Below are 72,089 nucleotides of genomic sequence, written 5' to 3' on the forward strand. Positions count from 1 at the left end.
ATACTTCAATATAACAAAGAAAAAAAAAGGAATACACCATCTTTGAATGGAAATCAATCACATATTATTCATCTTCAATGTCTTCATAGTTCTCTCTCTCAATCTCTCATATAAAGTTACACTATTTTGATAGAATTGGCTATCTCTGGCTCTCTCTCTCTCTCTCCATCAATAGTAAATTATCTCCTCACTACAATGATCTCATAATAACTCTCAATAATCCTTATTAGGTCATGGATGCAACTCCCAAGAGGTATGTCTGATATGAAGAGTCACCAGAGCCACTACAGTGTCTTTTCACAGCTCACTACTATCACTGTCACTTAGTCTTCTCTTCAGTCTTCAGCAGCTACTTCTTCCACTTCTTTTAGCTCTTTTGAACTTAGATTCATCCTTTCCGAAGGTTAGAAAAATTTCCCAAATCCACACATACATTCTACAGAATACTTACAGAAGGTCTACAGAACAGTTACAGTACAGTACCAAAACAACTACAGTACAGCTATAGTATAGAGATAGAGCAGAGACAGAGGCTCTACAGAAGGTCATCAAAACCTCATAACTCATACTAAAACCTTTCCAAACTATCAAAAACTACTCAATAAACTTTCAAAAGATCTCAATCTTCATCAATCATCAATCCATGCTTCATACAGAAGATAATCAGAACAAAACAGAAGCTATACAGAAGGTATACAGAACCAATCGGAAGCTCAACAGAACCTACTAGAACATCACAAAGCTTCATATCTCCACTAAAAATCATCATGAATTTCCAAAACATAATCAATATCATCCAAAACACTCTCAAACACTTCCATTATCACCATACATCACTCTAAATCCATCAAAAATCAATCATTCAGTCCTCAAAAATAACAAAAATCAGTAAAAAATTCAGTCTTTTTCCGCTCTCAACATATCCCTACACTTAGAAAGGAAGCATCCTCACGACCTAAGGAAAAGAAGAATATAAGTTCACTAAAGAGCTTAATTTTATCTTCCTTCGGATCTTCAATAATCTCTCCAAACCACGACTCCAACTTATCACCTGTATCTGAGAGAAAAGTACTACTAAAGGAAAACTTTCGTTATTCATTAACTCATCTGATTAATCATTTTAAAAAACCATAACAAATTTGTAAAGGATATAAGAGGTTTTTCTTCAGCTTTCCACCATAGGCTTTTCATCCACCAGCAATATTTTGAAAAGAGCTCTCGAACAAGTTATTCTCAATCAGCATGAACTCATCACATACAATTATTACAACACACACAAACACTAACACAACCATCTGAATGACACCTCCAAAAAGAGATATATATCATTAAGAATCATCCAAGATACATTACAAAGGCATCAATGAAGATGATCCCTTTTGAAGGCTTGGTGGTTTCGAAAGTGATCCATGGAGAAGGATTCATCTACAAATGTCTTTGGAGGATTTTGAAAGAACTGCAGGCAGCACATATCTGCTAGGGAGACATAGGGCATGAAAATACAGGATATACAACTGGTGGGAGTCAATGTTCACATTTACATTCATACAAAGATTTGGAATGGCCTTTTGATCATTATGGGAATGCCTATGCATGTATGCTAGATACCAAGCAAAATGAGCTATCAATCTCAGCGAAGGATCTAGAGATTGTGAATATTGATGAGCAAAATGAAGGTAGTTCTGGTATGCTTGACTGGCAATTGTCCAATCCCTTGGAATTATTGGCCAGTTTATCTGAGGTCCTGTAAGAGAATCAGTCGAGCTCCATCCTTGTCTTCTTAGAATCTGCTGATCAAACCCTTCATATTCACTAACCAACTGCGGGGGTTGAGAGATAGAAGTGGCACGAGATGGAAGTGGAATAAGTAAAAGTGGATGAAGAGATGGGTAGGAAAAATCATAAAAGGAGGAATAAGTTAAAGAAGGAGTGGCTGAAAATTTTAGGGAATCAGTTAGGAAGGGTGTCAATTGATAAATAGGAAAGGTAGAATGTATATGAATAGATGGAGAAGGGCATGGTGGAGAAGGGGAAAAAACTCTATCTTCGATAAAAGAGCAATATGTAAATATGGGAATTTGAGGAAAAGATTGAGGTTGGAAAAGAAGGGGTAAGATTGCTGTTGAATTGGTTTGATAGAGGGAAAGATAGAAGATAGGTATCATAGTGGTGAGCCATTTGTTGATAGTACAGTAGGCTAGGAACAGAGGGACCTAAGATAGATCTTCTTTGATAGGCATAAAAAAAGGTTGAATCAAATGGATTGTTTTTGGAAAGGTGAGCTAAGAGATCCACCCTCAGTTGGTTAGTGCTATGTACATAGGTATAAGCTGTGTTCTGCTGTTGATTCAAGACCACAGATCAATCATTGAGTGCCAGGAATTATTAGGGCAAGTAGCCACTTTTGAGGAGTAACTCTGGAACATGTCATCTATTCGCAACTCCAAATAGTTCACATACAAAACAGCTTGCAAAACCACATCTCCCACATATCAGGCCATATCTACTTCATCTAGAATTAACAGATCTCCCCGTAGATACATATATGACAGCAACATGATATTTGTCGTCACAGAATCTTCAAACACCATACGGACTAATTCTGTGAGTAACTCAGGAGACTGCTCAAATGTAGACCATAGCAGATCCATCCTGGACTGCAATCGTTCCACTTTATCTTGGAATAAAGGACACAAGGTAGCCTATTTCTAGAGAACTGCCAAGTCCTGCTTTGAGAGAGAAGGGATCAGGGGAACATTAGGGCTTGGAGAAACAGACCGTGACTGTGCTAGTTGGTCTTGCAACTGCTTGATTTGGGAAGCTTGTGATTCCACTGTGTCTTTAGTAGTCTGTAAGGCTGAGAGTTTTGCATCTAAAAGAGTTTGAGACTCTTGAGCTTCGGTGGACATCCTCTCTTTCTCCTCGGAGATTCTAGCGACCTCTGATTGAGCCTCTATTAACTGAATCTTCAAAGAAGATATCTCTTCTCTTTGGGTCTCAATCAGTTGGGTTCGTTGCTCCATCTGCTTAAACAGATTTGCTAGTGTGTCTTTAGTAGAGGCTAATTCTGATGTTGCCTTATGCAACTAGTCTTTGGACTGCATCAGTTCTTCATAAAAGGAAGCATATAGCTGTTGAACACAGGCTGTCACGGAAAGTTCAATTGAACTCTGGATGTCTTTACATAGGAATGGAATGGCATCTCCTGACACTAAACTGTTCAGTGAAGGGACTAATATGTCTAAGGAAACCCTCTCTATGTGCTCTGAATAGGTTATTACATGTGAGATAAGTAGGAAGGTCACTGCCAGATGTAGTAGGAATTATAACTGAAGGAAGAACTGAAGGAGCCTTACCTACCACCCGCTTCAAGTGTTTGCACTGAATGATCAAGGGAGGAGGAGAATCCAGATCCTCTATATCAAGAGGTTCTGACTCTTCTGAAGGTGGTGGAGGAGGTACTGGATCAGATGGAGGTGGTGGAGGCACACCCTTCTTGAGGCCTGAGTATGTCAAGAAAGCATACAGGTAGGATCCATAGGTGACGTTTGTGACATTTTCTCTGGTTACTTTGACGAAATGTTGATCCATCTTTGTGAGTAGGTAAGTGCTCCAATCAATAGCTACTCCTTTTAACACCATCCTGGAAGCTGTAAAGAGCTCTTTGGACAAGTAATGGGATGGAGTTTTGGCAGGCATAAACCTGTCTTGGAGGAACTGGCAGACCAACTTCCACACAAGATCAGTGATCATGAAAAAGGAGACTCCTGAAGTGTTGATCACTTTCTTAACATCAAGAATTTCCTTGGTCTGTTTCTGTAAGAGCTTCAAAATCTCATCGTTGGAGAATAGTTGTCGAGTTGTAACAAAGGGCTCTCCTTTGTAGGGAAGAGACAGAGCCTTCCCTAACCCTCGAGGTGTCAATGTCATGGAAGCACCATGGACCAGTTCTGACTTCTTGCTGTATGAGGCAAGGAACTCATCACACATGGATGGATCTTCTGGAATCAAGGGGAATGAAGCAGCCACGAAAGTCGCGAGTCCTGCCTTCGCAATAGGCTCAAAAGTGAGTAGGGAAGAGTAATCCCTACTAACCAGTGGGACATACTGGATAGGAGGAGAAGCATGAGGTGCCATTTAGATGGAAAACACACACACCACAAACACAGACAGTCACAAAGAATGCATGCAAAACAACCAAAGGGCTATAAAAAAGAAATCAATCCAAAAGAAGGACACTCATACATACATAGACGTAACTAACTCATTTACCACCCTAGACAATACACATCCTAGAAAAATTTCGGCATGACCTCTACGCATATGCAAATGAAAACTTCATGTGATGCAACATTCAAGCACCCAAATCCCCGTATCAGGCAAGAAAGAAATAACTACACACCATTCCCGTAATCGTAACATATAGACAAATCAGAATACCATAAGAATGTACATCAAGACTTGACCATTAGTGTCAACTAAAAGACTTTTACGTGCCCATCCCACGAAGCATGTTTATTAAAAAGGGGGAAAAAGTGCAATGAGGGGGAATTATTTTAATGAAGGGTTTATTTTAAGAAATTATTAACAATGGGTAACATTTTATTAGGTTATAAACCTTAATAAGAAAACGACGATTTCTTCTTAAAAATTTAATTACAAATTATTAAGTTGAAATAGTGCTTTATCGCAACCCGAACTACGATTCCCAGATTGGGTCTCTAAATGCAAATTCCTTAATTAAAAATTAAGAGTGATGTGGAGCGTTTTTTTGCCAGCGCGTGCTTTTTGGTGACGGCTGGTTCATTTTTATTACAAATTAAGGTGCCTCTTAAGCACATGTAGCGCGTGCAAAGTGAACGGTTGGTTTATTTTTAAAATTATTAAATTGTGTGTTTAGCGCAAATGTGCGTGGAAAAGGTGGGTGAATAAATAGTTCATTTTAGCAATTAATTGTGATTAAGGGAGTAATAAAAATAAAGAAATCTCACAAAATAAATACTTGGTAGGGGTGTGTATGCAGTGGCCTGAAGGCGCACGGAGGAGTCCCCCAAAAGCAATGAATCCAATCAAACAAAATCAAAAACCACTGACTGAACAAAAAAGAAAACATCTTAGTGGGTTTTTCGATTTTTAATGCATGTTGAATTTTTTTATTTTGTATCTTGTTTGTTTTTTATTGATTATGTGGTTTGGTTTATTTGTTTTATTATTATTATTTTGTTTCTGTTGTTTGTTTTTTTTTTGTTGAAATTATTTTTTTATTTTCTTATTTTTAAATAATAATAATTAAATCAAGATATATAGCACATGGATATGTGATGAAGGAAAAAAAATGAAATTTCAGCCATTTAGGAAATATCCACAAATTATTAAAATTAGGGTTTTTTTAAAAAGAATATTTGTGCCTTGTATGAAAATATTTTGAAGTGAAAATTTAGTGAAAAACGGTCAGGGAGGGTAGGTGGATTTTTTTTGAATTAATTTCTAGATTTTTACTAATTTTAAATGAATTTTATCAATTTCTCGTGTAATTTTGAATGAATTTTCAAATTTTTAATTTTTTGTAAATTTTTTTGTTTAAATTTCCACCTGAAAATTTACCGTATCCAAGATGGGACATCTTATGATGTTCTTTAATATGGCATTGAAAGGAAGGGCTACAGTATGGTATCATAGCATAGAGACTAGAACCATCACCACAATCGACCAATTTTATGTAGCTTTCCGAGGAGAATATGTCCTTGAAAGAGGTGGCCAATACCGGTTGCGTGTTTTGAATGTAACACGCCAAGACCCCCATGAGAATGTGAAAGCCTATGCCAATAAGCTTAAGGAAGTGTTTTGTAAGTTACAAACTTACATTCCCATTCCATCGGTTGCCCAATTACAATACTTTTTATATGGATTAGATTTCAATATTCAGGTACAATTGAGTAGTGTGGCTTTGGCTAATATAGACATCGCCATCGCGCAGACAGAAGAAGTAGAGTCACGATTAGAAATGGCCTACTCCTCTCGAATAAATCTTAATGCGAGTTTAGTACCTGGTGGCAATTTACCATTGATGAATGGAAGTCAAGGGATGCTTATGAATAACCCTAATGGGAGAGGGAGCGTGGTTCAAAATGTACATTTGCTGCCAGCTCCTCCCAGTGTGACTATGCCTATGGCTAGTCAGTTGGCTCCACCAAATGTTGGAGGCCAAGTTTCGAACCCTAACGTTGTTCCTGTGAGTCAACAACCAATGCCCAATCAAATTGTTAGGCCAATGGAATGACGGCTAGATGATCAAGGCTATGAGTGGAGTGTCTCTAATGTCCTTGGCAAAGTTAAGGATATGATGAAGCACTACAGTGATATGATTTCTGCACAATATCAGCAAATAGCTGTTGACATCAATTTCTTGAAGAAGCAGCAGAATCTGATAGGGAGTCGACGCCCTAAAGAGGGTGGACCCTCAAGATTCAGCTGCTGTAAGTGGTGTGGTGGACAACATTTCCCTAGAAATTGTCCGAATGTTAAATGTGATATTTGTGGGAAGTCGGGCCACTTAACTGCTACCTATTGGAGTAAGATTAGTTCCCTCCAACAAGGGAGTAAGCAGCCATGTCCAGTTAATCATAGAGCGCAAGGTAATAACCTCCAAAAAAATGATGGACCAAGACAAATATTGCAAAGGGGAATGACTGCTATAGAAGAGCTGCCACAAGACAATGGAGTTAGCCTTATTGAGGTTGTATGTGTCAATGGCACTGAAACCTCTAACCTACGAGCCATGACAAGAGGCCAAATGACTAAAGAGGGTGATAAAGATAATGCAAAATTGGTCGAGGGAAACCCTAAGCAAGGGGATAAGGGGACGCAGGTCCTGAATCCTGGCGTGGAAGGTGGACCTCTAAGGCTTGTTGACAAAAGAGTCGATCCTAAGAAGGACGAGGAAGTGCCAACAAAGAAGGCAAGAGCTAAAAGAGAAGCACCAAAGCCAATCTCGAGACCAAAGGAAAGGATGGTTTGGAGAGAAAAGAGAGCTTTGGCTACCTATCATGATTTTGATTTAGTAAGTTCTCTTTGTGAAGTCAAACCATATGTAAACCTCTTACAGTTGATTAAATTATCTCTAGGAGTACGCAAGGAATTCAAGAAGATCCTGCGTATTGGGTATATTGTAGAACCTTTGGGCATAGCACGAGTAGGGGAAGATGGGTTTGATCATGCTGAAAAGAATTGCCCTAGGGTTCTAGCATACGTGGATGGAATATTAGTAGAGCATGTTATTGTAGACACTGGATCCTCCGTCAATATCATGAGTTCAGAGTTGATAGAGAGGTTAGGTCTAGGCATCCAAAAAGATAGCTCTAACTAAATCAATTAAATGATGTAAATCATGTTAGTTGGGTAAGTAAGGTCAAGTCAAGTGAGTCTAGATAAGTCAGGTAGGTCAGGGTAAGTCAAGTCTGGGCTAGTTAGGTTAATCCGAGTTAGTCTAGGTTAGTTAGGTCAATTAAGTTAGTCTAGGATTAGTTAGTCAAGTTAAGTTAGTCTTGGCAAGTTCTAACTAACCAGGGTTAGACTAACTAACCTAGGGTTAGTTAGTGGGGGTGGAACTAACCTGAGTTAGGTTAGGCAGACCGACTACAGTTAGGTTAGTGGAAACCTAACCCTAGTTAGGTTAGTTGGAACCCTAACTCTAGTTAGGTTAGTAGGATCCTAACCCTAGTTTGGTTAGTGGGAACCTAACTCTAGTTAGGTTAGGGTAACCAAAGGGGGGTTTAGTAACTTAAATTAGGTTACTTTTTAACTTAAGTTAGGTTATTTTTTAACTAAAGCTAGGTTAGGTGTAACCAAAACTAGGTTAGTTGTAACCAAAATTAGGTTAGTTTGAACCTAGGTTAGGTTAGTTTCTAACCTAGCACAGTGAGCTGGAGGAGGGGTAGGAGGAGGAGGAGGAGGAGGAGGTGTGGGCGGTGGTGGTGGCGTCGGTGGAGGAGGTGGTGGAGTCCAGGGAGTCGAGGGGGGAGAGGACATGGAGGGAGCAGCGCGGTGGGCCGAGATGGGGGTGGCCGACAAGGAGAGGAGGTGGAGCGAGCGCCAGCGGGTGAGAGGAGGTGGCGGGTGCAGAACGAAGTGGAGGCAGCGGTGGGAGGAGGCCACTCGAGGAGGCGCTGCAAGGCGACGTGTGGAGGAGACCGCCGGAGGAAGAGAGTGAGGGGAAGGACAGGTGGAGGCAGCGTGTGGAGGAGGCCGAGGGAGGGAGAAGAGGTGGAGGAGAAGGAGGGAGAAGAAGAAGTGGAAGGAGAAGAAGGAGGGGGAGGAGGAAAGAAGGAGTAGCAGGAGAGGAAAGGGAGAAGGGGAGGAGGAAGGGGAAGGAAGAGGAGGAGGAGGCGGGGAACCGAATCGCAACGGCAAGTATGTTTTTTTTTTCTTTTTTTTTCTTTTTCTGTTCTTTTGTATTTTCATTTGTGATTTTAGTGCGTGTGTGTTTTTTTTTCTTATTTTTTTTTTAAAGTTTTGTTTTTATTTTTTGTAAAATAAAAATTTGTGTATGTAGTTTTGTTTTTGTTTTTGTTTTAAATAATGAAAAAAATAAATATAAAATAAATAAAATAATAATGTGCGGACAGGGGTAAAAAAGTTTGCAATGACAGGGTCAAACGGGCAGGAACGAGGATGCGCAAGCCACGGACGCTACGGGTTGTCCCAAGGCACGTAAAACCAAAAAAAGGCGTGTTCACGTGCGAGGCGAGAAACATGGTTAACGAAAAATTTTTTTTTTAAATAAAATCCAAACCGTTTGTCGAATCAAAAATCCATAAAAAGGAAGAATGGGCCGGGAGATGAGGGGAAAAATTTTGGGAACATGCAGCATGGGTTCTGGGGCAAAATCAGGGTGTTCACATGGGAAAAACGCAAAAAATAAACCCGAAAACACATACAGGCATTAATATCGAAAAATTCGCACATCAAAACAAAGTGCAAAAAGAAGAAAAAGTATGCAGAACAATGTGAGCGATAATTCTATCACGAGAAACCACAGTTTCGATCGAGATAGGACTCGATCACATGGGAAAAACCCCAAAAATGGGCTCGAAAATGGACTCAAAAATTAATACGGGAAAAACCGTGCATCAAAATAGTAGGCGGTAAAAGGGAAAAATGTCCCAAAGAAAGTAATTCACAGGATTGGTGCATCAAAACTCAGTTTGGAGAAAATTAGGATGGGTTCACGTGGAAAAAACACGAAAAAGGCATTCAAAAACGCTCAAAAAGATTAATAATTAAAAATCGAGCAGTCAAAAGAGGGGAGAGGGAAAAGGAAAAAGTGGGGGAAAGGCTGGAAGGACATGACTGTCAAATCAAACTAGAATTCTGATGAAAATAGGGCAAGTTCACATGGAAAAATGTGAATAATAGACACGAAAAAGACTCGAAAACCCGTAAAAATTAATAACGGATGAACCATGCATCGAAATGACACGGAGTAAAAAGAAAAAATGTCAGGGAAAAGGGGTAGGATAGGCCTGACTCATCAGATCAGGGTTTCGAAGTAATCATGATGCATTCACATGGAAAACTGTCCAATTTACGGGAATTACTTCAAAAATTAATAACTTGAAAACCGTCTGTCAGAACAGGGGTTGTTAAAAAGGAAAAATAGGAAGTTCAAAGGGACGAATAGGGCTATAAGGTTAGATTAAGCTTTCGATGAACGTAAGATTTGTTCATATGAAAGATACTCAAAATCCAGAATAAGGGCAAACGATCAAGGAACAACCCCTAGGACAGGGTGAAATAGAATGTAAGGGTGGGGAAGGGACCCCATCAGGGTAACATGAAATCACGACATAGATGCATGATTAGAACAGGGTGTATGCATGGGGGTATGCAACATGGATGCGCAGGGACGCGTCCCCATACTTAAGACCTCATCAAGAAGGTTAAACCAAACATCAAGGACTTGGTACATCACACCAAACCAACCACAACATCCCCACACTTAAGACATAACTGGTACTTAGAAACAGAAGTTGTATGGTTAAAAAAACTTGGCCCATATTGCCGAGAAGAAATGTCAACTATCGAGGTTGTGTCTGGTGTCATTGTGTCGGTTGCAGGAGCTAATAAAGTGTCTTCACAACACACGTTCTTCGTCCTTCATGGCAGGGATCACGCGACAGCACCCAGGGAGGTAGCTGGTTGAAGGAATCATAGGAAATTTGTCGATAGCGAGGGATATTACACTCAACTCACGATCACTCAAATGGATTGAAAGAGCAGTCACTGACCCCATTATTAATATCATTCGAGGAAATAAGGATGAAATCCCAGAGCTCACACGTGGTTTAGGAATCGACAAGGGAATGATGCAGAGATAGTATGCCAAGGTGCACAATTGATGGTGCATCAGTGCATCCAACCCCTCTGACATAGGTGCAAGGAGAAAGGCAAGGGAGCCTTGTGGTGCAGTTGTACAGAACAGAATGACGTGGCTTGTGCTTATGGCGGAAACCTAGCCCGTGGGTGCATAGGGAAACGGGAACGTACCTTACTCCAAAGGTCGTAACGTCCCTCAATCCTCACCTCTCGATAATTGATTGAAGAAACACCAGTCACACTCAACCCACCCTCTGTCTCACGCTCTGTTAATAGACATAGAGGGCAGCCCATTCCTAAAACCCATTGATGTAATCTTCACGGTCGCTTGTGCAAAGGTTGTATGCCTTGTGCGCAATTGATGGTGCAACTGTGCATCCCGCCCTCTGCCAGCATACAATGCAAGAAGGAAGGCCAGGGAGCCTTATAGTGCAGTGCACATGAACAAATCGTGCTTTGTGCATTGAGAGGCCCATCCCATGCGTGCAACACTCCATTCACACATCTCACCTCTCATTTGATTTGAAGGGAAAGACTGGTCACTCACCCTGCCCTCTGTCTCACGCTCTGTTGGAAGATACAGAGGGCAGCCCATACTCACGTCCCCATCCTGCTAGGATGAAAGCTCACATCACTCACGGAGTTGGTGATGAAGATCATGTCGGCTGTTATTGTCATAAGAATCTTGAGGACGAGGAGTACCTAGGGAGACAATCTACAAATCTCATACTTCAATGATTTGTAAGAAGAATCATCTGTTAAGAAGAGCAGACAGATTGATATTGTAGAGACAGCGCACCAAGGGAGGTGGCTTCAAATTATTTGTTAGAAAGATTCTGCTGGTGAGTTAGCTCTCCTGAACTGCGGGGTGTTACCACCTTTTCCACAATCAGGTTCTTGCCCAAGGGTGTTTCCACCTTTTCTTGGAACGAGGCCTGTTATGACAGGGAATTTCTTCCTTTTCTCCCATAACAATTTTGTTTTTTTTTTAATGTTTTTCTTTTTTTATTATTTTTCTTTTTCATTTTTCTTAATAAAGGGAATGGTAGAAATACCATATATCAGGACCAACCTCGCCATCGTTGTTGGATCAGACGAGAAGAGAACAATGTCGGGTTGAGATGTTTCTGCGAGGGGGTAGCAGAACGAGACCGCCTCACGAGGAGAATCATAATGGCTATCAGAAGCACGACAAGAAGGACAGTGCAACGTCCAAAAGGGAGAGGGTAGGTTGACAGTGATTATCAAGATCCCTAGGGAGGGAAGTACTTCTTTAGGCGATAGCCATTGATCAGGAAAGGATCATCGGAGGCATCAACGGTTTGTACCTGAAAAGGGCTGTTAGGATTGACGGCTAGTACTTTGTACGGGTCCATCCACCGTTGTTGAAGCTTGCCAGGAAACTTGCCAAATCTCAAATCATAGGCTAGGACAAGATCACCTTCTTTGAACTCCTTGTGCTTGACGAAACTGTCATGATAGGCCTTGCGTCGCGCTTGAGTGGTTTCCATGCACTATAGGGCCATCGTCGTATCTCGTCCAAGCATTCCAAGTGCAAGAGACGGTATTGCAATGACTCATTATCTCCCAAGCATTCTTTAACTGCCACTCGCAAAGAGGGCAATTTCAACTCAACAGGGAGGACAACTTCTGTACCATACACTAGCTGGAAAGGGGTCTGTCCTGTTGCTGCCTTATGAGAGGTTCTGTACTCCCAGAGGACCTTTGTAAGTCGATCATCCCAGTCACGACGATGTGCGGCAATCGTTCTTGTCAGAATTGAGCAGAGGATGCGATTGGTGACTTCGACTTGGCCATTGGCTCTAGGGTAATAGGGAGTGGACTTGCGATGGTAGATCTTATACAGCTCAGTCAGCTCCTCCATAAAATTTTTAAGGAAATGAGTAACTCTGTCACTTACCAACTCGAGGGGACTGCCAAAACAAGTGATAATATTCTCATACATGAACAAGGCTACACTGTTACCATCGTCCCGCTTCAAGGCCTTAGCTTCACACCACTTTGTAACATAATCCGTACATACTAGGATGTATATGTTCTGCTTCCATCTAGTAGGTGGATCAATGGGACCCATGAAATCAATCCCCCACTTCTCAAACGGCTTTAGGGGGAGAATGGGTTGTAGTGGCATGGCACTTGTTTTGGTGGGTTTTCCCATTCTCTGACAAGCATCACATCTCTTACAGTAATCATATGCATCCTTGTGGAGGGTCGGCCACCACCAGTATCCTGCTAACAGAGCCTTCCTAGCTATCGCTTCTCCTACGAAGTGTCCACCACATGGTTCGTCATGCATGCTTTCAATACTGTGCCGATTTCATCCCTTGCAACACATCTCCGCAGCACTTCATCTTTTCCTCTCTTGTATAATGCACCGCCTAACAAAGTGTAGGGGGATGATTCTAACAGAAGCTTCTTCTTCTCATGACTTGAGATGCTAGGAGGATACTGTTGAGTTGCTAGGAGATTGGCTATGTCTGCATACCAGGGAGTAACCATTTCAACTAGAAACAAGGAAGCGTCAGGAAGGTATGGATCATCTTGTTTCTCTTCTTCTGTTTGAGGGATCTGTGAGACAGATGATCGGCTAAGACATGGGAACGGCCAGGCTTAGTTACCACTTCAAAGTCGAGCTCGTGGAATAGGAGCAAACATCTCATCAGTCGTCCTTTAACATCTGCTTTGTTCATCAAGAAGGACAGGGCTTCATGATCCACGTAGAACTTGAAATGCATTGACAATAGGTAGTGTCGAAACTTCTCCAGTGCAAACACCATTGCCAAGCACTCAAGCTCTGTCACTGTATAGTTTCGTTCCCTATCAGTGACCTTTCGGCTTGCATAATATATCGCTTGATCTAATTTAGAGGGGCCCTTTTGACATTAGACAACACCTAGCCCTTCAATTGATGCATCTATGTGCACATGGAACTCCTTCATCCAATCAAGAGGTTGTAAAATAGGTACTTGGATGAGGCACTGTTTCAGGGTATTAAAGGCTTCTTCACAGTCATCAGTCCAAAGGAAATCAGCTTCTTTCCTTAGGAGCTTGTGCAGAGGGGCTGCCTTGGTTGCAAAATGCGCAATAAATCTTCTGTAGTAGCCCATATGTCCAAGAAATCCTCTTAATTTCTTGAGGTTTGTTGGTGCTGTTAAGGCAGCAATCTTTTCAATCTTTGCCAGGTCTATTGCAATCCCTTGTGCAGAGACAATATGGCCCAACAAAACTCTTGAGGAGATGCCAAAGACACATTTGTCGGGGTTGAGAGAAATCCTATACTCTCATCATCTGTCAAAACATTGCTCTAGGTGTCCCCAGTGCTCTTGGATTAAGCTATAGACACAAAAGTCATCAAGATACACCTCAATGAAATCATGTAGATGATTCTGGAAGGCAGCCATCATTACTCGTTGGAAGGTGGCAGGAGAATTATAGAGCCCAAATGGCATCACTCTATAGGCATAGGTCCCCCATTCTGTGGTGAATGTTGTTTTGGATTGGTCATTTTCTGTGATTTGGACTTGGTTATATCCGCTGAATCCATCTAAGAGGGAATACAGCTCATGGCCTGCCACTATGTCCAACAGTTGTGGCCTGCCACTATGTCCAACAGTTGGTCTATAAAAGGGATAGGAAAATGATCCTTCTTCGTCTTTGAATTGAGCTTCCGAAAGTCGACACATATTCGAAGTTTCCCATTCTTCTTGGGTACTACCACAATGGGCGAAACACATTCACTGTTAGCCACGGGATAGATGAACTCTGCTTCGAGAAGTTTCAATAATTCGGCCTAGAGCAGAATAATTAGGATTCATACGCCTTTATCTTTGCCTTACAGGTTTGGCATCAGGCTCTAGATCAATATGATGTTGACATACTATGGGATCAATCCCCTTTAGGTCTTTGTAGGATCAAGCAAACACATCTAAGTTCTCTTTGAGTAGGTCTCGAAGGACCACTAATTCTTCTTCTGGAAGATTGAGACCCACTTTCAGGTGACGTTCAGTGCCATCAGCATCCAAGAACGTTACTTGTCTTCACCTTCACTTCGCGGATAAATGTCCCACGGATTGCTTCTGGATAGAGGTTTGACTCTTTCAAGAGAGTAGTATCCTCATTTGATGTCCCACTAGAACCAGTGTCCTTCTTTTGAACAGACGACTCATTCATCTGTTTATATTGGTGGAAGGGTATCAAAGCTGTGTTTGCTTCTATGTGAGTGGTAATTTCTTCTGGACTTAGGATTCATCTTCAGAGGATGCATCCAAGAATGTCACATAGCACAGACTTTCTAGAGGCCGTGGCTCTGAGGGCTTTGGCTTCTATTGACAAGGAGCATCATCATCATCTTTTCTCTGGACTAAACAGTCAGGGTGACAGGAGCCATTGATGAACTTAATCTTTATGCTTTTAATCCATTGCTTATACAGATTTGGCATACTTTGTGGTCCATTGATAAACCCAAACGGAACCATGGTCATTCCATCCAGTACCCTGAGATATTCGGCCTCTGAGGTCTCTGTAGGGACATCAACCAGATCATCCTCTATCAGAGGGAATTCTTCATCTGCATTTTCATAACCTGCTTCATTTTCTTCCTCATCATTTCCATCCTCTTCCTCTGGAGGCTTCGTTTCTACTATTGTAGAGGCTCTGTAGGAGAAGAATATATCTTCTGCCTCTGCATCTGCTTCTACTTCTGTTACAGCTTCTGACTTTGCTTCTGGCTGCTCTGGCTCTAGCTTTGGCTCTGTATCTATTACTATCTCTATAATTGTCTTTGTATCTGCTTTGGCTCTGTTCTGTAGCCGCTCTATATCTACTCTGCCTCTGTACTGTCTCTACTCTGTAACTGTACTGTCTCTGCTCTGTCTCTACGACTGTAATGTAACAAGGAGAACAGTACATCCATGCTTCTATTTCACTGTCACAGGTGATTTCAGAAGTTAATTCTAGTTGAGGCAGGAGGTATTCACCGATAGACAAGGATTTTACATCCCGTGGCAGTTGGCTTACAGTGCCCATTGTTAGGGACTGTGCCTCTATTTTCTTAGGAAAGATTTGCTTAACAGCTTCACCACTGTTACCTCGTTGGAGGAGTCAGTTATGACTTTGATGGATGTGGATCCATTGCCTTTTTGCGATCCATATAGCTTCAATACCGTTTTATTGGGTCCTCTGCCTAGGGTTAGGGTTCCTTTGAACCAGTCCGTCCTGGCTCTTGCTTCAAAAAGTCAAGGTCTTCCCAATAGCAGAGGGTATGAGGTCCCATAAGAATTTGGTTTGACCACCAAATATGTCAGCCAATAGTCTCTTTCTGCATGGGTTGTTTTTACGTATGGGAGGATGCCCAACGGTTTGACTCTACTTTGGTCTGCCAATCTGATAAGCCACTATGTAGGTTGAATTCCTTGCAACCCTAAGTCCTTCATTGTGACATCCGTTATTATGTTTACTGATGAGCCTCCATCAATCAATGCATCTGAAATGAAGCATCCTTCTATCCATACACTAATCTCTGGGGTTCCAAGATCTAGGAAGGCATTAGCCACATCTACTTCCTTTACAGGCTCCGGGGCCTTATTGGTCTTGGTCGCTATTGAAGGAGCGATCCTGAGCACACCTTCTTGTCAAGATGCTTTTGAATTTCTTTTGGCAGTTGAGAGACAACATCAGCAACTGCTAGAATGTTAAGTTTGGTTTAAAAGTGTCTAGGTCTTTGACCAAGTCATAATCTTTGATAGGATCCACAGGCTTCTCCAACCGGCTAGGGAATGGGGCTACACCCATTTTCATCTTTCCTTTTTCTTCTAGTAATTGCACCATCGGCACTTCTTCTGTTTCTGGAAATGCTTCTGTATATTCTATCTCCTGGGCCTCTGGTCCTGTCTCTGGGACTATCTTTGTAGCTCTCTATGGCACTACAGTGCTCTGTACTGTACTGTTCTGTTCTGCACTGCTCTCTCTTTCTGTAGGTAGGTTGAACTTCATAGTCTTGGCAGGAGAGTTATTTTCGTTCTGAACCACTGGTTCCTTCTTCTTGGTGGGCATAACAGCAGTAACTTCCAACTCTACCAAATTGGAGGTAGACTCTTGTACCTTCTGTTGGCTATCAGTGGCATTGACCTTTACAGGGGCTGGACTGGGACAGTCCTTTGTAGTGTGGCCTTCTCCTTTGCATCGGCTGCATAAGGGCTTGTAATCCACAGATCATCTAGGGTTTGGACAATTCAGGGAGATATGTCCCTTTTCTCCACACCTATAACATTCCACCTCTGATCTCTGACCACCGCCAGACTGTCGTCCTCTGTAACTTTGAGAGGGAAACCTCATTGGACCAAAATTAGGACCAAAATCCCTAGGCTTTGGTCCAATATCCTATGTTGTCATTTTGGATTCTAGCAAGTTAAATCTTGCATTTTCATCCTTCTGTCTTCGTTCATGCATCTCGTTCAGAGAGCAAATATCCTCTATATGGCTCTTTCGCAAATAGTAGGAACAGAAGGCTCCAGGAATGGTTGGTTTTCAGGTATATTCAGTGGCCAAATGTCCTGCTTGATGACACTTTCCGCACCATGTGTTAGAGTGCATCACATCTCTTCCAGCTCTTGCAGGAGTGGATATATTGGCGGTATTCACCTTCAGCGTACGTAGATGCTCTATAATCACATCCGAAAGCTCTTTCTTGATACTTGCAACTGAGTTGGATAAGTAGCACTTCAGATTTTCACCTCCTGAAGTACTTGTAGTAGGGTTTTGGGAAGCGTCTGTAATTACGACATACACTGGTTGGGTAGATCTAGAAGATCCTCTATTCTGACTCTCATTTAGAGCTCCTGTTGAGACTTGGGGTTGTTGATTCCAGTTGGTAGGGTTCCACTGTTGTTGAGTCACCATTGGAGGAACTGGTTGAGGCCACTGTTGTTGTGGTTGAACCATCATTTGAGGCACTGTCGTCTGTGGCGACCACAGTGGATTATGTGCATTATACTGTGGCACTGTTTGCATTTGGGGATAGGGGTAGGGAACTATCCATGGGACTGCATTTAGTGGGTATACCATTCCAGGCATGGGAGGAGGTAAGACTCCTTGACAGTCTTGCTTCAACTTTGTCATACAATTTTGCACCTTCCACTGCAGCTTGCAGATTGATTGGTCTTCTCAATTCTACAAACTTGCGAACTTCTGGTTGTAGACCCTTGAGAAACACTCCCTTTTGGATTCCTTCGTCCAAATGATGGTTAGTCCATCTCTTCAGGATGGATTCCATTCGCGAGACATAAGCTTCTACTCTTTCTCCAAAGGACTAACTTAGGTTCATGAACTCCTCTCACATCCGCTCTTCAAAACCTTCACGCCTGAATTTAGTGAGGAAGGCCAACTTCAAGTCGTGATCCATGTGCCAAAAAAGTGAATTCACTGCCATATATATCTTTTGGCTGCATGCACTTCAAGTGTTATATATGGATATTATTAACATTGAGGAGGTGTCCAAAGGGGATCATTGCATCAGGGAAGGTGGAGATCATGGGGAAGTACCTACACCTGCATACAAGTATCGGGCTTTGGATCACTACAGGTGGGCAAAGGTTTCCCCCAGGCCGGGTTGTGCACCCCTTCGGGGTCTTAAGTGGTTAGGGGAGGGTCACCTCTCTTTTGTCTTACCACCTCGCCTAGCGTCGGCCTTTTTCCTCAGCCGAAGTATACATGGAAGACATTTTTATTAAGCAATCAGCATGAGATGCATTAGAAAGGAGACATTGGGCCTTTTCATGAGATGCAAGGAATGGTCGGGTAGGGGTTACCTTGGTATTCCAGTGACTCACTGGCTACTACTTACCCAATTACAATGGTTATTACTTACTTTGAGGCTTATCCAAGGTCATAAGGCAAGATGAGGGTTAATGTTAGCCAATATAATAAATTTCAAGATTAGTTATGATGCATGCATACAAGGGGGATTGAACTACTAAGCCTATGCAATCTTGAATCTCTCCAACAAGGGATTAAGCTCAGCAAATGGATAAATTTAAGAGATTAAGATTAGATTGACATACCTCTTCAATGCTTGGGGAGACGATTGAAGCATAGCTCATCATAATGCATGTTTGCTCTATCAATCAAGCACTGTTGTTTGGGGCATTCCTATGGAAGAAAAATTCAGCATTCAAATGCCCATTTACTCCATCAATCAAGCCCAGTTGGTTGGGCCATTCCCATGGAAGAAGACTTCAGCATTCGAATGCTTCCATTGATGAGGAGGCTCCCGTGCTTGTTTCTAGCTTGAACTTCAAAGATGGAAAGCTGCAAGTGAAGATTTCATGGCTCCCACAAAGCTCCCATGCATGCTAAGCTCCATGTCTTCAATTTGGGTAGGGAAGGCCAAAAAGAGGTTAAGAGATCTCCTAAGGGCTAAGCTCCAGAGGTTGTGGGCTAAGAGAAGAGCTTGAGTTGAGCTTTAATGGTTGCCCATAAGTAGTATACAGTAGGGTGCTTGATCAAGAGTAGGCTAGTAGGAGAGGGGGGTCAAGTTTTCCCAAATAAGGAGGGGTTTGCATGCCCAAGGATCCCGGGCCAAGGCCCATAGGCAAGAAGGAGAGGGGGGTCAAGTTTGCCCAAATAAGGAGGGGTTTGCATGCCCAAGGATCCTGGACCAAGGCCCATAGGCAAGAAGGAGCAGGATTGAGGACTGGGGAGTAGATAGCTCAGCGCAAAATGCACAACATTTTGCGGGCTACTGCCTGCTATCCACATGGATTATTGCTAGCCACCAAGGATATTTGCCAGGTGGAGAATCACCTCAGGGAGCTTGTGGGGTGTCTGAATGTTGAGGCTAAGGGTTGGTTGCAGCAGGAAGAAGGGATTTGGGGGCAACCCACCATGGAAGCTTGAGGTAAAAGCTTGGTGGAGAAGAGAGAGAAGCTTGTAACAAAAAGTAACTGTGGTTTTCCCCTCCTCTAAAGTGTTGAACCTCCAACTTGCCTTAGAGCCCCTAAATTTTGCATGAAAAGAAGTGACGACCTACTATTTTAACCGTTTTATCTCCAGATATGTATGAGTCTCTAGCCATAGCTCCTGGTTGCACCAAAAAGCTAAGGTTAACTATAGTCCTTCATACTGTACCTGTACATGTAAGTTGAGTAACTAGGGTTTTTGGGATTTGAAAAGAAAGAAAGGGGAAAGAAGAAAATGACCAAAGCTTGAAGCTCTGATACCATTTGTAATGAATGAAGCTGAGAGGAGAGAGTAGAAGAGTTGAAGAGAGAGAGAGAGAGAAAGAAGAAGAGAAAAGAAGACTAGAAGAGGGGAGAGAAAGACAGAAAAGAGGAGAGAAGGGGGGAGGAAGCCATGGAAGTTGAAGATAAAGGTGAAGAGTATGTTTTTGATAATAATTGGTTGGCCTAATCTAGGACTCTTACACCTTATATACCTCGGTCAATGTGATTGGGTGTCTAACCCCTAGTTTGTATGTATCTCGCTTGTTACAATTTAGGGTTTTGTTTGTGATGGGGACTGTAGGTTAAGAGGTGTTTCCATGTATGTTTTTTCATAATGCAAGCAATATATATGCATTAAAATATACAAATGGAGGTAAGTTTAGGTAAATCATCATATCCTACCTCAATTAAACTTGCACAAACCTAGCCCTAAATTTTCATACTTTTTCACGCACGTTATCTATTTTTTCCTCAATGAAAACTCATTTTTTTCATATTTCTCATAATTATTTATAATTAAATCCTATTTTTTATATATATTTTTAATGTGAAACAATTACAAATACTAAGATTCATTATTACTCTCCATTTTCCTCCATGGGAACACAATTTTCCATGATGGAACTCAACAAATGGCAATTTAACATAAAACCATACTTTTGCATGTTTTGCGTATTTTGAATAAAGTGTATAAATGATTAAGATTTGATGTTTATGTTGATATTTCTAATAGAATGAACCATTTTCAAATAGTAGAGACCAATTTTAACCATAGAAAACTAATATGTATAATAAAACCAAGAGGAAGCCCACTTACTCATAAAATCACATACACACACCTCGTAATTCAAAAACAAGAAGCCACCGCTGACAATTGTTTACAAGCATTGACACTTCCTTGGCACTTTCTTGATCTATCCCTCACATTCTGTCACGAAATGGCACCCATTCTCACATTCTCTCAGCCCATATGAACCACATTTATGGACGGAGAGAAAGAGGAGATAGAAATATTAAAAATCGATCTTGTTGAATACCACATCATTTCTCGCACAAATCAGAGTGATGGAGTAAAAAATCTATGTAGAAAATACCCAAGACCAAGAAGAGAATCATCATCGATTAAAAAATCCAATTTTTTAGGGGAAAAGAAGAAGGCATTGAAAAATGTGCCCCTCCCCCCCATGGCGTTCCATTTCTTGAGTTTTTCCCTCTAATTTAGGCTTAACCACTAATCTACAACTTATCTAGATCAAATTTGACTATTCACACGCGCATAAGTGGTTCAAGTTCGATTGAGGGGGCAAATGACCTTGGAATTGAGATCTGATTAGACAAGTGACTTTTTGGCACATCAAAATCTATCACCTTGGCCTCTGTCACATGCTTTCTAGCTTCCAAATCCAATAGTTGCTTCAAAATGCCAAACCTTGAGGCCATTGAATGGGGGTCCAAATGGACTCTAATTGATGAACCAATACTTGCATTAGATTCCCAGCATCAAAATGCATCTAAAAAAACTCCAACTCCTTGATCTACAAGCATTTTGTTTTGCACCAAAAATGCCTCTTTTATAGATCGGGGGGTCTTTTGCACTTAAATATCCACTTTAAAAGTCACTCTCAAGCCACAACACTCTACTAGGAGAAGCTCTTTGTGTATATGAATGGAGATGTTGATCACCAATATGTCTAGAAACTCCCTTTGTTGGAGTTAAAAAGGGAAAAACATTGGACTACAAATCAATAAAAATGTCTGATTTATGTAGAGTAGTGTATAACCTCTAGAGGCTCCTGGTTGTGAGGCCATGAAGGTGGTTTGGTGAGCATAGGAGGCCTGACTCGAGCCCCTAGAGCTAGTCTCAGGCTCGTTTTAGAACCTATCAATGAGTATGTTTGTTGCCAAGAGCCATTAATAAGTGGCAGTTTCCGATCTTGGTTTTAATAGGGACTATTTATTCAATGTATGCCAAAGAGCATTGAAATATATCCTTTATTTTTTTATAGACACAGTTAAGTTGAGATGCAACAACAAGAAAGAGGTGAAAGGGCTACACAATGAGCTAAAATCACTAGGAGCTATTCTCCTAAGTGTAATAGTTTGATATCCTTGGAAAAGAGAGGTCTTATTGACCCAATTAATATCTTAGTTAGTTTGTCAGGAAGAGGAGGAAGCTCTAGCATTCACCTTTTCCCAAAAAGTCAATCTACTTCAAGTGGGAGTATAACCCCTTCGATACAAACCCCTAGAGAAAACATGATCATCATGATGGCACAACCCATTGGAATACCTGCATGAACGTCAAATTTTCCAGCTCTAGGTTTCCCTCTACCCATTTTTAATGGCTTAGCAAAAATTAATGTTCAATTGTCGCGAAGGACATATAATGATGTTTTTCAACATGACTCTGAAAGGAAGAGCTGCAATGTGGTATCATAGCTTAAAAGTTGGGACCATAACTATGATTGACTTATTCTTTGCGGCCTTTTGAAGAGAATTTTCCCTTGAGAGAGATAGTCAATATTGGCTGCGTATTTTGAATGTGACATATCAAGAGCCCCATGAGAATGCTCGAGCATATGCTAAGAAACTAAAAGAGATGTTTTGCAAATTACAAACCTCTATTCCTATTCCACCTGTTGTTCAACTAGAGTACTTTTTGCATGGATTAGACTTTAATATCCAAGTGCAGTTGAATAGTATTGCTCTTACTGATATAGACAGTGCTATTACACAAGAAAAGGAGGTAGAATCTTGCTTACAAGCAGCCTACACATCTTGGGTAAACCTAAATTCAAGTCTAGGTCCTAGAAATATTTTAGCATTGATCAGTGGGAGTCAAGGTGCGACTAGTACACCTATGAGAAATCCGAATGGAAGAGGAAGTATAATGTAGAATGTGCCCATGCTATCGACTCCTCCTAATGTTGCATTCCACTAAATAATGGAAGCCAAATGACAAACCCTAATGTCATGCCAACTTGTTAGCTTGATCCCTAATCAGGTGGTTATGCTAGTTTTGAGAACAACAAGCGGATGATCACAATTATGAGTCTAGTGTGTCAAATGTTCGTGGCAAAGTCAAGGATGTGATGAAGCATTATACCGATATGATAACATAACAGTATAGAAAAATAGTCGTAGATGTTCATTTCCTAAAGAAGCAACAAAACTTGATAGAAAGTCGACGTCCTGAAGAGGGTGATCCATCAAGATTTAGCTATAAGTGGTGTGGTGGTTAGCACTTTCTGAGAAACTACTCTAATATCAAATGGGACATATGTGGGAAGTCCACCCATCTAGCTAGTACTTGTTGGAGTAAGATTAGTTCTCTTTAGAAAGGGAGTAAGCATCTAGGTCCGGTTAATCATCAAGCAAAAGGGAATAACCTTTTGTAGGATGAGAAACCAAAAGTAAATATTACAGAGAGGAAAAACTATCATAGAATGTTGAGATATTTTGCAATCACACCTACTTCAGTCCCTTTTTAAGGAGTAGTGAGGGCTCAGGACTAGAATCCCATATGCACAGAAGGAGAAAGTACCACCACTCAATTCCTATAAAGCATTGTACTTGCACTCTTTTTCTAATGCAATGATAGTACTCTTTTCTTTCCAGTAAAGTGTCTTGTCATTTTCAATACACAAGATTGTGTTTATGAGTCCAAGTCTCAATATTGGAACCTTATTCACTTGTGTGACAATTTGTATTTGTCAGGGTCAATGTCTTCATGAGTTTCTTCTTCCTCTTTCAACCTCCATAGCTTCCGCATCTGCCATGCTCTAGATCCCGTGTATTTTAACATGGTATCAGAGCGCAACTGAGCATGGCTTAGCTTGTTTTAGTAGCTCTTCACCTCTGGTCCATCTCTACTTAGTTTAGTCTCAGCCTATGAACTCACTTTCCATCTCCACCTTCAAGCTTGCCTTCATGGCTGCCATAGCCAGTAGCACCCTATCATATTGAAGCTTTCATATCTCTCTCCACAAGTCAAATCTCTCTAAAATTTCTTCTGGAGAAGTGTTTCCCTACTTGTGGAGCTCCTCCCTATCATCTCAAATCTCAACATTAGGCCAATTCAAACTTAGCATTGTGATTCTTCACAATTGTTGCTTGTGTGTCTGCCATAGCCTACATGACCTACCTGACTTGGAGGGCTGAGATCTCTTCAACCAAGGCACATCTCTTAGAGCTTCCTTCTAAGAAATCTTTCCTAGGTCAAGACGCTCCATCCTATCACAAAAATTGTCGAGATTGATGCACGATGAGATCATCATTGTCGTTGTTACAGGTCGCTATCAAAATCTGCACCTGATCAAGTCGCATTGTTGTTGCATGCTCTACAGAGAGCACAATCCCAGCCATTACCATAAGGCATCGATAGCCCTTGAAGTAAGCTTCATCCTCATATAAAAAGTTTTCAAAATGATCAAGTATAGCTCCTGTAATGTCAGAAAAACTAGGATGCCCCTAGAAACCCTAACTGTGACTCCATAACCAAACTTCACCAAGCTAAAAAATCTCATCATTTTCTCTCTCCTGCCACCTAGAACAACCCACTGTCACTCTGATTTGAAGGTCCTCGCATCAAATCAAGAAGGGGAAGATTTGGATCTGAAAGAACTTGAAGGATTTTGCAGATTTGGAAGACTCAAGGAAGAAACATAGTGTCTATTAACACTCATTTTAGTGCTCTAAACACTTGTGTCTTTTAACACATCTCAACCAACTCTTTTGCTGCTTAAATCTGATAATTCTAAAGCTGGTTTGCTATTGTTCTCGCAATTCTAACATGGGAAAAGACTCTCTAGCTGCGCATTTCATAGGAGTCGGGTTTCATACCTGGCAGACCTGCATGAAACTCATCCTGATGAAGAAGGGCCTCTGGGCCATTACCACTGGAAAAGAAAATAAGCCTCGTGATGTAGACCTTGCTATCACTTGGCAAAAGAATGATGATAAGGCTCAGGCCATTATCAAACTGGAGCTAGACAACAGCTATATCCACCATGTGGATAACTGTGAGACTTCATAGGATACATGGAAGAGACTTGAAACAATGTTTGGTGCATAGTCTAAATCATCAAAGTATGGCCTCTTGATTGAGTTTTTTAGGCTTAAAATGAAGTCTAGCACATCACTTGCCACACATCTGAATTACATGGAAGGACTTCTAGCCTAACTTGCAAGAATCAACATTAAAATGGAAGAAGATGTTTGCATCGGTGTTCTACTTAATAGTTTGCCTCCTGAATATAATAATATATCAATAACTTTAATCAACAAGCCAAACCCTAAACTTGTTGATATCTAGGCATCACTGTTAGAGGAGGAAAAGAAGCTGAAACTAAGGAAGAACCAAGCACCTCTAGAGATGAACATGCATTATATGTTGGCAGTAGGTACAAAGGCAAGAAGGATCGGCTCTTCTGTGACTTTTGCAAAAGGACCCGCACACCGAGAAGTTCTGCCACACCAGAAAAAGGTCCCAAAAGGCCTATCTAGTTGCAGTCAAAAAAGAAGAAGAAAGCAGAGCAAAGGAAGAAGAAGAAGAAGACCACCAAGAGAAGGACAAACCTCATCAATCCTTCTATTCAGATAGACTTTTTTAGCTTTGCATTTTCTAGCCCTAATGCTTCAGACATAAACTTGTAAACTCCTCAGTTAGCCCTGTACTACAGCCTCTGCACACTTTGTGAGGTCCCTACTATAGCCTTTGGATGACCATCATGTTTGTGGTGCCTGCACTTAGCCTTTTCTGCTACAGCCTCTAGTGTTTTTCCATGTGTAGGGTGTGCCCAAACTTTGCAGGTGTTGCTCTCACTAAAGCCTCTACACACTTTGTACTTCTGGTTGTGATTGAGGAGGGGTGTTGAGATATTTTGCAATCACACCTACTTCAGTCCCTTTGTAAGGAGTAGTGAGGGCTCATGACTAGAATCCCATATGCACAGTAGGAGAAAGTGCCACCACTCCATAGTGATAAAGCATTTTACTTGCACTCTTTTTCTAATGCAATGATAGTACTCTTTTCTTTCCAGTAAAGTGTCTTGTCACTGTCAATACAAAAAATTGTGTTTATGAGTCCAAGTTTCAATCTTGGAACCTAATTCACTTGTGTGACAATTTGTATTTGTCAGGGTCAATGTCTTCATGAGTTTTTTCTTCCTCTTTCAACCTCCATAGCTTCCGCATCTACCATGCTCTAGATCTCACGTATTTTAACATAGAAGAGCTGCCTACTACTAGTGGTAGCGGTGTTAGCCTTGTCGAAGCTATGCATGTTAATACCATTGAGCCTTCCAATTTATGAGCCATTACAAGAGGACAAAAGGTGAAAGAAGGTAATACAGATAATGTAAAACCTGTTGATGAGAAAAGCCCTAAATAGGATGATAAGGGGATGCAAGTCCTTAACCCTAGTGTGGAAAATAGTCCTCTAAAAGTTGTTGTGGTGGAAAAGCTTACTCCAATAAGGAGCTACCAAAAGAAGAAGGTAAAAGCCAAAAAAGTGAAACCTAAGCCTATTCAGCAACCATGAGAAAGAATGGTTTGGCATGAAAAGAGAACCATTGCTAATTGTCATGAATTTGACTTAGCCAATTCTCTTTGCCAAGTAAAGCCTGGCGTGAACCTCTTGCAGCTCATCAAGTTATCTCCAGGAGTACAAGAAAATTCTTTGCATTGGGTATATAATTGGATCCTTGAAAACAGCCCGTGTGGGAGACAACTAGTTTAAACATGCTGAAAAGAATTTTCCAAGGGTGGAAACATATGTTGATGGCATATTAATGGATTATTCCATTGTGGATACGGGATCCTCTATCAGCATTATGAGTTCAAAATTGATGGAAAGGCTAGGATTGGAAATCCAAAAGGATGCCTCTACAATTCTTCAGATGGTTGATGACAGTTTAAGACAATGTTAAGACAATGGAAAGGTTACATGATAAAAATCCATGTGACTATTACTAGTATGGAATGCATTTTGGGCTTTAGAGTTATTAGGTTTGTAGGGTGGCCAAGCTATCAAGTATTATTAGAAAGGCCATGGATCTTGTAATTTGACTATTAAGTTGATATACTTGTTGGTCATCTGATGTTTGGCAAAGGTTCCAAATGCATAATATGGATGCATATCATGAATCTCCTCAAAAGTGAAAGGGTCATTTATCTTTGACAGAATTAGAGGCATTAGAGGATCCTTCTCGCAATGAGACTTTGTAAGTGATGAATCAAGAGAGGAATCCACTACAAAAGTTATCTACCAAGTGACTTTGAATGAGCCGATAGAAGCTCAAGTTAGAATTAGAGATGCAGATGTGATTGAGCTAGATCTCGTTACATTGGATGAGCTGCAATTGATTAAATTAGGATTGATGCTTAGTCCGGAAGAGAGGAAGGAATATGTGTCCTTGATCCAAGAATTCTGTTATATTTTTACTTAGAGCTATGATGAGCTTAGGGGTATTCCTCCTAGTTTGACTCTACATACTATTCCCTTGAAGGAAGGTAGCCGTGATATCTATACGTGGAGCTATGATGAGGTGAGGGGTATTCCTCCTAGTCTGGCTCTACATACTATTCCCCTAAAGGAAGGTAGCCATTTTGTTTGACAAAAAGTGAGGCATATGCCTTTTGAGCTAAGGGATAGACTATTTGAGAAGCTACAAAAATTGCATAATACTGGCCTGATTTTTCTGATACAACACAAGGAGTGGTGTTTGCTAATTATCAAGAAAAATAAAAATAATCAAATCTAACTTTGCATGGATTTTAGGAAGCTCAATAAACAGATGGTCAAAGATTACTATATCTGCTCCATTTATTGATTAGATGCTAGATCAGTAATAAGTGAATAGGGATATCTATTTGTTTATGGATTGCTTTGCTAGTTATAACCAAATGGCTATTATAGAGGAAGACAAATTAAAAACAACATTTATCACTATATTTAGGACCTTTCCATATCATGTGATGGCTTTTGAATTATGTGATGCAACATAGACTTGGCAATGTACGCCTAATAGAAATTTTGGTGATATTTCCTTAGAGAAGTTGAAAGTCTTTATTGATGACCTGGGGGCAACCACCACAAGGGAGAGAGAGTTGACTATTTTGAGAAAATGTTTCAAGTGGTATAGGTAGTTCTCCATTTCTCTCAATCCAAGAAAATGTGTCTTTCAAGTGCCCTATGGATTGTTGTTGGGCCATGTGGTTAGCTTGGCTAGTATTGCATCCTAAAAAGATAAAGGTTATCATCACTATGAGTCTTCCACATTCTCCTAAAGAAGTGCACATCATTCTATCATCAGTAAGATATTATCGATGATTCATTAATGCACTAGCTAAGAGGACATTGCCATTGATGAATTTATTGTCCTTTAATTGTCTATTTGTTTGGAGTGATCCATGTCAAGCAACTACTATGATGTATAATATCAACTACTGTTTAGTCCAAATTTGGGAGGAGAAATGGTACCATCCGATTGTGTTTTCCAGCCACAAATTGGAGATGTTTGAGATTGTGGGAGCTTTCACTCAACCGCCAAGACCCACGGACCGCTTATTGTTTCAAGCATTCCAAGCCGAACACTAATGGCTACCTCTCACATAACCGACGCACCATCCATATCTATGGGTGTAGTGAGCTTACCTCCGTGCCGCTCGAGTTACCTCCTCTCCCGCACACTCCGGTGGCTCCACGATCCAAGTGCAAGCTTCAAGCAAGCTCCATCCTCAAGCTCCACGCTCCAAGCTCCATTGCCGCGAGCAAGACAAGAGAAGAGAAGAGAAGAGAAGAAGAGAGGAGAAGACGGAGAGCTTCTCCTCCTCGGTCCCTCACCCTCACATACTCACTCCCTCATACTCTCACACTCCCTCTCTCAAGCACAAGCTCAAGCAAGCAAGAAGAAGAAGAAGAAGAAGAAGAGGAGAGCTACTTTTGGCCACACACAAGAATGAGCTTCTCATTCACTTTTCAACTTTATATACAAAACCCTAAATCCCTTTTGGGCGGTCATCCCCTTTTCCCCTTTTTACATGGCCGGCCATAGCCTTGGCCCTTTTTCCCATTGTCCTTCTATCTTCCTAGCTTCCTTTCCACCGCCCATCTACATTTACAAATTTCACGGGTGAGAGCCCGGCGCTCCTTGAATTAAACCATGCTGCACTTGCGCTCTTTTACAAAAGTTTTGACTTGTGCTTTTCCTTGTGCGCCTTTCTCCCTTATTTAAGACTCTTCTCCTTGTACATCTTTGTCTTCCGTTTCTCTTTTCCTTGGCCTTTGTCTTTTTCTTCTACTTTAGCTTTTTCGGATTTTCCACCTTCGTTCGTTTGAGGGTTAACATTACCCCCCTCCTAGACCACTACGAGTCCCATGGCACTCACCGTCGTAGGTAGCAGGCTGTAGCATGCACCGAAGACGTGGGTGAGAAGGACACATGTGGCTTCCGTGGAGGAGTGTTGGTGGTGGTGTGGCAGAAAGTCCTGGGGGCCTGTTGGTGGCCAAGGTGGCTGGTGGACGGTTGTGGGAGTTGGTGGTAGGGCTATTCTATGTTGGGGATTGCATTGATGGCCAGCACAAGTGTTGGTTTGTTGGGGATTTTGCACATGACGATTGTTTGCGGGCTTGTCGGATGGTAAGGGATAAGCATTCGAAGTTGGGTGTCGGTAAAGAGTGATTGAAATTTCGTTGGAGGCTTCAATACCTGCAATTTGAAAACCTCTCGTGTGATCTCTCCCTAAGGGGTAGTGCTAGTCTTCTTATCGTGCACAAGACATATTTGATTAGTTTGGGAGATAGGTCAAACTCTAAGCAAGCTGAGAGTATTGTCCTGCACTTGAGGACCCAAACTGTGCATATACTTTGGTGCAGATATTATGTAAGTGCTCGTGCATACTTAGGTATTACTTAGTTAGAAGACTATCGGCCTAGTTCCTTGTATAGCAATCAGTGAAGCAAGGGGCTAAGTTGATGGAAAAATTTGTCGATGAAGACGGGGAGTACACTTGAAGATTGCTTGAGACATCATTATGGTCTTGGCAAGGCCATGTAGCATAATTGAGCTCCTTGATGTCTAGCTCTTGGTAGCTAGTAACTACTTGTAGTGCTTGAAAAGTATGGTGTACTTTTCCATTGTCTTTCATGCCTTGCTTACCACTGTTGATTGTAATGGCATTGAGATGAGTGCAAAAGAATTGTGCAAGTGGTTCAGGGTGACAGGTCTAACCATAGGCGAGGCGAGCTCTCGAGGTATGTCTTGCCCTTGATGTGCCTTGAACAATTGTGGGGGATGTACAAAGGGCTAGGGGATTAGGGACGCAGCCAGCCGACCAAGGTCACTGGACGTACCTAATTTGAGGACCCCTAGGTGCGGTGCTGTGATTGTGTGTGTGTTTTTCTTTTTCTTTTCTTTTTTTTTGGTGGTGAAAAAATGAATACAATCAATACCATACTTTGAGGCTGTTAGCCTTTCATTTGGATTTGAGAAATGTTGGGATCCAAATGCTATGAAGAATGGATATTACAAAGATGATTGTGTCACCAGCCTTGATGCTAGAGGAACTGTTGTTGAGATGAAGAGATATACTTGAGATTTTGCAAACCTCTTTGTAACGTGTGAGACATCGAACAATTGAGGTAGCACTTGGAGTGAGCTGTGCATGGACAAGGTTAGAGCATCTTGCGAATTGAATCATGGATGATGAAGAGATGTTTGCCCTTGTTGAGAGCGTGGCTCCTGCCCGAACATAGAGTTTTGGCCAAGAAGGAGATGGTAATCGATGATTATGCTTTGGCCATGCTCAGTCGCGCAATATGTGCTTTTTCTGCAGAGGTGTCCTTGGGTTCTCATCTAGTGGTGTTTCCATCATGGCTTTTGTTTTTTGGTATCTTGTCACTTCCTCCATAATGGTTCTTTGTGGGGTTGGTGGTCTTGTGGTGACTTGGATATTAAATGCTTCTAGCCCTTGACCTGTGTCATTCTGCATCCACTTGTCACTTTGTGAGAGTATATGCTCGCTTGCATTAAGTACATCGGACCAATGCAATCATGTTAAGACATAATTTTTCAGAATGCTATGATGCATATCCCATTACTTGTTAAGGTCACATACATTAACAGTAGGTGAAGGAAGTGTGTACAAGTGGGGATCTTGCCCCTTTACTCATCAAAAACAAAAAGTTCTGGCATGATGACTTGCCAAGCTACTTGTACATCATAGGGGCTTAGTCGATAGGTACTACATCCTGCCTACACCATCAGAGTTGTTGGTCAAGGCTTCCTATGGCGGTAATGTGGGTTGCATGCCCTTCATTTGGAGGTGGGGATGGTCACACGACTTTTAAATGCGTGATGAGAGGAGGACTTGAGGAGCTTAGCCTGTCAGACCCAACTCTTATCCCTGTGCTTGACTATCATTGCTTGTGTGTGTTGATATTGTTTATACACGGTGAGACAAGAATCAGTGTTTATTTATATACATAATGTCACTTCACGAGGATAAGAACCAAGTGTAGAACTCGGGGTTGTACCGGAGCGTGGTACACGCATCTAGTATTCGTGGCAACTGACTTAATACTGATAGATATTTTGCCACGTCGAGTAGCATGGAACCTTGACCGAGTCTACCGGCAATATGCAACTCCTCCTCAGTGAGAACCTTATCAATCAAAGGGCCCTGAAGCCTAGTCCCAGCTAAGTCCGTACCCCGAATGTCAATGAGCACCCGAAGGGAAGTTGGTAGGTTGGGTCTCTTTGAGATCGCCATTTGGCCAATCGCTCTTCTGAGACCATCATGATCTGAGCCCCTAGTTCGGCCATTACAACGCGGCTTTCACACCAACGCTGCTCAAATTGACTCTGGCATGCTGCTGACAGTCGCTTTAGTAGTTCTATGTCTACAAGATTCGGTCGGCAGAGCACTTCATTGAACGTGACGGTTAAGCGTAGTTCGTCAACCTCCTCGTCCGGGATGAGTCTCATATGCTCATGCAGGAGCCTGTCGTAGTGCCCGTTAAGATGTTCTTGTTCTTCCCATGATAGAGGAAAGGTCAAGTAATCTCCAAGCTGCTCCTTGGGGATCATGCCCATGTCTGCAAGGACGTAGACAGGCGCGACCACTTTGAGCTTAGCCTTCAACTCAGTTAAGCATTCTGCAACACTTCTATGTTCAACGAGGGCTTGCTCGGTTGCTATCTCATGCAAAGTTCTAAGAGTTTCCTTAGGCTTTAGCATGGCTAGGGGCTCAGGCCTAGATGAGAAAGATTGGTCAACGCTAGGATTTCTTATGCTCTTGGGGTTCTCACGTTTCTCCTGAGGTTTTATTGCTATTTTGTCAAGGTTCTTCTCAGATGTGACTGGTATAGATTTGTCACCTTGTTGTGACAGCGTTGTATCCACTCTTGATTGATCAATGTGAGTTCTATTATCAGTGGATAGAGTGTTGCAAGCAACTGTTGCTTTGGGTTGTCAGAGCACACAGATGTGTTTGAGGTTTCACCGCTATTAGGAGAGGCATCAGTGGGTTCATTGGTGGATGGACTCAATGCTTTATTCATCAGCTCTCCAGTGCCCTTCGTCTCAATGTTCTTGGGGTCCACAACCACCTACAACTGTTGTTGTTTTCTCTGCTTTCTCCTCTTTTTCTTGGTCAATGAAGGTGCCTCTCTCAACGACTCAGGACCCTGGGCTATATCGACCGTTGATGTGCTTGGTCGAGCCTCAGCATTTCCCTTCTCTAGTGTGTCCTTATGGGACATAGCCATGGTTTGCTGAATAGCCTTGCCCGGTTGTGAGGGCACAACTGCCGCTCTTTTCGGAGAGTCTAGCTTTTCAACCAACTCCCTTGTGTTTGACTCCTCCATCCTAGGCTTTAGGCACTTTGAAAGTGCTGGAGTTGTCGAGGGATTTGGTTGCGACACCTCCTCCACAGGTAAACTACTAAGGACACGTTCCACGAGGGGCATTGTCACAGCCAAGGGCTGTGACTGCTGTGATCCCTGATTGCAAGTAGTAGCAGCTAGTTTAGTGGGATGGCTACCCTTGGTAGATTGCGGTGTCAAGTCCCTAGGCCGATCAGAAGTGGCCGTGTCTTTTGTTGCCCTTTGAGCACTCATCTGTGTAGATCGAGCATGAGTTGATCTAGTCACATTAGGTTGTTCATGCATATCCTTGGTTCGAGAGCTACAGATGGCGTCATGTCCCACCTCTTGGACATTTGGAAGCTTAGATGGAGATAGAGATTGGGATTGAGAAGTTTCCCTTGACAACCGTTGTTGTGCTTCCTATGTCCATTTGGAAAAAGAGGATGTAGGAGATCTAGGACTCTTAGGTGGACTTGGCACTGGATGAATGATTTGCTCGAGGCTATTAGACGATTGTGCCATTTGCTTTGTTGAGCGATTAGCCTTGCCTTGAGCAATGTTGTGCCTATGGTGCTCATTATCCTTTTGGGCAGTCAAAGGCTCCTTGAGCACTAGTGGTCCTTGTGCACGCTCGATAGTTACCTCTAATATCTGCTTGCTAAGCATGCTAGGTTGAGGCTCTTTCTTTCGAACACTCATGTTTGCTTTCTTGCCTCGAGACATAGAGTTTCTCTTAGATCTTCTCCTGTGCTTCGTTGCTTTTGATGCACTCTGGCCTTCAACTGATAGAGGTGGTGTAGCAGGGGATTTGGGTACCCAAATCCATCAGTTACCTGCGTAGTATCCTTGAGCATGTAGCAACGCTTTGGATATCCATCGCGGCGTTGTGCTGACCCTCCATCGATGCCTGCGTCTATAAGGCTTGGGCTTCTTTTGGGGTCTTCTACGATATTTGTATGTCCAAAGCCCATCCTTGGCATTGTCTCTTGACCTTCTTTTTTCAGGCCTAGCCTCACTCACTGGTTCTCGTTGTTCGACCTGTGCTTGTATCAGTTTTTTTAACAAGTCCTTGCTCTCGTTAGTAGGCTTGAATATTACGTCAGTACCTTCCTTGCCTTTCCCTTGAGGTTTGCTGAGGTCACCCTTGCTAAAGGTCATGACTATCCTCACACCCGGTAGTGTCAGGTGTATCCTTTGTGCTACATAGTCAGCCTCACACTTGGTCGGTGTGAGCTCTGGTTGGCCTAGTAGGGTCCATGATTCATAGGTCAAGATGTTAAAATCTGCTCCTTCATTAATCAGAGCATTGATAGTATGCTCTCTTTTCGCGGTGAGTTTGACCTTAAGATAAGCAGGTGGTACTATGTCTTCATCTTCCGAGTCTTGGCTTGTAAATTTAAGCCTTCTGACAGATGCCCTTGAGTCCCCACTTGCATGACCAGACGTGGATTCTCCACCAATGTCTTGGGTTGTCTGTGCAGTGTTGCTCAAGGTACATCTCTCGTTAAGAGTGTCATGTCTAGTCATCTTCGCATTTGTAGCTTGTGGAAGTTGCATTTTGCTCTGTTTGAACACAATGTCTTTGTGTTCTTGTGGTGTGGCCTTTTTGCCCTTGATGGCTAGATTGGCCCATTGATGTTCTAGGGTCTATGTTTCTCTCTGTTCGGGTATGGGCTTTTGGTTGCTCTATTGTAAGTGAGACTCCATGCTGGTGTAGAGCCATTGCTACACTAGGGTCTAATTTGGAGGACCTGTCACAGCGTGTGTTTTCTCTCCAACCTACTTGGGGGAGGTGTGGAGGGGGCAGAGCCCCCTCTGCGGGGGTTCGGGGGGGGGGGGGGGGGGGGGGGGCAGTCCCCCCTGGCCCGCAGGGCCGTTACGGTAGATGCCATATGCAATTTGAAGGACCGTTTATAGCCAAATTTTGAACTACGTGCTCTAAGTTTCAGCCCAGTGATGGATCTCTGATGTGCCTTTAGCTCTACGTGGTCTTTGGGGTCAATTTCGGGGTTTAGATGCGTTAAAATTTGTGTTCTGGATACCAGTCCGATTTTGACAGTTTTTTGGTCCGATTCTAAGATGTCCGATTTTCAGGAGTCCGATTATCAGAATCAGACGTCCGATTTTGGGTTGGTCCGATCGGACCAATGGTCCGATTTTGGTCACGTCCGATTCTAGGAGTCGGATCAAGAAGTGGTCCGATTCTGGGAATCGGATCGGACAGGGTGGTCCGATTCTGGCTGGTCTGATTTCGAACTAGTCCGATTTTGGGTGGTCTAATTCTAGACAGTCCGATTCTGGGTGGTCCGAGTGTCCGAGTCGGACGGGTTGGTCCGAGTGGTTTGATCGGACAGGATGGTCCAATCGGACGGTTGTCGCCGATGTTGTCTGAGTGTCCGATTATCAAAATCGGACGTCCGATTCTGGGAATCGAACACTGGATCGAATGTCCGATCCCGCCGACCCGAACGCACTTTCGAGCATGGAATTGTCCAAAATCTTAAGATATTGATTATTGCAAGCTACAAGATTCAACAGAAATGATGCTGGAGTGATGGGGAAGAGATCTATCTACCTGGGATAGCCAATAAACTCCAAAATACAAATCGACAAACGAATCAAACCCTCATGCCCTGTTATGATAGCAGAAACCCTGATGCTTGTTTTTATTCTTTTTTCTTTGTTTTTTCCTACCCTAATGCATCCAAATCACAAAGTAAATACCTACACTACTTCAATCCACAACATAAATCTCAAGAAAGCAAAAAAAACTACTTGCTAAGGAGATTGAATACCATCTTCAACCCCCTCCCTTCCTACCTATCTCAAGCACCTGTTCAAGGGAAACCCCTTACTTTGATGCTCGATTCGAAGAGTGCAAGCGCTCAAGGCTTGAATCGGTTGGTCTCGGCAACGGAACCAAAATGTGGGAGCTTTCACTCAACTGCCAAGACCCACGGACCGCTTATTGTTTCAAGCGTTCCAAGCCGAGCACTAATGGCTACCTCTCACATAATCGAGGCGCCATCCATATCTACGGGTGTAGTGAGCTTACCTCCGTGCTGTTCGAGTTACCTCCTCTCCCGCACACTCCGGTGGCTCCACGATCCAAGTGCAAGCTTCAAGCAAGCTCCATCCTCAAGCTCCACGCTCCAAGCTCCATTGCCGCGAGCAAGACAAGAGAAGAGAAGAGAAGAGAAGAAGAGAGGAGAAGATGGAGAGCTTCTCCTCCTCGGTCCCTCACCCTCACACACTCACTCCCTCACACTCTCACACTCCCTCTCTCAAGCACAAGCTCAAGCAAGCAAGAAGAAGAAGAAGAAGAAGAAGAGGAGAGCTACTTTTGGCCACACACAAGAATGAGCTTCTCATTCACTTTTCAACTTTATATACAAAACCCTAAATCCCTTTTGGGCGGTCATCCCCTTTTCCCCTTTTTACATGGCCGGCCATAGCCTTGGCCCTTTTTCCCATTGTCCTTCTATCTTCCTAGTTTCCTTTCCACCGCCCATCTACATTTACAAATTTCACGAGTGAGAGCCCGGCGCTCCTTGAATTAAACCATACTGCGCTTGCGCTCTTTTACAAAAGTTTTGACTTGCGCTTTTCCTTGTGCACCTTTCTCCCTTATTTAAGACTCTTCTCCTTGTACGTCTTTGTCTTCCGTTTCTCTTTTCCTTGGCCTTCGTCTTTTTCTTCTTCTTTAGCTTTTCCGGATTTTCCACCTTCGTTCGTTTGAGGGTTAACAGAGATTAATTATACCTACATGGAGAAACTATGCATTGGGATGGTCTTTGCAACAAAGATATTTAGGCACTACATCCTATATGAAAAGGTAGTATTTTATACGAAGGCAGAGGGGTTAAGGCTATTGTTAAATAAGTTACAACTACCTGACTGCCTAATGAAGTGGTTGATCACTTTTCAAGAGTTTGATTATAAAATTAGGAGTAAGTCGTCAAAGTTATAAGGCATCATTGAATGTCTTATGGATATTGGGGAGTCGAAAGAAGTCTTGGCTGAGGGTAGTGACCTTGAGGGTCTATTCAAAATCAATATGGCCTCCATTCCATCTTAGTATGTTGCCATAGCACACCATTTATCTAATAAGAGGCTTGAGCTGCTTTGTTGAAGGCTGAAAAGAGAAAAATTAGGCAACAAGTCTTGAATTTTACCTTGATCGCAAGAACACTATATCAGCAAGGGGTCAATAATATTTATTGCCAATGTGTTATGCCTAATGATGTTCCATTGATCTTGCATGAGTGTCATGACTCTACTTGTGGAGGGCACTTTATTGGATGATTGATTGCATAGAAATCTTTGAGAGCCAGATATTGGTGGCCATCCATTTTCCAAGATACATTTGCTGATATCAAGAGATGTGATATATGTCAGAGACATGACAATAAGGAGAATAAGAAGCACCCAGTGACTCATACCATGGATGCACTACCATTTGAGAAGTGGGCCATTGATTTCGTTGGACATATATATCCTTCGTCGACTACACGAAAGTGTTATATTATTGTGGTAACAGACTATTTCATGAAGTGATCTAAAGATGAAGGATAATATTGTTTACCATTTTGGTCCATCGAAGGAGCTTGTGTCTAATCATGGGACACATTTTTTGAACAAATTGATTGAGGCTTTAATAGAAGCTCTAAAGATTAAACATAATAAGACCATGCCTTACAACCCCCAAGCTAATGGATAAGTAGAGAGTACCAAAATAAGCAGCTTGTGGGGATTTTATCCAAGACTATATCTAAGGGTAAGCGTAATTGGGTTAAGAAGTTGTACATGGTTGTTTGGGCTTATAATATGACATTCAAAAGAGCTACATGCCACTCTCCTTTGAAATTAATATATGGGAAAGAGTGTGTTTTACCTTTGGAGATTGAGCTACCTACAATAAGGTTTTCCCTAAACCATTCTTTGGGTGAAGAGGAAGCATTGTAAGAAAGGTTCATTTTCCTTGCATATTTGGATGAGATTCGGTTACACGCTTTGCTACATCAAGAAGTAGGGAAGAAGGAGATGAAAATTTTTCATGACCTTCAAGCTAAGAAGTATAAATTTGACAAGGGTCGATTGGTTCTATATTATGATGCCCATTATGAGCTCTTTCCAAGCAAGTTGGAATCCAAATGGGATGGTCCGTAACAAAAATTTTCGTATAAATAAGAATGGCTCTACATCCCGTTTAGTGTATTTTCAAGGGGTAGAGTTAAAAAATAAAGTAAATTTCAATAAACTGAAGCCCTATTATGTATAGGGACTAATGTTAGACTTGGTACCTTTGCAAGTCCTTCAAGATTCAGCTTAAACTTGCAGAGGGTACCAAAACTATTGGATGGAGAGAGTTATTCCTTATCTTGAGCATCCATATTTAGAGTAGTGTTAGCACCAAGGCAATGTGATCTAGTGGAGTAAGGGTTATCACATTACTAAGTGGCGAGACAGATCTTTCATGTGGGATGTTGAATGTTGAAATGACTTGTTTTTTTGGTTGATTTTTGTTGCTTTTAAGGACTGAATGGTTGATTTTACATAATAATAGATTGGTTTGGAAGTGGTTTGAGAGTGTTTTGGGAAGGATGGAATGGTTTTGATAATCTCATGATGTTTTAAGTAGTGATATGAGGTTTTGTGATGTTCTGTTGATGTCTTGATAGTGTCTGATTGATTATGTCGTTTTACTTATGTTCTCTTCTGTTTTTCTTATGTATGGAAGGATGGAGTAATGATTGATATAGTGTGATGCTATTTGAAAGCTCATTGAATGGTTTTTTGTGGTTTTGATTGGTTTTAGTTGAGCAATATGCTTTTTGTTGACCTTATGTAACCCTTTGTTGAGCTTCTGTAGAGCCTCTGTTTTATTCTGTTCTGTTTTGTATACATCTATATGTGTTCTGTTGGATGAGGGGTAGTATGGGAAATTTTTCCAGTCTTGGAAAGATATGAATACAAGTTCAAAAGAACTCAAAGTAGTGGAAGAAGTAGGTGTTGAAGACTCAAGTGAAGACTGGAGTGAAGTGACAATGATGAGCTATGAAGAGTCATTGTAGTACCTCTCGTGACCTTTCATATTAGACATACCTCTTGGAAGGGGTATTCACGACCAAAGAAGGATTATTGTGAGTGATTATTGTGTATTTTAGTGAGGATACAATGTACTATTGAGAGAGAGAGAGAGAGAGAAAGAGAGTCAGAGATAGCCAATTGTATGCAAGACAATGTATCTACCTATGAGAGATTGTGAGAGAAAGCTATGGAATCTTTGAAGATGAATAATATGTGATATCTTTCCATTAAAAGTGGTGTATTTTCTTGTGTTTTTGTGGTCTATCAAAGAATTATATGAAGAATATGAAGAGCATGATGGATTTTGTTAAAGATAAAGCCATGGGAGAATTGTTTCTATGAAGTTGCATGAAGATTTCTTGTTCCTTGTATTCTTTTCTTTGCTGAGAACATATAAAAAATGAAAAAGATGGTTGTTGATAGTACAAGATAGATTTTCTTGTAGTAGAAACCCCGTTTTCCTTGGTGTTTCTCTTGGGGCTCTATGTTTTTGGTGCACAGCGCCAAGGAAAACTGCCCCATCAACAAGCATCAGAAGAGACAGAAAATGAAGGAAATGGCATTGCTAAGAAGAGAAGAATTCAATGGATGCTTGCAAAGTTCCTTCTACCACTAAAGAATTGGAGATTCTCATTGCCAAATTCCACTTTCTACAAGAGGTTCATCCCATAATGGTGGAAACATATTACCATCATGATGCAGGCTCTATGTGATGGACTATTTCCTCTCCTTGTTGAAGCAACATAGACATGCATCTTGGTAGCAAATTGTTTGGGAACAAATTGAAGTGCAAAAACAAAGAGAATGATCATCCATGGGAGATTTAGCTTTCATTGAGAAGCTTCCAGATATCATCAAGTGGGAGATCATGAAGAAGCTTTAGGATTCGTGGGTCAGTGGAAGTTCATGAAAACAAGAAAGAAAAGAGTTGGAATTTGTTTGTGGATGCTCAACAACAAGACACTGGGACGCATGGTGCACTGACAATCTCATGTTTGTCCAATTAGCAACCCACTAGAAGCTACTAGACAGATTTTTCTTCACAACATACACTGTTGAAACCATTAGGAGCTGGCATTATTATGATGATGGCACCACAATGATCCTCAAAAGAATGAGTTTTGATACTTTCAGAACCAAATATCTTCCCCTTTATGGCGGAGTGAAAGCTGAATTCAGATATACAGAAAAGAAGGAAGTAGAAGAAATGTTGGCAAGAGAGTCCTCAGAGAGATTGAAACCTCCCCTAATTCTGTTTTGTTGAGTATAGACCAACTAGGTAGAGCTAACTCCATGTTGAATGACGCAATCAAGAGGCAAGCAATAGAACTAGTCCAAAGGTATGTGAGAGGAGAGAAGGAAAAAATCAAAGCCGAGAATGAGCTTGCAGAGCAGAAGCCTCCTTTATAGAATTTTTAGTGTCCCTCTCTTTCGCTCTCTTGTTAGCTAGAATACCTATATTTTTTCCATCATTGGACATGTTGGTTTCATTTAGATTCATACCATATGGGCCTTCATCAAGTCTTCTTTCCAATTGTTTCCTAGTAAGCTTAGGTGGTTGTTGTTGTTCCTACTATGGTGTGGCATCTTTTCTAGCATTCTATTACAACATGGGATACATCTCCCCCCTATTCTTCTTGGATATAGATAATTAGGGGCAATATGACCTCTTATCCTATAGTTGAAGCATTCAAAGTTCTCTTACCTATTTCTTGGTGGTCCTTTAAATCCCGATTGCAGCGAGGTTGCCCAGCTTGCAACATATTCATGTTTAAATTAAAATTTGCCAATTGCTTCTATAATTTCTAAATTACATAACCATCAGGTTTCCTACAACCTAGTTGCATACCATTTATAGGTCTTTCAAATATCTTGGGAAGATGTACAACAGGCTACCCTACATTTTCTGTTGTCGTACCAACAATGTTGGGCATCTGAATTGTAGGTGCATGAATATTTCTTAATTGTTCCAACCTTATTTGTAACTTTTTCTAAGCTATTTTAAATACATCCTCAAATGAATCCAATTATTTTATTAAGATATTTTCTCCAATTTCATGTTTGAGAGAAATAAACAAATTTATCCTTTTTTAAGAACATGACTAGAGTCTGTTGCATACCCCATGTAACCTCTATCCATCTCTCTTTAAATCTTGCAGCAAATTTAGATGCTTCCTCATTCTCTTCTTGAAATATTATTTTCAAAGATTTCCATAGACTATCAGGAGTTTGCCTCACCAGAGAGTTGATAATAAACCTAGTTCTAACTTGATTCCAATGTGCATTTGTTTCCTCATTCAATGAATCCTACTACAATCTTACACAACCTTCAAGAAATATGTTAATCATTCGAAGCTTATTAGAATCAATGTCTCTACGATCCTTGTAGGCCATCCATTCCAATTTCCTGATAAACTTATTTGCATCCTCATCTTTAGTACTAAAACAAGGTTCATACCTAATTGCAACCATGCTTAAGTTTATGTATAGGTTGGTTTCCAAACTTTAATCTTCCAAAAATTGATATAACAAGTGAGAAATCATCAACGGGGCAACAATCAATGGTAGGTGAATTGGGTCGTCGGCCTCTATCAACTCCCAATACAACACCATAGGAAAAAGCCCAAGAATCTCTCTTAATAATAAAAGTATTCAAATCAATGCCACAAAAAGAAAAACAATGTCCCCAACATCACTTTCCTTCTAGTGAGAGCTCAATCCAACCTTATAATAGTTAAAATTTTTAGATTTACAGATCTCCTTATTTTTAGGAGTGGTAACCTACTACGAGCTATAAACCTACTGTGAAAAATCCCACTATAGGGACTGCAAAACTACTAATGAACCATCTCTTTTACTTCTAGATCTATATTTCAACATTTACAAAACATGTATTTCAACAGAGCATGAAACATAGTCACATGAGAAAATATTTACATTCCCTAACAAACCTAAAATTTTATTACTTCTACTCTATTATATATCTTGTGAACTTTTCAATGACTCAAGTCATATATTCTACCTTCGATGATACATAATCTTTGCAATACAACATCCTTCAATCACCAAAACTCTCATTTCCCTTCTCTAGCTGATGATAAATATGTAACATGTGACATGCACCATCAACAACATGAAGCAAAATATCCCTCCTTCTATCTCTCTCATCAACAACAACACCTCAAGCAAAAGACTACACTCACTCTACTTCCTATAGTAGGATAAAGGGAAAGAGAAGCTGAAAGTAAACCCTTGTTGTCATAGATAGAGGACAAAGGAATTGCAGCAATAGTAGATTTCATCCCATGACTCCATTCTTCAAGACATCGCCATTAAGCTCCAAAACCAGACAAGCTTCAATCACCTGTTGTTGCAGATTGTTTCTCCCCATGTGTTTTCTTCCCTCTAGTAGCTCCCATGTTTTTTCTTAATACTAAGGTCCCTCTCCCATATCAAGTAGTAAACATGCCATTAAACCCTTAAAATTTTCACTTGAGTTCACAAATATCGCAACAAGACTACACTTCATGTTAGCAAGACTACACTTCCTACATCGGGAATAAACTTCAAAATTAAGTGAAAAAAACATGTGGAAAACATCCAAGTTACCACTTTGACTCCCATCCACTAACAGAAGGCCTGCTATGGGTAAGCATTGAAAAGTCAAACGAATAGCATTTATAGTACTTATCCAATTTGTGCACATGTGGTGACATGTCCACAATTAAGCATTTTCACACACCAAATTTGTCTTGGTTATCATGCATTGTTGGGTTGTGCCACCTCCATCTAGCCTCATGGCTTGCCACTCTTCATCATAAATGATATGGCATGGGAGGTCGCACAACATTATGGATGAACAAAGGCATGGATGATTGTATGTAGGTTAGGTTGTTATCAAGATAAATGAGAACCCTGAAGTAATAGGCTAAATCCCATTGTCCACTAGACCTAACATCACTATTTTTTCATTTAGAGAGCTTACCTTTTTGGTAACAATGTGTTGAACTTTTTGGCTAGATGATATTCATGATGTCGCAAAATTAGAGAAATATATTAGTAAATAAACCTTGAGAAAATTATTTGCACATGTTGGGGGTAAAGGCACCTCCGCCGTGCCGCCTCGTGTATTACTACACTGACAGTACCCGCCACTGCACACTGCAGGTGGCGGGCGCCCGTCACGTCACTTTATTCTTTATTCTTTTAGTGACAGTTTGAATAAAGGAAGGCCCGGTCACACATTGTGACCGTTGGAATTCCCATTTCTCGTCTCTCTCTTTTCTTGCTCTTACTCTCCCGCCATAGCTCGCGTGCAAGCTTCGATCCTTCTCACCTTTCAATTGGTATCAGAGCTTGGCATTCTCTTGCTCGAGCTCAACTCGATGCTTCCCAACCTTTGCATCGACTCGCTTCACGCATTGGATCTCCATCCCGGTAGCCATATCCGATCTCCCCGAGCTCCCGTCACTCCCCGGCTTCCCGAGCACCTTCCCAGCCTATTGAGGCACCTTCAAGGCATTGATACTGAGGTATTTGATCATTCTTTCAGGGTTTTATTTCAGTCTACAGGTTGCAAACAGCAAGGGCAGCCATGGCTTCAAACCCTTGAAGCTTATTCCCCTCAAATTGTGCCTTACACCTATCAAGGCTCAAAGAGGCTTGTCATAGGCCTTTGATAGGCCCTTCTTGAGCCCCCCATTACCCCCTTTTCAACCCATGTGGAGCAGCAGCAAGTTCAGCACCAACAGGGCAGATTGCATGATTATGCCATGATTTTGGCTTGAAATATTGGCTGATTTGGGACTGTTATTTACTGTTATATAGTGCTGGAAACAGGGCAGCCACACTTGGCATTGGCATTTGATGCTTATACTCTACTCCGGTTACCTTATTTGATGCCCGTATGCGGTCTACTTCCTACCCGGATGTATTGGGGATGTATGCATTTGGTTTGACCATGATTTTGGCTTGAATTTGGGGCTGAAATCTACTGTTTAGAACAGTAAATACATGCTGGAATAACAGTGGGCTGAAGGTACTTTACATGCTTTGGCACTTACCTACCGATACCGGATGTATGCTTTGAGCTTTGGCATGATGTCTCTGACATTTGGGGACGACTTGGAGCATATGTATGAGATTATGGGATGCTTTTGAGCTTCGCATTAGCTCCATCTTCACTAGCATTTGGACCGACTTGGCATGCTCGTGGACCGCCTATGCCTCATGTCTCTGCTTGACAGTTAGGCTTTTGCATTACATGCTTTGGTTCGTGACATATGCTATTTGGTTCGTGTATGCCATACCGACATTTGGAGCTTGGATTTGGATGTATTTGAGCATTCCCGGCTTACTTTATCACTGATCTTGGTTGCTATTTGGATGTCATTGAGTTGACCGAGAGCTTATTTGGGCTTATGTATTGCTTCATGGTTAATACGACCGGTGCTTCATATATGTCATGCTCTCTTGGATACGCTTGATGCATTGACAGGGTCACTTATCACTGGTGCTTTCTCTTGGGTTGTTTGAGCTTCTGAGCTCACTTTGTACGCCTTTTGTGCCAGTGGGAGCATTTTACATGCTTGCTTGACCTTTGACAGTTGCATGCTATTGGAGCACTTACATGTATTTGGAGCCGTTTATGTCTTGAGCAACTACATACGCATTCAGACTTTGGGATCATACTCCGATCTTTATGGATATGCATTGATGTACTCTTGGTTCACATGATGCTTATGAGCTAAGTCTCATATTTGGATCTTTCTCTTTGAGCAGACACCTATTTGTGTCAGGTTTTGGCAGTTACAGGAACACTTTGCCTAGAGTGTCTGGGGGTGTGCCTTTCACTGGCAGATGTTATTTTGACATGCTTCGGTGTTAAGCTCATGTTCTTTTCACTATCATTGGCCTTGCTTATGTCTGTTTCATGCCGGCTTTGGACCTAGCATTGTTTGCTTGACATTGGATCCTATTTTGGGACAGTTTGCTCTCTAGATTGCATACCTGCAATTTATTACAGCAAGCAGTTATTGGTGGACTGAGGTGTACTTTTCATGATGAAATATCCTGATTTGGTGTACCGCACCTAGTACTAAGTGGGCAGCAACTTTTGGCACACTTTGCTCGCCCTTTGGACCCCGTTTTGGTCATTTTTGGGCAGTTTCTGCAGTAAAACAACAAGCAATTTTGGACTGTTTGGGCATTTCCAGCTTGCATAATGGCGTCACCTTCGCATGATAGTGCCATCTTTAACATTACAAAGTTGGATGGTACCAACTTCTCTTACTGGAAGAGTCAAATATGGCAGGTTTTGGTGCAGAAATCTCAGATTAAGCCACTTCGGTTGAGTGGGGAGCAGCCTGAAACTATGGACAATGACGACTGGCTTGAACTTGATGAGCTATGCAAGTCCACAATTGTATTGTCTCTCACTGAACAGGTACATTATAATGTATTTGAGGAAGCAGAGAGTGCATGGGATCTATGGAATAAGATCAAGAATCTTTATGATAAGAAAAGTCCGGCGAGTCAGATGTACTGGTTGAAGCAGCTTATGGATCTGCGCATGAAGGATAATGTGACTATGTCTGCTCACTTGAGCCAGTTCCATGCTATACTGAAGAATCTGACTTCGCAGGATATCACCTTCGGAGAGGAAGTAACTCCTTTTTTCTTGCTTGGGACTTTGAATGAGTCATGGGATGTATTCCGCACTGCTCTTTGTGCCTCTAGTGCTACTCTAAAATTGGCAGATGTTGAGAGTGCTCTTCTTCAGGAAGAGGTGAATCGCAAAAACTTGGATGCCTCTCATGGTAGTCATGCTTTGACAGTTAGAGGCAGGAATGACAGGTATGACCGTGGTAATGGCCGAGGCCGTGACTCGCAGAAGGGTCGGTCTAAATCTCATGGCAAGTCGCGTAGTAAGTCGCGTGGGCGCAATGCAAATGTCACTTGTCATCATTCTGGGAAAAAGGGCCATATTAGACCACAGTGTCATGAGTTGCGCAATGAGAAGCGCAAGGATAAGGGGAAAGATAAAGTGCAGGAGAAGTCCTCTGATCACAGCATAGTACCTACGAAGTCCAGCGTCAAGATTGAGGAAATTAATGTCACGCAGACTGAGGAGTCCGATGGTGGTGATGAGTTTATACTTGCAGCTAGTTCTTTTGATGCTTCACACTTGACTGAGACACCTAGTATGTATGCACAGTGCTGGTTATTGGATTCAGGTGCGTCCTTACATGTGACGCCTTACCGTGAGTGGTTTCACTCTTACCGTACTGTATCTGGATCAGTCAGACTTGGAGACGACAGGTCTCTTGACATTGTGGGCATGGGTGATATTCAGTTGCAGTTTTCCACTGGCAGTTCATTTTTGCTTAGGGATGTACGTCATGTACCTATGCTTACGCGCAGTCTTATGTCTGCAGGACAGCTGGATGATGCAGGATTTCATGTATGTTTTGGGGATTTTGCATGGAAGATTACTCGTGGCAGACTTGTGCTTGCTAGAGGCGCCAAGTCTGGCAGCCTCTATCCTCTTGTTGTATCTGGGTCCTTAGTTGACCATGTTTTGGCAGTGGGTTCTATCCCACATATATCACTTTGGCATGCTCGTTTAGGGCACATGTCTTTGAAGGGAATGAAAATGTTATCTAGTTTGCAGTATCTTCCGCCTTTGGATTATGCATGTTTTGACTCGTGTGATCATTGTCTTTATGGTAAGCAGAATAGGTCTACGCATAAGAAATCGAGTAGGCCACACATGAGTGAGCCCTTGGCATTGGTGCATTCCGATGTTTGTGGGCCTATGCCTTGCATGTCTATGGGTGGCGTGAAGTACTTTGTTACCTTCATTGATGATTTTTCTAGGAAAGTGTGGGCTTATCCCATAAAGCAGAAGTCCGATGTGTTGGCAGTTTTTCAGAGATGGCTTGCTCTTGTTGAGAACCAGACTGGGTATAGGCTGAAATGCCTTAGGACTGGCAATGGGGGAGAATATGTCTCACGTGCTTTTGAGCAGTTTTGTGATGACAGGGGTATTAAGCGTCAGTTGACCGCCCCTTACACCCCACCCCAGAATGGTTTGGCTGAGCACATGAATAGGACTATTCAGGAGCGTGTGCGCTCTATGCTTAGCCATGCAGGCCTACCCCAGAGTTTTTGGGCTGAGGCAGTTAGTACGCCAGTGCATGTCATAAATCGATCGCCTTCCAGTGGATTGGATTTTGAGGTTGCAGAGGAAGTTTGGGCTGGTAAGCCACCCTCTTATGCGCATCTCCGTGTCTTTGGATGTGAGGCATTTTGCCATGTGCCCAAGGACAAGAGGAGCAAATTGGATCCAAAGAGCATTAAATGCATATTCCTTGGCTATGGTGAGTCAGGAGAGATGGGCTATCGCCTATGGGATCCGCAGGCGTGGAAAATAGTACGCAGCCATGATGTCGTCTTCCATGAAGACAAGATGCACAGGCAGCCTGAGAAGGTGGTTGAGATCCGCATTGTGATCTTTCAGGAGGAGCCTAGAGCTCTAGCACAGCCAGTAGTACAGCCTGCAACAGTTCCTCCATAGGGCCAGGGTGTTGGACAGGCAGTTAGACAGGCAGTAGAGCCTGCGGTGAGACGGTCTGCTAGAGACAAACGCCCACCTGATAGATTTCAGCCCTCTATGCATTATGTTTTGGTTATAGATGCAGGAGAGCCTTTCACTTATGATGAGGCTATGCGCAGGGCTAACAGTCACTCCTGGGAGAGGGCTATGCAGTCTGAGATAGACTCCCTGCATAAGAACGAGACTTGGGATTTGGTTGCCTTGCCTAAGGGCAAGAAGGCTTTGCCATGCAAGTGGGTGTACAAGCTGAAAAGTACACCTGGACACCCCAAGCCGGCATACAAGGCTAGATTGGTAGCAAAGGGTTTTAAGCAGGAACATGGTGTGGACTTTGATGAGGTCTTCTCTCCTGTGGTTAAGATGACCACCCTGTGCTTAGTCTTGGCTTTGGTTGCACAGCTTGACTTAGATCTATATCAGATGGATGTCAAGACGGCTTTTCTACATGGGGACTTGCATGATGAGATCTATATGGATCAGCCTAAGGGCTTTGCAGAACCTAGCAGGGAGCACCTAGTGTGCAAGTTGAAGAAGAGCTTGTATGGCTTGAAGCAGGCACCTAGGGAATGGTATTATAAGTTTGATGCCTTTATGCAGTCACAGGGCTACAGCACGAGTGCTATGGATCCGTGTCTTTACACGAAGAAAGCCCGTGATGGCAGTTTGCTTATCTTGGTACTCTATGTTAATGATATGCTGATAGCAGGGAAAGCTCATGATGAGCTAGATGCTCTTAAATCTCAGCTGAAGAAGAGCTTTGAGATAAACGATTTGGGACAGGCCTCACTTATACTTGGGATGCGCATTAAGCGCGATAGGCATCAGGGGCTTTTGTATCTCTCACAGCGGGAGTACATTCATAAAGTCCTTGAGCGCTTCCGCATGCAGGACATAAAGCCTATTGGTTGTCCATTACCTTCTTATGTGAAGGTATCACAGGCCGATTGTCCACAGACAGATGAGCAGAGGGCCAAGATGGCCAAGATCCCTTATGCTTCAGCCGTGGGCAGTTTGATGTATGCCATGATAGCCACTCGTCCAGATATTGCGCATGCAGTTGGTGTTGTGGCACGCTATATGGCTACACCTGGCAGCAGACATTGGGATGCCGTGAAGGGTATCATGAGGTACCTGAAGGGCACAGCAGATATGTGTATTTGCTATGGCAGCCAGGATACAGGGGTCGTGGGGTACACTGACTCCGATTATGCAGAACATGCAGATAGTAGGAAGTCCACTTCTGGCTATGTATTCACCTATGTTGGAGGGGTTGTCTCTTGGATGTCCAGGGTTCAGAAGTGTACGGCTTTGTCTACCACTGAGGCCGAGTATGTTGCAACCACTGAGGCTTGCAAGGAGGCCATATGGTTAGGCCGTCTAGTTGCTGAACTTGGGATTGATGCTACACCTACACTGCATTCGAATTCTATGAGTGCCATTCAGTTGGCTAAGAATCCAGTCTTCCATGTGAAGATGAAACACATTGAGGTGAGGTATCACTTCATACGTGGTGTCGTGGAGGACAGGTCTGTTGACCTTGTCAAGATCTCCACTGACGAGAATCCTGCAGATCTACTCACGAAGAGCCTCACTACTGAGCACTTTACCTTTCTTAGGAGATTGATGGGCATTGGATGAGATGTCGCCTTTCCTCATCCCTTGTACCTATGTACATTTGTACTGTCTTTTCTTTTTCTTTTCTCTCTCACTAGGGCAGATTCGCCTTTGAGTGGGAGGTTGTTGGGGGTAAAGGCACCTCCGCCGTGGCGCCCTGTGTATTACTACACTGAGAGTACCCGCCACTGCACACTGCAGGTGGCGGGCGCCCGTCACGTCACTTTATTCTTTATTCTTTTAGTGACATTTTGAATAAAGGAAGGCCCGGTCACACATTGTGACCGTTGGAGTTTCCATTTCTTGTCTCTCTCTTTTTTTGCTCTTGCTCTCCCACCATAGCTCGCGTGCAAGCTTTGATCCTTCTCACCTTTCAGCACATTAATGTGATGCATCACTCAAAGACTTTGTTTGGTTCTTATATACTATATCTCAATATTCATGCAGGCATAACACTCTAGTATAAAGTAATATACACTCTAGGATGAGATAGAGTTTCCATCTACAAAAAATATCGGAGACGAGATTGACAAGCTTTACCATCTCCATTAGTTAACTGATTGACTTTCTTTTACTTTCATTCCAAAAAAAAAGCATACAATTATTGAAAGTATTCATCATGATGTCTAGCTAATTAGCATGTTAAAATATTCCAAGCTTCATCAAATGCTTTAGAAATGTTGTAAATGGGTAAGGATAATTTATTCTATACTTGTGGAAAACAATGTGAGACCAAGTAACAAAATTTAATGATATTTATGGGGCCTATAAGATGTGTATTTTCATAGATTGCAGTTTTTTTCAAATAATGTGATATGTTAATATTATCGATTCAAGTAAAATAGATATAGCATCATTGATGTAGCAGTACAAGACAACTTGATTTTCTTCCAAAACAACTTGAGAATCCAATGTTTAGATTCCAAGCTCTTCAAAACCGATAGAATTTCAAACCTCAAGTCATCAAGACACTCATCAAGGGGCTTCATAAGACCACCTCTAAAGACAACATTATTTCTTTTAGACCATATAAACTTCATAGTCACAAGAGGCAACAAACTAATAGTCTTCCAAGAGGAATGGTATGTAGTATGCTAATCCCTAATAGTGCAACAACCATACCAAAATCTAACCTAAGTTGAGATTTATTTAGCCATTGCCTCACCCTCAACTTTTCCATGTAAATAGCTTGCATGTTGGCACATAATCCCATTGGGATTATAGGATAAGGGGTCTGGAAATTAATCTTAACTTTATAGTTGGATACTACTTTACCTAAATGACTAAGGAGGGATTTCAAAGCGAATCAGGCCAAGTGACCAAAGATGAGGGCCAATCAGGTCTCTTGTGTAGCACTATGTGTTCAAAATATAGTTCTAGGGATGTCAATAGCCTAAAATACTCCAAAATATCCTTAAGACTAAACCATTGATTAAGGATGTCAATAGCCTAAAATACTCCAAAATCACTTTATCCTTAAGGCATCAGAGAGATATTTGGCCAGCCAAGGTAATGCTACACATTCCCCTACATTAGTAGGATGGATCTGGAGCTGCTAGACAAGGGGGAAGGCCTCCAGCACCCGGCACCACAAATTTCGTGAGAGTCGGTGAAAAGATGTGTGGTGCCTAGTGTGTCCGAGTGACAGCTACTCTGGTCCGAGGCCCAGAACGGCCCTCGAACCACTCGACTCGACCCACTCGGCCACTACCACTCAGACGCCCACTCGGGCCGTCCGAATCGAGCACTCGGACTACCTTAGAGTTCAGCCTCGGCCCACTCGGCCACCTGACCCAGCATCGGCCCACTCGGCCCTTGGACACCCGGCCAGCCAAATTGTGCATTCGGACAGTTACGTATGGCCCTTCCCACTCGGCCCTCGGGCGTGCCGAATTGGGCACTCGGACCCTACAATTCAAACCAGTAGGGCCGAGTGTACAAGTTCACCAAATTCTCAGAAAACTTAACCCGACCCAGCTAAAACTCAGCAGTGCGAATTGTCGAAAGCCCTTAGGATGCTCAAAACTTGATTCCAGCATGCGGAATAGGCAAAATCGTAGGGCACAGCCACTTAGCAGCTAGAAGTAAGCAGTTGCAAGACCAAGGACGTAGACGCAAACCGCTGAATGGAAAAGCTGGATTGGACCCAAAAACGAACGAGGCACGAATTAGAAAACCTCTACACCCCGAAATTGACCCCACAGGCTATATAGAGCCAAAGGCACATCATAGATCCACCACTGGGCCGAAACTTCGAGCAAGTGGTTCAAGATTTGGCTGAACGGTCCTCCAAACCGCGCATGGTGTCTACCATAACAGCCCTACAGGCTGGGGAGGGGACTGCCCCCCAGACCCCCGCAGGAGGGGCTCTGTCCCCTCTGCATCTTCCCCAAGTAGGTTGGAGAGAAAATGCACACCGTGATAGGTCCTCCAACTTAGACCCTCGGGCAGTAATGGCTCTACACGAGCATGGATTCTCATGTGAAAAGGAGCAACCAGAAGCCCGCACCTGAATAGAGGCAAACAGAGACCCTAGAACTTCAACAGGCCAATCTAGCCATTAAGGGAAAGAAGGCCACACTACAAGGACACATGTACATTGTGTTCAAACTGCATCTAGTCAAAGTGGAATGCAACATCATCAAGCTACCAATGCAGGGATGACTAGACATGGCAGTCCTGACGATAGATGTACCCTGAGAAGTGCTGCACAGACAACCCAAGATCTCCATAGAGAATCCATGTCTGACTGTGCAGCTAGGGACTCAAAGGCATGTATCAGAAGGCTTGAAGCTATAAACCAAGACCCGGATGATGAAGACATAGTACCACCTGCTTATCTTAGGGTCAAACTCACCGCAAAAAGAGAGCATAGTATCGATGCTCTCATTGATGAAGGAGCAGATTTCAATGTCTTGACTTACAAAGCATGGACTCTACTAGGTCAACCAGAGCTCAAACCGACTGATGCAACTCTTAATCCTTACAGGGAACACCCACAAGCACTTCTAGGGAAGTGCAGAATCCTTGTAACTATTGAAACAGAAAGCTTGCCCAGTCCTATTCTATGTTCCTCCAAATAGCAAGAATTGGGGAAAGGAAACCCTCCTAAGAAGGCCCTTCAAAAAGGCAACGAAGTGTGAAGCCGACTATATAGCACAGAGGATACAGCTAGCATTGCTAGGTGTGAGGATAATCACGAATTTTAGCAAAGGTGACCTCACGAAACCTCGAGGGAAGGGCAAGGAGCATTCTGACATACCAAGCAAGCCTAGTAATGAGAGCAGGGAGTTATTGAAAGAGTTTATACAAGCGTAGGTTGAACAGAGAGAACCAGTGAGTGAGGCCATACTTGAAACAAAGAGGTTAGGAGACAAGCCCAATGATAGGGCTTGGACTTACAAATATCATAGAAGATCACGAAAGAAGCCCAAGCCTTATAGACAAAGGCATCCTTGGAGAGCTAGCACAATGCCACGATGGATATCCAAGGCGTTGCTTCGTGCTCAAGGGTATTATGCAGGCAACCGATGGATTTGGGTATTGAAACCCCCAGCAAAACCACCTTGATCAGAAGCCCAAATTAGGTCAAAAGAAATGAGGCATGGGGGGATCCCTAAACGAAAATCCGAGTCTCGGACCAAAAATATTGGAGTGATTGCGCCCCTCACGATTGAAATCAAGAAACCGAACAAGACCCATCAAATACTAGATTCTCAGCCTAGCATGCCTAGCAAGCAGATATCAGAGGGATCCATCGAGTGTGCACGAGGTCCACTAGTGGCCAAGGAGCCTTTGACTTCCCAAGAGGACAATGAGCACCATAGGCACAACATCACTCGTGATGAGGTTGATTGCCCAGCAAAGGTAATGATGGAATCCTCCAACAATCACAAGCAAATCATTCAGCCGATGCTAGGTCCGCCTAAGAGTCCTAGGTCTCCTACATCCTCTCTTCCCAAATGGACCCAGGAAGCCCAATGACAGCCGTCAATGGCAGGGGCTCACTCCCAATCTCTGTCTCCATCAGAGCTTCCAAACACCCAAGACGGGAAACATGACACTAGCCGTAACTCTCGGCCCAAGGATATGCTCGTGCGACCCAATGTGACTAGATCAACTCAGGATTGACCTACATAGGTGAGTGTTTAGAGGACAACAAAAGACATGACCATGTTCGATCACCCCAGGGACTCCACACTGCGATCCACCAAGAGTAACTAGCCCACTAGACTAAACACCACTGCTCCCAATCAGGGATTGCAATAGTCAGCCCTCGGCCGTGACCACACCCCTTGCAGAACGTGGCCTAACACTTCATCTGAGGAGGAGGTGCCGCAACCAGTATCCTTGACAACTCCAATCCGTCCCAAGCACCTAAAGCCTAGGCTCGAGGAGAAACCCCTCAAAGATGTGGCCAAGGAGATGACGCACCAAACCACCCAACCTAGCAAAGCTATTCAGCAGGCCGCGGCTATGTTCCATGAGGACACACTAGAGAAAGGAAATGCTAAGGCCTAACCAGGCACAACAACGGTTGACCTAGTCCAAGGTCCTAAACCATTGAGAGATATGCCTTCATTGACCAAGGGAAAGAGGAGAAAACAATGCAAACAATAGCAGCTACAGGTGGTCGTGGACCCCCAGAGCATTGAAACCAAGAACGCTGGAGGATGGGGAATAAAGCATCAAGTCCATCCACCAATGATCCCATTGATGTCTCTCCTAATAGCGGTGAAACCCCATACACGTCCGTGTGCTCTGAAAAGTTAAAGCAGTCATTGCCATCAACAATTTCTTCCAACACTCAATCCACCGACAATAGAACTCTCATCGACCAATCAAGAGTGGAGATAACGCTGCCACAACAGGGCGACAAATTCATGCCAGTCACGTCCAAGGAGAACCATGATGCAATGACGAAGCCTCAAGAGAAACATGGAAACCCCAAGCACATGAGCACTCCTAGCATTGATCAATCTTGCTCTTCTAGCCCTGAGCCCCCAGCTACGCTAAAGCTCAGGAAAACTCCTAGAACCTTGCATGAGATGGCAATCGAGCAAGCCCTCATTGAACATAGAAGTGTCGCAGAATGCCTAGCTGAGTTGGATGCCAAGCTCAAGGTGTTCGCATGTGTCTATGTCCTGGAAAACATGCGCGCATTCCCTAAAGAGTAGCTCAGAGAATACTTTCCCTTCCCTTTATCTTGGGAAGATCAAGAACATCTTGACGAGCACTACAGCAGTCTCCTGCACGAACGCTTGCTACTCATCTCGGGTGAGGAAGCCGACGAACTGTGCTTAACTGTCACATTCAATGAGGCGCTCTACCAACCAAATCTCTTAGAGATAGAGCAACTAAAGCAACTGTCAAAAGGCCAAAGTCGATTTGAACAGCGTTGGCGTGAAAAGCGCATTGCAATGGCCGAACTAGGAGCTCAGATCATAACAGTCTCTGAGGAGCGATTGGCCAAATGGCGATCCCAGAGAGACCCAACCTATGTGGCACCAACTTCCCTTTGAGTGCTAACTGCCATTCAGGGCATAGACTTGGCTGAACCAAGCCAAGAAAACCCTCTACTTGATAAGGTTCTCACTGAGGAGGAGTTACATATCGCCAGTAGACTTGGACAAGGTTCCATGCTACTCGATGTGGAAAAATATCTATCAGTATTGAGTAAGCTGCCACGCGTACTGGATGCATGCGCCACGCTTCAGTACAATCCCGAGTTCTACAATTGGTTTTTATCCTCATGAGATGACAGGGATTCGTAAATATGTATATATATAAACAATGATTTTTGTATCACCCTCTATAGACACTATTAACACACACAAGCAATAAAAAGTCAAGCGCAGACAGAAGAGTCGGGGCCAACAGGCTAGGCTAGGCCGGTCCCCCTCTCACTAGATCATGTTTGCCTCCGGGCAAAGGGCATGCACCCTGCATTGCCGCCTTGGAAAGCCCTGACCCACACCTTTGATGATGTAAGCAGGGCACAGTCCCTCTCTACACACTTTTTCCTTCCCGGCCTATCCTTCCGAGGATGAGCCCTCCAAACGCAGGACCACCAACCGATGTAACTCGGCGTGAGTCAAGATCTACTAGTAGCTAGAGGCTAAAAGGACACCATTACGAGGCCCATCCCTCTACAACGAGTACAACATGTTCCGCACCTTCTCTTCTAGTCATATGCGTTTGACAACCCACACTGAAATCCCTCCTATGCGAACAATCTTATTCTGTATCAAGGCCTAACCCTTGGATTGCATCTTGCACGCCCCCAGAAGGAAAACATGGAGAACCACGGGTAGCTAGCATGCAGAGACTCTCTTCGCCGACGATGGGAGCATGCGGCATGCGCCCCTCCGCCGGTGCACTATGTGCCCATTCTCAAGAGATATGCAAAGAAACGCAGACCTAAACAGCAACGTCCCGGACAAAGGCCTAAAAATCCTCAGACCAGGAAAGTCGAAGCCTAGCAAAGCCTACAAGACGTGGCAACACCAGTTGCACAAATCCCCCACGAGCGCTCAATCACCAGATGCTCAAGGGCAGGAAAGGTGGCCCGGGACGGGGAAGAGTTCGACGAATTATTTAAAGGCATTTTGGAAATGGTAGCAGCCCGGGACTATACCATCCATGTCCTAGCCGACATGTGCCTTGCCCGACCTCACGACAATCCCGCACCAGCACCAGCCCAGTCGCCCAACCAATCGGACTCGCCCCGCCTAGTAGAAATCAACTAAGCCCTATGATGTACAAGCAGCTCGACAAGTTATCAGGACCTAACTTTTTGTCTTTTGATGGGTGAAAGGGAAAATCCCCACTTGTACAACTTCTTCTGCCTGTCGCTAATGTATGCCGCATCTTTGACAAGCGATCGCATGGTCAGTGCAATTAACATCATAGCATTTCAAAAAGTCATGTTTTAACATAACTACATCTGTTGAATTACTTAACTAAATCAAGCATGTGCTCTCATGACATGACAAGTGGATGCAAGATAACACTAGTCTTCGTGCAAACATGTTCAACGCCTGGGTCACCGCAAAACCACGACCATGCACTAATCGCAACAAAGTCACGCTACTGAACGCGAACAATCACCCTTGCGAGTGCCCACATCGCACGCACCAACGCGTAGTCATGGGCTACACTCTCTTCTTGGGTCACGCTCTACACTCACGATGGGGGTGCTACAATCGTACCAACATCGCAAAAACGGCTCCCCTAAACAACGAGGCTAGGGCAAATTCATCACGATCATATCCATTTCCCGAGCCTCCGAGGCTTGACATGTCCCGACCCATTGAAAGGCTCATAGTCCCCCGCATATTGCAATGGTTGTACTGTGGCAAAAAAAAACAAAAACAAAAGAAGAAAAAATAAAAAAGCACCCACGAGCATATCACCGCACCTAGGGGTCCTCAAATTAGGTGCATCCAGTGACCTTAGTTAGCTAGCTCCACCGTCTCTAGTCTCCTATCCCCCTAGCATCACCCACAATAGTTCAGGGCACATCAATGCAGGACAGCCCTAGGGAGCTTGTCTCGCCTGTGGTTAGACCTGTCACCTTGAACCATTCCCACAATTCACTCTCACACTCTGCCTTAAAACCATGGCAACCAATTGGGGCATGCACCGCACGAATGGCCATGAACAATACACCGTTCTCATCCACAGGCCCAATGTTGCCCACCTACGGCTCATACACTATCCCTGTGCCCTATCCTGCTACGTCTACAATCATAATGCACAGGATGTCGCACCCACCTTCACATGTACTTCTTTCCACCATGGACCACTCTGTTTCATCCACATGACGTTATGAGCCACCAAGCCTCAGTCTTCAACCTACATAATATCTAAGAATGCACGGGTACTCACATAATATCTGCACAAAATTCTATACACAGTTTGGGTCCTCAAGTGCAGGACAATACTCCAAGCTTGCTTAGAGTTCGACCTGTCTCCCAAACTCATCAAAATATGTCTTGTACATGCTAAGACAACTAGCACTACCCCTTAGGGAGAGACCACCTAAAAGGTTTTCCAATTGCAGGTATTAAAGACTCCAACGAAAGTGTCGGCAGCTCGAGCTCAACGCTCAACTCTAAACTCTTGTCCTTCACTCCATCATGCCAATCACCAGAGAATCATCATGCGCAAACTCCACCAGGAGCATCCCACGCACACCAACCCCCGTGCCAGCTATGAGTGGCCATTCCCAACAAAGAGACACCCTATCGCCCCCTACAACAAGCATATCACCAAGCCACTCGAAACAAGAATATCACCATATCACCTGCTGTCCAAATTGTAAATGTAGATGGGCGGTGGAAAGAAAGCTAGGAAGATAGAAGGACAAATGGGAAAAAGGGCCTAGGCTACGGTCGGCCATGTAAAAAAGGGAAAAGGGGATGACCGCCCAAAAAGGGAGTTAGGGTTTTGTATATAAAGTTGAAAAGTGAATGAGAAGCTCATTCTTGTGTGTGGCCAAAAGTAGCTCTCCTCTTCTTCTTCTTGCTTGCTTGAGCTTGTGCTTGAGAGAGGGAGTGTGAGAGTGTGAGGGAGTGAGTGTGTGAGGGTGAGGGACCGTGGGGTGGAGAAGCTCTCCATCTTCTCTTCTCTTCTCTTCTCTTCTCTTCTCTTGCTCGCGGGGATGGAGCTTGGAGCGTGGAGCTTGAGAATGGAGCTTGCTTGAAGCTTGCACTTGGATCATGAAGCTACCGGAGTGTGCGGGAGAGGAGGTAACTCGAACGGCATGGAGGTAAGCTCACTACACCCGTAGATATGGATGGCGTGTCGGCTATGTGAGAGGTAGCCATTAGTGCTCGGCTTGGAATGCTTGAAACAATAAGCGGTCCTGGGTCTTGGGGATAGAGCGAAAGCTCCCACACTCTCTCCCTTTCAATTTTGCATGGCTCATCCATCCTCTTTTCACAACCCTCTTATTTTTGCAAGGGTCAAGGGTTTGCATGAGGTCCATTGTCTTAGACACTTTTAGTTGTTAATATTAGGATGAAGAGAATATCACATTGTTACTCCCTCATGCATATATACATTCATGTACCTCTCACTTTTATGTACATGATCTGATATTATATCATGATATATCACTTCCATTGTGAACACATAAGCGAAACTACATTGCACATGTTTTCACTACTTTTAATTGAGCATTATTGTGTGGACTTACTACAACAAGATAGGGTATCAAAGAGTTTGTTACACTCATTGCAATAATGTGCGGTATCTATTGTTTTTCACTTTGTTTAAATAATTAATATCAGGATAGAAATATTACCTCATTATTACTCAATCCACTGTGCACATATACATTCACTTGCATGCATGCTTCTACACTCCATCCTTTCCAAGATATTTTTCACCTGCTTTATTTTCTTCTCTTCCCTCATTTCATTGTGCTTGTAAATAAACAGAATCTAATAATTCTGAAAGTATATATTATTTATGCACATCAAATATCAATTGAGTTCCATTGATGGGGGGGTGGAATTGGTGATCCCTAACAAAGTCTAGGACTGAACCATGGAGCACGCTAGCTCAGTCAAGTAGGGAAGCATGTGCTCCATAAGAACAGTGTCCATGGGGTTTTCCTCGAATGGGGGTGGGCATATAAAGGCATTGGGTGGGTTCATTTGTATCTTCTTCATGCTATCATCCACAAATAGTGTCGTTGTTGGGCTAAAGTGCGTGGCTAAAGTGCGGCTAATTAATCTCATCAAAACATTTCATGAAAGGGGGCTTTGTGTAACTCCTTTCGGTAAAAGTTATTGTGGGAGTTGCTTTGCACTTGCCTTGTCCATATTGAACCACAAAGGTCGGTGCTTGCTTTGATGACTTCACACATTCACTTTTAACCAATTGGAGTAGCTCACTTAAGTTGTCTTCCTTCATGGAGCTCCAAATGGCAATGTCAAACAATATAGATATTTCCTTCAAAAACCTTGCGAGCCTTGGCCACAAAATCACCCAATACCTACCCACTTCCATGGGATTCACCAATAACGATCCCTTCTGATTTGTCCATCTATGTAGAAGCACCCCATTTATATCAAACACGATTAATTTTTGGGATGTGGGAAGTAACTGTACGTATGCACATCGAAGGGTGAGCATCCATGTACTGGTATGACAAAAAATAACACTACATTACAATCAAATATTATGCAAGTTTATGTAAACATGTTACCTTTGCTCTTAGATATCTTCCATCTTCAGCAAAGTGATACAGACATGCAATCTGTCTATTGGAATTAAGCGCTACTAATGCAAAGTCACCACATCTTGCATTTGCAATCTAAAATGGTGTCCCCTTCTTCTGTGTACATTTGCAAGAACAAGTTCCAAAAAGCCCTACCATGATGCATGCCACCTACAGTATGTGGTATTCATATAACAAATTAGAAATATACTAAATGTCTACAAAACATCTCTGCACTAGTTTAACAAGATTGGATCTCATACTCACCTCTTAGTGGGGATCCTGATGTATCTTGTACCCACTCATTCATAGAAATGTCATCCTTTATGAACTCCGGAGCTTGATGGAGCATGTCTTATCGATCAACTCTATGCTCTTGGATGAATCAGAGGAGAGTACAATAACATTCATATCTCTGATGTACCAGCATACTAAATTGGGATATGGTCTATGTGTTTATAGTTGTACATGTAGCCTTACAACCAAGCAAGAAGAGATAAATGTTATAAAGCACTTGATGGATTTAATTTTCTGATAAAAAACTAGATTGAGTCAATATCCAGCTAGCAACATGATTGTAAAATGCAACATTAGTGCTTACAAGCACTTGTCTCAAGGTTTATGACACTTGAGATGTAAGATGTGGGTTGTCTTATGAATTAAGGAGGTCCACTAAGGGTAAGAAACTTTGAAATAGAGCTTTTAAATCTTCAACTAACTTTGGAGAAGATCAATCAGTGATAAGAATCACTATTAGTGCTCAGAAATTGAAAATTTTGAAGAATGAAAAAGCTTGAAGCTTTCTAGCTATGGCTACCAAGAATAGGCAGTTAGGGTTTAACTTATTGCAATCACCACAATAGGAATTTCACCAAACCCTCTTAAAGGGAGATAGCCCATTAGGGGGGCTTTGAAAGCCCTATGGTCCTGGAAGGATTGCTCCATCTACAGGCTGGGCTAAGCTCTGTGGGAGATGATGCTTGTAGATCTACGTTGTTTTTGTGATTTGCACAATGCCGGCTTCCATGACTCCCAATGTTGCCCTCTGATGTGCCACGCCAGGTCATCTTGTGTTGGGGAAGAAGTCCTCAGTTGAAGTCAAGAGCTGAAATGCTCTCCTTTGAGAGCTCAAAGTAGAAGAACAAAATCTTGCTTACTAAGTTGCTCAAAGTACAACTTGGGTACACTCTATCTCACACTTGATAGTGACCCATAGGTTGTTTATATAGCCTCTCCCAAGCTAGGATTAGGGTTTCCCCTACCCCTTAAGGCCATTCACATCCATCTACCCTCGTATACCCTTGCTTAGGGTGAATTCCCATGCCTATATTGTAACAAAATTATAGAAGATGTGAAAGCTGACAAGACACCACATGGCATGTGTACCCTCAAGGAGGGAATTATGCTCGTAGGAAAGAGATTATACATCCCCAACATTGTGGAGCTGAAGAAAGTCATCTTACATGAAGTACATGATGGAAAACTAGGTAGACATAAAGGAAAAAGTAAAACACTTGAGGCACTCAGAAAGCAGTTCTTTTGGCCAAACATGAAGGAAGAAGTCATAGACTACATCAAGACATGTCCTACGTGCCAACTTGTGAAGGCGCCATGCTCTAAGCCAACAAGCTTACTCCAACCAATGCCAGTACCTAGCCAACCATAGAATGTAATTAGCATGGATTTCATTGTGGAACTCCGTGAATCCCATGGATACACCATCAAGACATGTCCTACGTGCCAACTTGTGAAGGCGTCATGCTCTAAGCCAACAAGCTTACTCCAACCAATGCCAGTACCTAGCCAACCATAGAATGTAATTAGCATGGATTTCATTGTGGAACTCCGTGAATCCCATGGATACACCATCATCTTTGTAGTGGTGGACTATTTCTCCAAGCAAGCTTACTTTATCCTTGCCAAGCTACCATTGAATGCCAAGGAGGTAGCTCGCCTCTTCTTCACATATGTGTTCAAGCTACATGCTCTACTCTTAGCCATAGTGTCAGATAGAGATGGAAGATTCATGAGTGACACCTGGAAGGAACTCTTCAAGACCCTAGAAACACATTTGAGATTCTCATCATCCTTCCACCCTGAGACAGATGGGCAAATAGAGTGAGTCAATCAAGGCATTGAAGACTGTCTCAGGAGCTACGCCCAGGTGGACCAAAAGGATTGAGCCTCGTAACTTGATGTGTCGGAGTTTCACTACAACAACTCAATCCACTCCGCCACAGGCTACACACCCTTTGAATTAGCCACATGAAAAGAAGTCAACACCCCCCTTGCCTTAGCATCAAGAGCGGCCAAAGCTGAAGATCAAGATGCAGAAGAATTCTTGAAGAAATGGAGAGACTACAATGCTGCAATAAAGCAGAGCCTAGAACATAGCAAAATCACCATGACAGAACAAGCCAACAAAAAGAGAAAGGCAGTACTTTTCACCAAGGGCAACATGGTCCTAGTCAACTCCAAGAATATGTCACTCCCAAAGAATATGAGCCCCAAATTCAATCACCAATACTATGGACCTCACTACATCACTCAAGTGTTGAATGAGGTCACCTACAAGCTTGACCTGCCAAAAAGTATTTGTGTTCATAATGCATTTCATGCTCGACTTCTGCGTAGGTTCTATCCCAACAAAACCAATGGGGATGGCACGTATCTATGCTCCATTCCAATGGCCCCTTCAAAAGTAGAAGCATTTCTCTCGCACCAAGAACATAAAGGGTACCCTGAGTGTCTCACCAAGTGGTGCAGGTACCCTCTCAAGGAAGCCACTTGGATTTCGAAAGCGGAGGCGCACGAATGCAGCAAAGATGCCTTCACCATCTGGCTCAAGGAGAATCCCACCAAATCTTCCAATGTCCCTTGAGCTATTCCAAAAACGGCCCTCATTATAAGCCCAATAATGCATCCACTCCTCAAATGTAGTTGAGTCGAGGGTGGACTTGCATGGTAGCCCAAACAAACCAAAAAGCCTCCACCAAGTCTAGATGGACAGACATTGACCATCTTGCTAGAAAAAGATGCGTTAAGACCTCCAAGTTCTAGTGCGGCAGACACTGACCAATCTGATAGTAGAGACTGCGTTAAGACCTGGCAAATGTCTCACAAAGTCCTAGACTAGCAGACACTAGCTAGGTTGTTAGCAAAAGTTGTGTTAAGACCTGCGATGAGTCAAATAACCTCTACCCTTAGATTGCTAAGGAGAGCAATCCAGTAAGCAGGAGTGAGTGTAAGGGCTTTGTAGTTCCCTATACCTAGTGGTGAACTCTCTTATGTGCGGCATCACAAGGGTGTAGTCGTGGGATGTGCCTATGTTGTACCATTTCTTTGACTGAATAATACAAGAGTATACCTTAGTCTCACATATCATGTTACCTTTCTATGCCATGTCAAGTGAGTGAACAAGTGTAGGTGCATCGCCACCCACGCTCGTTTGCATCGCTCGCCTCGTACCCCCCTCCCTCTCTCTCTCTCTCTCTCTCTCTCTCTCTCTCTCTCTCTCTCTCTCTCTCTCTCTCTCTCTCTCTCTCTCTCTCTCTCTCTCTCTCTCTCTCTCTCTCTCTCTCTCTCTCTCTCTCTCTCTCTCTCTCTCTCTCTCTCTACATATATATCCATATATACATCTATATCTATATCTATATATAAAAAGTAGAACACGCTTTTGCTTTTTGAAATTAATTCATTAATTAACTAATTAATTATTTAATCAATTAACTTACTTATCAACCTATTAATTAAGTAAGTAACTTAAAAAAGTAAGTAAAAACTTCACTAAATTAACTAGTGAATTAATAAATTTTTAAATTTGACTATCTATTAATTAAGTAAGTAATTAATTCACCAAATAATTAATAATTGATTTATACTTAATTAGCTTGTTATTTAAAAATTATATAGTTAATTAATTAATTAAAAATTAATTAAGTAACTAATTAACTAATAAATTAATAACCAATTAATAATTAATTAACCAATTAAAAATAATTAACTAATTTACCAATTAATTAAATAATTATTAATTAACTAATAAAATTATTTACTAGTTAATTAGTTAAGTGATTATTTATTTATCAATTAAAATTTATTTAAATTAAAATCAATTAAAATAAATTTTAACAATCAATAAATATATTTAATTCAAGTAGTAATTATTTATTTTATTTCATGTTTTTATTTAATTAAATTATTATTAAATAATTTTATCGCATAATTATTTAGTAATAGTACTATTTATTACTCAATTAATTAATATTAATCTATTAATTAAATTATTAATGGTTTCTTTTATTAGTATAAAAATTAATTAACACATATATTAATCAATTAATATTTAATAAGATGGTGTCAATTAGTTGATTGATTAGTTAATTAGTGTGTTGGTCAAATTATATCAATTAGATTATCAATTAATTTGTTAATTGGTAATAGTTAGCTTGTTTATTAGTTCATGCATATCAACTCATTTATTAATTAATTAGTTATTATAGGGATCAATTAGCATGAAGTAAACAATATTACTTAACTTGGCTATTAGTTTATATGTTTGTATGAATCATTTCACATAAATCAATGTGTTAGTGTAGTAATACTAATCAATCAGTTAATATGATAATACAATAATATGCTAGTTGTATATGGGATTTTTTTTTTAGGGAATGCAGAGAGAGTGCAAGTGCATGTGGATTAGTATCGTTTTGCCCGCCAAGAAAGGGGTCGTGCGGCACCTGCATCGCATCTATGTTAGTTTTTTGGGTTTAGGATCCAAGGTATGCAAGAGAGTGTGTGTGGGGGGGGGGGCTAGGATGGTTGAAGAGAGAGAGAACATGTGGACTTGGATCATTATGTCACCCAAGAAGGGTTTTTTGGCACCCCAATATTTGGTGTAGAAAAATATGACAAGCACCCCCCCTCACGCATCTCTCTCTTTGTATACCATATATCTCCCAATCTCTCTCTCTCTCTCTCTCTCTCTCTCTCTCCATCACCCCCCGGGTCTCTCTCCCTAGCTCCCTCTTGGTAGTCTCTAACTGTCTCTCTCTCTCTCTCTCTCTCTCTCTCTCTCTCTCTCTCTCTCTCTCTCTCTCTCTCTCTCTCTCTCTCTCTCTCTCTCTCTCTCTCTCTCTCTCTCTCTCTCTCTCTCTCTCTCTCTCTCTCTCTCTCTCTCTCTCTCTCTCTCTCTCATGCACATGCTTTATATATCATCCTCTCTCTCTCCCTCTCTTATATATGACATACACCCCCACACTAAGTCTTTCAATGACACCCGTATCTAACATGCATGTTCGTACATGTGTAGATAGCTTTGGAAATGGATCCAGCATCAAGTGCTACACCAAACACCATATGTATCCTCCCTCTCTGCCAAACCTATTATGCACTACACAAGTATTTGGTTCCTAATGTTGAAGAAGGAAGATATTTGCAATGGCAATGGCTACCATGTCCTTGCTATCACCCATGCGAATGGCTAAATACAAAGCACGCCGATCCATTCTAACAATGACCATGAGGCTAGCCATGTATATGTTCTAGATAGCTTGGTCTCGCAAAACTATCTTGTCAAACAAGAAAATGGGCCTACATTACAGCCTTCCCCCACCATAGACCTCACCTAGAGCCCTTGCAACATTGAGCAAACAATAATCACTATGGAAGCCTCACCACCCCCCTTGGATATTGAGAAAAACAAAACCATCCCTATCATGCTTGATGTGGAAGAGGAGGGGATGCGACAATCCTCTTATGATGTAAGTGTGGTTGAGTACATAATGTCCTCGGGGGGGCGACACCAAGTGTTACGTCATTTTCTTTAGAATACAAGCACTATAAAGAGAGAGTGGAGGAGATCCCAGTTTTGTATGATGGCAATCATTAGGGGAGTTTTGAGGTCTCGAAAATGCCTTTTAGGATGTGGAGAGAGAGTGCTCTAGACCAATAAGAGCAAAGCCTTCGTAACGGAACTTCTATTTTAAAAAAATTAAAAATTTATTTTACAAAAATATATAAATATGATAATATTACAAATTTGTATTTTTATTATGTATGTTTAGTCTCTTATATTTGTGATTATGACATCTTTTGCATTAATGGCATAGAGTCTTGGCTACTTTTATTTAATAATGTTTCTAGATTAATGATAATGACTAATGTAATCGAAATTCAAATTGGTGAAAAGCATGGCGCTTAGTTTTTTCCCTCCTTTCTTTTATTCCTCTATTGTTTTTCCCTCCGTTATGGTGCATGTATATATATATATATATATATCTCTCTCTCTCTCTCTCTCTCTCTCTCTCTCTCTCTCTCTCTCTGTGCATGTATCTCTCTCTTCTACCATGGATACAGAAATTCGACATTCAACAAGGCGTCCAAGCTCCCAAATCACATCCATATCAGTGTTTAACTCATTCCAAACTAATGGAAGATGGATTCCTACTATCATTAGCAAAGGTAGTTGGATCACCATGCAATAAGCAAAACGTGGAAAAAGGCAAAGACATGAGAGCTCGTTTATCTCTGCTTGGAAGGGCAGAATCCGAGATTTTAAGCTTGGAGCAAATAAGAATAGCATCAAAGAGGTACTAGTGCAACATGTATTCATGCATAGAGAGCTGTGTTTGAAACCTGGATCTTCAAAGCTTCCAATGCATAGACCAAATTGTAAGAATTTGATTCTTAAAGTTTTTCCTTTCTTAAACATGGTTTAGGTTTTTCCATTATAATATTTGTTTGTCTTGTAGATGTCTATCCCTCTAATCTTGAGGAATGGCAACTAGTGGAATCTATTATTGATGTTATTAATGTTATACATGGTTCAATTGGAGAAGAAATGTATAGAGGCAGAAAGAAGACAGAGCTTGCAGAGAATGGAATATTCTTTTATGACCATTCTTATGTTATTCCTATGCGGCGTTGCCAATGGGGATCAATAAAACTCCTTCCTTTGCCAGATTTTTCAAGCTTTGAGTGGCCTTTGCCGAGTCCAGCTACTAGTGAGGGCTATAGATGTAAGATATTTTCTGAGATCCAGAAAGCACTAAAATCTAATATCTCAAGTAGGCTAAGCAAAGTTACTTTATTTATGCCTATTAATATATTTATTGATTTCTTCTCTAATATGGAGATAAGAATAACAGAAACCATGTTTTCAGTGAAGAGACTAACATATGATCATATCATACAATTTGTTGATGAAGGATGGGATACAAGGACAGAAGGAAAAATTATATGTAAGATAGATCAAGACTCTATAGCTTGTAAATATATGATTGCTACTCAAAATTTTATCCTTAGCTTTTACTATAGTCAATGGCATTTTGTTGGTAGTAGTCTAGTTGCTTTAGACCAGAATCTTAATTATTTAAGCAAGGATCCTATAGTGGATCTTGATATTTGGTTCAACGAGGATATTATTGCAATCTTAAAGATCAGAAAATCATGTACGCTACATCAAGTGAGGATGGATTTACAAAATGATGACATTGAACTACCATGCTCCTTTGTATTCCAACTTGACAAGAAACGAGTAAGTTTTCACATCATATTATATCTACTTAGATGTATATCAAGATCTCACTTTCTAACTAGCTAACATTTGTAATTTATTTTTTGCAGATATCAAAAAGGAGAGAAAATAATATACACTGCAATGACATTCAAGAAAAGATATCTTTACTATCAATATAAAATATATGTACAAATTTTGTAGCAGATGTCTATGTGCCATCTCTATGAGATATACAAGGGCTGAAGGGCAAATTTCTATATATGAAGGCTTACAAGGCGATATGGCAAAGCTATTTCTTTTTTGGAAAACTATCCTTTCTAGGAGTCCTTTTGCCTTTCTTTGATGTCTTGGGTATAGAAGGTGTTGAAGCTGTGGATTTGCCTTCCGTGGTTATAGGCACCGCATCTCCTTCATGGTGCAAATCCCCACCAATCTCTGTTGTTGGTTGTATACAATTGACCATTATATACTTCAAGAGCTTTGCTCTCATGTACCAAACATGCTCAGATGTATAGCAATCCTTCGAAAACTGTCACACATTTATAGGAAAAAGAGTTTTAGTTCATTATTGTTCTTACAGTAGACTATATTTTTATCATCAATGGACTATTTGCAATTAATATCTATCTTAAAGTTTAGCATCTTTCATATTACCTTTACATGTTTATCATCATTAAGATAAACAAAGTTAACCATTCTTCTAGCATTTGCAATCACCCTCCAGCCACAAGAATGGCTATCATCCTGATGGGGACACTGCAACCACCAACACAAAGTAAAACTATAAAGAGGACGAATGGTAGTTCATAGAATAAACTCATGTTTCAATTATTTTAATGAATAACTTACCTCAACTTTTCTATATTGCATTGTTGCAAGCAAATCAGATGGCATAGGGGGTCTTTTCTCTAGCTCTTCAATTAATCTTTTGGCACCTCTGTATATAAAATATGTTGAAATTTAGAGTACTTACAAAAAAAAGAATTGAAATATCAAGGAGCCCTTGGATAATATCACTTACAATTTAGCATTTCCATGGCTTCCTTTCATAGAGTTGATTAAAAAGCATTGCTTATCCACAAGGTCTATTGCAATCAAGCTCCAATGAGAACTAAAAGCGATCATATCTCAACAAATTAGTAGGATAAAATCTCAAAAACTCTAATAGAATATTAAATCACTTACTTTTCATTATATGAAATTATAAGGAGCTCCAAAGTATCGAAGTTAATCAAATTGAGCCAATGCTCAATAAAACTTGTATCAAGCTCATTCCTCATAAAGAATGAGATAGATGGATCAAGAACCTCAATTTTTTGTTGTATATCCAAAGGAAACTCATGCATTATACACCTAGAAAAGGCATAGAAATAGTGACTATAAACAAGAAAAATCTTATTGTTAAATTTTTTTTCAAAAAGTATAAGTAATTATGGATGGACATACCTTAGGCCAACAAAAATAATACTATCATTTACTTCTCTTCTTTTATCCTTAAGAATCTGAACACATGCAGCATCAAAGGGGATAACCTCAGTTCTTTTGCCTAAGTCACCAGGTAAGAAACAAAACACATTGAATCCTTTTGGATTAGCTGCTTCAAGAAGGGTGGCTAGCTCATTTTCAAAGGACTCTAGTTGCTCTATTTCCCTTTCTTCAACCCTTTGCCTCCTATACTCTCTCCATTTATCTGCTTGTTCCTCTTTAGCTTTCTCCTCTTTTTCATGTTGCCTTGTATCCTTCTCATGGGTGACATCCTCAACCCTGAGACCAAAATCATCTTTCTTTCTCCTAGCTGGGGGCACATTAAGGATATTAAATGTCTTCATATCAGTGAGGGGAATTGGCTCAAGGACCTTTGAAAATCTATATCTTAGCCTCCTAAGAATTACCATGTCCTTGTCCATGAGTGTGAGCCTATGAGCATGAGCAGCACAAATGTAGGCATCTTGAAAAAACTCAACTAAAAAATCCTCTGTGGCTTCTTGTATACAATTAAGAGCTGTTCTTGTCCATCTGAAACTATCCAACCTATATCTGTCACAAATTTCCCTAACAAGCCTCTGAAAAGACAACTTTGGAATTGCATTGTCAAGAGCATTTACTGCCTTCCTAATCTCCCTTAGGCACCTGACATTTTGAGAAAACTTTCTCCTTGGCTTTGACTTTCTAGAGAGCTTATGAGGCTTTGAAGACTGATGAATCTTTGATACTAAATCCCTAGGATCAATCTTCTCTTTTATTACTGTTGCCTTAGTCCTAGCCATCTGCCAAAAAAAGACATGTTACTTCTTCTCCAGCATGTCCAGTGAAACGTGAGTCCCAGACAAGAGGTATCCATGTTGCATGGTGTTTTCGCGTTTCAGCTGAATTTTTCTCGAGATGTCTAGTGAAACGCGAGTGTCAAGCAAGGCGCCTCCTTGCAGCTGCTTCTTTTCGCGTTTCACCAAACTTGTTGTCCATTGTGTCCACTGAAACGCGAATTTAAGCCAGGAGACCTGCTTGAAGCACCTTATTTTTGCGTTTCACTGGACAACTCATGAATAGCATAAAAATCGACAAAACCAAGAAAAAAGAGCTTTGATCTAAGGAAAGCTTTTAAGATTAAATAAAATATCCACAGAATTAGGGAAGAAGTTTGAAGATTTTCTTAAATCTCCACAACATTAAGGAATGCTCCCACTGTGGAAAAAATTCTTTTGTAGTGGTCATAAGCTCATAATAACATAAAGGATTAAGGAAAAGTATCAAAAGAATGCATTGAATGGAACCTGTTATTGAAAAGTAAGATGCAAAAACCATACCTTCTTTTTAGCTTGTTCTTCACAATCTCAGCCTAAAGACGACAATATGCTCGAAGGTTTCCTTTCTTGGGGAAGCAGTGAAATGCTTGGAGATTGGAAGGAACACCAAAGGTAAAGGTGGAGTAGCGATGAAATGCGATGAAAGGCGAAGGCGGTGAATTTGCATGGACTCAACGTTCTTGGCAAAGTGTTAATAACACACGTGTGACGTACTCTCGCTTACCGGATTTTTTTTTTACTTGGAAAAGGGTTATGTAACACACGTGTGACGTATTTTTGGAAAAAGAGAGTGTGCACGTCTTTTGAGGAGTATGATACGACATGTTAAGTGAGACACGTGTACACATATTTTTCCATTATTACACAAAATTTTACGTTGGAACTATCACCACATGCTTTACGGTCAATATAAAAGCATTTCAAAGCCATTTCTCCGACATTGTCTTCTTTTCTGCCGAAATTTCGTCTCGACTTCCCTTCAAGGTCCTTGCTTCCTGTGTGGAGAGTAGTTCAACAATCTTTGATAGATAACAAAAAAAAATTATTACAAGTATTTTAACAAAATAAATTTGATTAGCATAGAAAGATTTTTTTATAACACTTGAATAATTACAGATGTTATGTGCTTTGTATCTTTTAAAAGCAACATAGCTTTTCCAAAAATGATTTTATCATCAATTTCTGTGTTTCCATAGAATTAATTTATAGTTCATGTTTCTCTCCTTGATATACATCTTTTGACCAGTGAAACGCGAAACAATGTCCCTGTTAGTGATATTTTGCTAAGTATCCCGTTTCACCAGCGAGATATTGGAATAATTTTTGTATTCAAGGTAGTGTCCGGTGAAACGCGATTTCTTCACAGGCATTTGCCTTGGACACTTGAATTTTTGCGTTTCACCGGTCAACTTAAAAAATTTCTCCTTTTTTGATTTTTTTGTCTTGGAAAATCAATTTTGGGACCTCTTTCCATGGTTCCATCTTGTTTTATTGGATATTGGTTCTATTCTGCTTTTTTTTCAGGGATAAATATTTTCCTGGTCAAGATGACAAAGAGGAAGCTATCTTTGGAAGGAATGGATGAGGAGGAGATAATTGAGACATCTGATGATAGGCTCTTTGATTTCTTACACACCACTGGAAATTCTTCCAAGTTTGGCTATATTAGGGAGATTTTCAATGCTCCTTTTGATTTGAAGGAGTTATTGGAAGATCTTGAAGATAAACTTAAGGAGTACAGATGTTTTTATGATAGACATGTGCAAGGTTTGGAAGTCAATGGATTTGTTCATTATAGTGATGTCATGGGAGCCACCAATACATCCAGGTCAACTTTGCTATGCAGGTTCAACCTCATTGAAGAGGAATTCAGAAAGAAAGAAACATGTTGCCCTTTCCATAGGTACCAACACCAATGCCTTCTGATCCACAAGGACGTTGGACTTATTGTGTATCTTCAGTACATGGAAAATTCTTCTCCAAATATAGACCAACAAAGAAAGCTAGAGGATATTACAAGTATGGATAAGGAGGTCGAAGAGAAGGAGGAGATGTTCCAAGAAGATATTGAGAATCAACTTGTCCAAGGTTTTGATGTAGGTTTATTCAAGAGTGACAATATCACAATGGTGGAAGAAAAGGAGATCGAGCCAAGTGCACAGGTTGATGAAGAAGGTTCTCTTGCATGTGTTCCAACATTTCCCACTTATCTTATCAACAAGAAGAGATATGTGTTGCTAAATGATATTCAGCATCTTTTTGATCCTAGAGAAGATTATTGCTTAGCAATCCTTGCAGGTTGGGGCAAAAATGACATGAATTTTATAGGTTATGAACAAGAACCACTAGCAAGTCTTGATGTTGAGGGAGAGAATTTCCAAGATAGCTCTATAGCCTTACATACATGTATTAATCAGATCATAGAATACGAAAAGGGGGGGCTATCTACAGAAGAAGAGTTCTTGCAGGTCCAGAAGAAACTTCATATTGATGATGTAGGGTATAAAGAGAGATTGAAGTCTCCATCAGATGAGAAGCCCAAGAGTTCAATAAATATTTATGATGATAGTCTTCTTGAAGAAGACGAACACCCTAAGGTATGAAATATAATTCGAAGTTACCCATTGAGTTTATATTAGACTTTATTATGCATTATAGATAAATATCTTATATCTTGTACTGTTGTGGTTTGTTCTATAGATTGAGATTGAAGATCTAGACAACTTTCTTGGAAGGGCCAAGGGCTCTAGGCCAATGAAGCTTGGAAAAAATCAAAGCCTTGGCCATTATATTGGAAACTTAAGCAATCAAACAATTGTAATATATCATAGTAGATTGTCAAGCTCTCCAAGTCTACCAATGATGGCTTTGAGAGCCTCTCAAAGGTAATTGAATCTCAAGTTTTCAGCAGAGGTTTGGACAAGATCATTTTGGTGGAGAAGGAAGAAGCCATAAGAGTTTTTGGCTTCATGCCTGGATACAGTGGATCTAGAGCTGGATATTTTGGAGTTCTTGGCTCCTATTTGCTCTCTTATGTAGGAGATAGTAAGAATTTGAAGCTTCTTCCAGGCTATCAAAAACAAGAGTTTTTGAAATACAGAGGTCTTATTGAGTGGGATGAAACAAAAGATTCCTCTAGAGGCCTTGTCGAGCTACCTGAAACCAAGGACTCCTCTGAAGGCCCTGTTGAGGTGCCTGAAACTAAGGACTCTTCTGCAACACAATCAGACTAGA

The sequence above is a fragment of the Lygodium microphyllum genome, chromosome 26 (assembly GCF_053477565.2).
Source record: "Lygodium microphyllum isolate KBCC chromosome 26, Lygodium_microphyllum_v1.1.10, whole genome shotgun sequence".
Lineage (NCBI taxonomy): Eukaryota > Viridiplantae > Streptophyta > Polypodiopsida > Schizaeales > Lygodiaceae > Lygodium > Lygodium microphyllum.